General features: G+C 50.9%; 1 long non-coding RNA gene across 1 annotated transcript; it reads right to left on the minus strand.

Moving 5' to 3' along the window:
* Positions 1 to 21,473: 21,473 nt before the first annotated feature.
* On the minus strand, positions 21,474 to 29,323 carry LOC122213432. Its single transcript, XR_006199509.1, has 3 exons — positions 29,243 to 29,323; positions 24,379 to 24,482; positions 21,474 to 21,548 (listed from the first exon to the last, which is right to left on the minus strand). It is a non-coding gene; the product is annotated as an uncharacterized LOC122213432 (long non-coding RNA).
* Positions 29,324 to 71,883: the final 42,560 nt, after the last annotated feature.

The raw sequence follows: 71,883 nt of genomic DNA on the forward strand, positions 1-71,883 counted from the left end.
TTCACATGCAGAGGGCTCTGCACGAGGCCTGCAGGGGCCTGAGCGTTTGGCAGAGGCAGTGGACCAGGGGCTGGTGGACAGCCCACTCAGTGCATCCAGACGGTCACGGGCAGCCCAGGGAGGCGCAGCTCCCTCCCACTGCCCTGGCTGAGCATGGCGGCCAGCAGGATGACTTAGGCCCAGGCTCTTAGCTCTGGCCTCCCTCCCACTGGGTGACAGCAAGCTTGGACGACTCCCATCCGCAAGTGTTGAGACGCAGGGAAGTTTGTGTCTGGAAGCAGAGCTCCCCAAATCCTCACTCACCAGCCCCCACCCCGGCCCGAAGCCTTTCACTAATGAGTCTTCTTTGGGCTCAAGCCCCGTGGGCGGTCCGGTTCTCCATCTGCCCATCCCCCAATCGACAGGCCCTTCATGCAGTCATTACCAGGCCACCCGCTGTGCTGCCTGGGGGAGAGGTGGGCACGGCCACTCGGCAGCTCCTGGCAGGGCTCTGCTCAGCACCTCTGGGGCCAACCACCTCACGCCTGTCCAGGCTAAGGGGCTCTGAGCAGACCTCCCCGCCAGTTAGCGGGAGGAGAGCCTCACGGGGATATGGTCCAGTGCTCCAGCCGTGTGGACAGGCTGATGGACGGGCTGAGCTCTGGCTGGCTGAGTCCCAGCAGGGGACACTAACTTGTCAATTCTCACATTGACTCCTGCTCTTGAGCAGGCCCTGGCTGCCCTTACGGTGGCCGGCATGAGTGTGTCCCTCCTCAGTCTGGTGCACTCTGTGACCTCCTACCCTGCAAAGCCAGCGTGGTCCTGCCAGCGACTGGATTCTTTCCGGCGACCAAACTGCCAAGGTTCATTCAAGTGCTGGCTGGCGTCCAGTCTCCTCACCTGGGTACCCTGAGCTATCCTATCCCAGACGCCTTGCACCCTGAAGCTTAGCACACAAATCTTCTCTCTCTCTTTTTTTTTTTTTTTTTTTAACATTTACTCATTTTTCAGAGACAGAGACAGAGCACGAGTGGGGGAGGGGGCAAAGAGCGGGAGACACAGAATCCGAAGCAGACTCCAGGCTCCAATCTGCAGCCCAGAGCTGGATGCGGGGCTCGAACTCACAGACCGCAAGATCATGACCTGAACCGAAGTCGGACGCTCAACCGACCGAGCCACCCGGGCGCCCCTGCAATTCTTCTTGAGCAAGACCGTCCACATGCCCATCCATGGGCTAAAGTCCCTGTGGCGCTGTGACCTTCCCCTCACGTAAAGACTGGCTTAGCAGATGATGATATGCTAGCACCTTCGTGGCCAACATCAGGCAGCCAGCAGCCAGTGAGGGCTGGACAGAGGGTCGCTTAAGGGTGGAGAGGGGGAGAAAGGTGCCTGGTATTTGGGGCAATCCACAGACCTTGACCCCCGGATGGCTTCCCCGGGGCGGAGGAGAGCCTGCTCTCGGCATCTGCTATGCAGAGTAACAGGCCACCGATTCCACTGCTGACCTCCCTGCTAACCCCCAGGAAGCCAACTGGCCAAGCCAATCGATGCGGTGTGAGTGCAACCATTTTTCAGTGCGGCTTGTCTTACAAAATGGTGGGTGCATGCCAGATCTGAAGTCTTCAAAAGGCCAACAGGTGCCTCTGAATCTGGGACAGTGTCAGACCTTCAACTGCAGTCACCCAGCCTTCCTCTCTCCTCAGCTTGCTCTCATGGATGAGGCTATGAGTTGGGGGCCACCACTTCCTGCTACTGACCCCCCAGCCCAAGCTCAAACTGGCCACAAGAGTCCGTGAGTTTACAGCCCCTGTCCCCGCACCGGCCCGCAGCTTCCTGCTCTCACCCAGCCCGAGTCTGTGGCCTTAGGTGCCAGGCAGACCCTTTCTCCGCTCACAGGAGCCCCACCCCTGACCTCCTGTCATCTGTGCTCTGCTCACACCCCATGTGGGGTCTTCCTCCCCCAGACTGTCCCAGAGCAGCCGGGAAGATGGGCCCAGAAACACTAGCAAAACCGCTAGGAATCATGGGTGTGAGTGAGTGGGCACGAGGCCGTCCCTGGGTGATGGCGAGTGAGTGCGCTTCGGTCTGCTCGGCCGAGGGGACCTCAAGCACAGAGCCACTGCACACAAAAGCACAGAACTAAGGACTGTGGGTCCTACAGGGACAGGAGAGTCCGGGACTGGAATCTGGAGCCAGCCAGCCTGTCACAGAAGCCCTGCTCTGCTACGTTCTAGAGCATGCCCTTAGCTAAGGCCTTAACCTCCTCGTACCTCAGGTTCCTCATCTAGAAAATGGGAATAACAGTGCCATGCACACCACGAGGGCTGCAGCGAGGATGAAGGATGAAGCTAGCTGGCACAGGTCCTGGCATTGCTACCGTCAGTCTGGGAGCCTGGCAAAGGGGCACCTGGGCCTTAGAAGGGGCTGCCCAGGGGAGCTAGAGCCCGGGAGGCAAGCTGAGCGGAAACAAGCCTGGCTTTGCCCCTTCTGCCCTCCCTCTAATCTCTCCCCAGGGCCTCCCATCGGCTGAGCCCACCAAGGAGCCTTAGTTCCTTGGTGCAAAGCAGAGCAAAAGGACCAGTCCATAGGCCCAGCGTGAGGCTTGCTCATTCGAGCCCCTGACCCGATGAGTCGTCCTCACTTAGCCCTTGGGAGGTGTGAGCATGATAGCGGAGTCAGCCCAGGCTGGCAGTGACTGTGGGGGAAGGAGGCTTCCCCGAGGCCGGGGTCCAGCACATCCAAGATGGAGTAGCTGCCAACGAGGGAGGACATCTTGTTTGCGGGGCTGGCTTCAAGGGCAAGCAGGATGAATGGAGCCGGGGCAGGGAAACCAAGTCAGAAGCCTAACAGGAAGGGAGATAGCGTGAGGAGTTCGTGGCTCTCTTTTTTTTTTTAATTTTTAATTTTATTTATTTTGGGAGAGAGAGAGCAAGGGAGCACGGGAGGGGCAGAGAGAGGAGGGGAGAGAACTACAGCATCAACATGGAGCCTGACGTGGGGCTCAAACCCATGAACAGTGAGGTCGCGATCTGAGCCGAAACCAAGAGTTGGGTGTTTGACCGACTGAACCCCCCAGGTGCCCCTCATGGCTCTTCTTATAAGGCTGGATCCCTTCTCCTGGGAATGCACAGAGACTTCAACCCCTGCCCTGTACTCTGGGAAGAACCAGAACTGTAAGTGGGGGAGCTTGGCAGAGGCAGGGAAAGATGTAGCTGAGTCCAGATATCCCAGGAATAGTCGGGGCTCAGGGGACCACACGTCCCTTGTGTCATTGAAGAGACAGCCAGGGGTGGGGCCATTGGTCCAAACTCCTGCACCTGCCGATCTCCTCGTCAAAGCAAGACCAGGCTAGAGACAGACCTACGGCAAAGGACATCTGGCCGCTGCTTCGTCACCTTCTGCTGTCATCGTATCTAGTTGTGTATTGTATGGCGAGTGACCCTGAATTTCCATTGACTTTAGTGATTATATGGAATATGTAACGCATCCCGTGAAAATCCGGTAAGCGGAGTAGCAAAAGCGAGTGTCCAGGAATGTGGAAACGCTGTACGGTAGGCATAGGAACAGCCAGGCTTTACAACCGAGTTAAGTCCTGTGAGCTCAGAGGGTGAGAGGGGCAGGGTGAGGTGGGGAAGCAGGGCCATGGAACAGGACGGACAGGGCTCCACCCCTTAGGCACCCATCTTGGCTTCGGTTTGGTGCTCACACCTGCACACTGCCTGCTTTCCTCTCCTCTTCTGTTCTAATGCTCCCCGCAGAAGAGCAGCCCCTTCTTCAGGGCGGGGGGCTCAAGAGGGTGGCTACCCACCCCCCAAACAGAGCACCACATGGCCACGGCAGGTACGGGGTACAAGTTTTATATGGTCCTCAACCTCCCTGCCAAGCAGTTCTACTGAGGGTCCTGTCCCAGCTGGCAGGGGACGTTTGCCGTCCCCCGTGCTTTGTGCAGGCAGTAGAGCCTGGCCAGTAGTAGGCTGCTGTGAAACAGGCCCTCCGACTTGGTACGCTAGTTCTTGGGACACTGTGGGAAGTGACGGCCAAGCAGCCCAGCCACCTGAGGCCAACCCCACCCTCCACGGCTTCCTAGGGGTCTAGTCACATGTGCACCTGGCACCAGCAGCCTCTTCGGTTTGTTTGGAAGCAGAAGGCATCCTCATAGCCCAAGAGAAGCCTCAGTCTGCGTCCAAGGCATGTGCACACCCTCTTTAGAGAAAGCATCTTCCAGAACACAAAGTTATAAAGAGAAGGGAATGCTGTCCATTTTTGAGGGAGAGACGGTTTCCCAGGAGGAGGACCGCACAGAGGGAAGAAACAGTGCGCATGGATCCTCCCTGAAGGAAGGCACTCCAGGGGGACATTTTCCAGACGGTGCCACTTTCCCTCCCCCAGAAGCCTGCGCAGACACCTCACCTTAGCCTGCATTTTCCAGGCACCTTCAGATCCTGGAACAAGGTTAGTTCAAGGTGAGTTCAAAATGGGTTCCTCCTTCTACCAGATCAATTATCTCTAATTCCAAAACTGTATTTTTACTGATCTCTCTTTCAGGATCCGTATAAGAAAACACTGCTACTTAAGAGATTTAAGTTTTGTTCAAAGTACTACTCGAGGAAACCGTGGTTTTCGAGGTAGCACGCACGCTATGAGTAGGTGAACATTAGGAGTGGATCACCTCCATGGTAGTGTTCCGGCTACATTATATAAACACTGCTCTCTGGGGCGCCTGGGTGGCTCAGTCGGTTGAGCATCCAACTTCGGCTCAGGTCGTGATCTCACGGTTTGTGAGTTTGGGCCCCACGTCGGGCTCTGTGCTGACAGCTCGGAGCCTGGAGCCTGCTTTGGATTCTAGGTCTCCCTCTTTCTCTCTGCCCCTCCCTCGCTCATGCTCTGCCTCTCTCTCTGTCAAAAATAAATAAACATTAAAAAAATCTTTTTTAATTTAAACTTTGCTCTCATTTTAATCAGTAGTCTGCCGTAACAGCAATAGCAAACGGAATAGCGACTGGGATACTATGGAGATCTTCAAGAGGCATTTAAAACCACAGAGATGATTCTGGTTTGCCTGGAACAACAAGAGGACAACTTAATGGTGATTGCTTAAAAAAGGCACGAAAATAAACATATCACATATCACTACCGCAGGGTGCATTTAAAGTGGTATATTTAAAGGGGAATTTATAGCATTAAAAATTCACAAAGGAATAAAGGGGAAAAATGAATTGACTGAGTGTCATCTTTAAGAAGTTACAAAGTGAACAGTACGTTCACAATAAACAAAGACGTGAAGAGACACACTCCAGAAGGCACAAGAAGAGAATCGATGTGTCAAAAGTACATTCAAAGAAAACAGACGAACCTATGGCAAGATTTTTTTTTCATCCTTCCTTCCTTTAAAAGATGCAGTATTAGGGAGGCGCCTGGGTGGCTCAGTTGGTTGAGCACTCAACTTCAGCTCAGGTCATGATCTCGTGGTTCATGGGTTCACGCCCCACATCGGGCCCCGTGTTGTCAGCTTAGAGCCTGGAGCCTGCTTCAGATTCTGTGTCTCCCTCCCTCTCTGTCCCTCCCCGGCTCCCACTCTGTCTCTCTCTCTCTCTCTCTCTCTCTCAAAAAAAATAAATAAACATAAAAAAATAAAATAAAAGATGCAATATTAGGAAAGAAAGGTGGGATACAGCAGATAATAAAAATGATAGCAAATAATAGTATTGAAAACTTTATGCTAATAAACTGGAAAAAGTAAATAAGCTCTCCTGCACATATATGCAAGTAAGCCTCGGTCTTAAAATATACTAATGCGTGAAAAATAAATAAAATTGATAGCACACTATCTTTCAATTTTATCTTTATCTTTTCTAGCACACTCAGAGCTGGAAGAGATGGTGGCAGGCTCTGCAGGGTGGCCGAGGGGAGCGAGGACAGCCGGGATCAGGCTGAGGGTCTGCGCTGGGGGAAGGGGGCAGAGGGCACAGTTCTGGGCCGGGGGACAGTGCAGGTGCCCAGAGTCTGACCGTGGAGTGGAGGCCCATTCTGATGGAGGGGCTTGGCATCTCTTCAAGTGAGAAGCTTCTCTGGACGGTCCCCCTGACGCCGTCGGGACTGCAGCCGGGAAGCCTGAGCTGGTAGGAGTCAGCCATCCCACCTGGGTATAGTGGCCACAGGAGTCCCTGCTCAGAGCTGGAGGGACTGAGGAGTATGGGGGTGGGGGTCCCATGGGGTAAGGAAATACACTGGAGGCCATGGTGGCCAGGCGTTGGCTTCCCACTGGGGGATCAAAGCTGGAGATGCTCCGAGGCCAGACGGAAGACACTAGGGCAGCTGGAGGGGGACATCCCATCCAGAGAGGACCGCCAAAGGGTGCCCACATGTAACTCCAAGGGGCTGGGTATCCCATGCATGGGTGGACAGCACAGGGGGCCCCCATGACTAGCCAAACGGTTGGATCAGTTACAGGCTGGTCTCCCAGACAGGCACAGAAGCCATAGGCAGGGTGCACAGGTGCCCATAGGGTGGGGACAGCTAGAGTCACGTGAGCTTCCTCAGGGATCTGGAATGCAGGATGAGTGTTCCACGTGGTTGGTTCCGGAGATGCACTCACTCCCATCTTAGATGAGAACTGCTCTCTAAAGCCAGACATGACCCGCAGGGTAAGGCGTTCCCCTCCTGGGCTGATTCCACACAGCACCTCCAGGCAGCTCCTTGGTGTCTGCGAGATGAGCAGACAGGGTTAGACACCGGGCAGGGAGAAGGGCTTGAAGGGGATCGGAGGAGAGGAAAAGTTACAGGTGACGTGGTCACTGAGCCATGTTCTTCTTGGGGACGGATGAGGAGGAACGGAATGTCCTAAAAGCATTAAGTGACCCTGTGCAGGACGAGGCTTGTGGGCGGCCTCTGCATGGCTATCACTTGTCACATCAGATCAGAAGCTCTGAATTCAGTGTCTCATGACCTCCTTCTGTACAGGTCACACAGAACAAAGCTCGAAGAATACCAATGGCCAAGCTCGTTGAATACCTGGCGAGGCGTGAGAATCAAAGGATTAAGCATAGTCCCCAAATGGATTCATAAACAGAACAGCAAAGTCTGAAATACCCAGGAAACCAGCAGCAAGTGGGGTCTCTAGAAAGTTCCCAAAGAATTCTGTCCTTGTCCCCTGTCCCTGTACCTCCTCTCCACAAAGCAGGGTCTTCCCCAAATAATTTCCTCTGAACAGTGCAGAACATGAGAGCACACTCCCGGTTTTCTCCTGGAAGGTTCTGGAATGTTCTGAATGGCATAACTGGCAGCCACCTCCAGCACAACGAGGAAGTGGTAGAAAGGAAATAAAGAGATGGCCGAGGGGCCCAGCGGCCAGGAGAGGGCCCTTCTCCACATAACAAGGGTCCCCCGGGGGAATTTCCTTGCAATTTGAAGGAAATTTCCATTCTGAAATGAGAACTCGTGCCACAAATCACTTTGGCAGAGTCCAGAGTAACATAACCTGCTGAGGATGTGGCGTGAAATGTACAGATGGTCGAGAGGCGGGTGGCTGGGAGAAAACCCCCCCAGGCCCCAGCACCTCAAGGAACAGAAGCTGTTGTGGTTGGGGCTCCTGGGGTCCCCAGGGGCCACAGCAGCAAAAGGTAGGTTGAAACACCGCTGACTGGCAGCAGCCCCCAGAATCCAGCCGGCTGAACACGATCCCGCATGAGAAAGAAACCAGGCGGGTGTCCCGGCGTCCTCTGAGCAGCCGGGTGGGAGCCAGCAGCTGAACAGAGCCCAGAGCAGATGGGGACTCTGGAAAAGAGGGCTTCAGGCACGTGGCTGGGGCAGCCAAATCATGAGGGTCCCCGTGAATGCCTGCCAGGACCCTCACGTGCCCAGGACAGCAGGAAACCTTGGAGACTCGGAAACCAGGTAAGAGGTATGACCAGCTGCACATTCCGGGAGCCTCTCTAAACCAGATGGGAGTTACAGGCCCCGGGAAGGAAGACAGGCTAGGACACGGATTGAGGGGTGGTGGTCCTGGAGCCAGGGCAGAGAAGGCAGAGGACCCCTCCAAGACCTGTTTGGGAGGTCAAGGTGACAGAACAGGTGGCTGGATGGGGGCTAAGGGGGGCGAGTGGGAGGATTCCAGGCTGAGGAACAGGGGTGGACCCTGCTCACTGGGAAGGCTGGGGAGAGAGGCCGAGTTCGGTCTGGGTGGGCACTGTGTGATCATGGCTACCCCTTCTCTCCTCCACCCTGCAGGAGGAGTCACTGGGGAAGCCTGAGGTCTGAGAGCTGGCTTCCTCCTCCCCATCCTGGTGCCCAGGCTGAGGTACAGATTGGAGGGAAGAGTGGGTAGACTGGTGCTCCTTCCTGGTGGGGCCTGGAGAGCAGGTGCGGCTGCGATGTTATGAGCTGGAATTGCTGGGGAGGGCAGAGGGTGAGCTGATCTCACCATCCCCAAGACGTGTGGCTGAAGAAGCAACTCATCCATTCCTGACCAAGAGTGGGGTGGGGGGCCCGGGGCTGACAGAGGGCAGCAACCCCACAGAGAGTCTTCTTTAGGGATGTAAAGGACACAGAGTGACAGCCAGAGACGAGAGGGGAGGTTGGTACGTCCTTGACGCCAGCAGGAACCACAGGGAGAGGGGCCCAGCCAATGCACCGGATAGGGACCAGCAGACCCATGCTCCCAGGGCCTTGATGTGAAGCCGCCCTCACTGGGGGCCCAGGATGCAGGAGTACCTCTTGGACAGGGGCCAGAGGGAGCCCGGAATGTGGCGGGAAAGGCTGAAGTGACTGGCCACCCAACACCCAGCAGGAACCCCTTTTCCACAACTGCCCAAAGGTTTGGGGAGGGGCTCTAGATGGAAAACAAGTTGGATTCCAGGAAACACCAGTTTGCATGCATGAACTTGTGGGCTGTGACACAGGTACCCCATGCAGGTTCCTAACGTCCTCTGTAGAATTCATGCTCAAAATTTCCAAGGAGTTTTCTCAAAAACTTAAGTAATATGAGGGAGGGGGCCATTTGTGCACCAGAAAATATAAATAAAACTGGCTATTGAAAAACTAAATATCTAGTTAAAAAAATAAAAATACAGAGACGCCTATGTGGCTCAGTCAGTTAAGCATTAGACTTTGGCTCAGGTCATGATATCTTGGTTCATGAGTCTGAGCCCAGCGTGGGGCTTGGAGCCTGGAGCCTGGAGCCTGCTTCGGATTCTGTCTCTCCCTCTCTCTCTGCCCCTCCCACACTCACACTGTCTCTGTCTCTCTCTCTCAAAAATAAACATGAAAAAAAGTTTTTTTAATGTATAAAGATTTAGATAGGAAAAAGTAAAACAATAGAAAAAGATACCATACACTCATCAAAAGAAAGTACAGCCAGATCAATTTCAGACAATCAATTTCAGACTTCGGATTCTGTGTCTCCCTCCCTCTCTGCCCCTCCCCTGCTTAAGCTCTGTCTCTCTCTGTTTGTCTCTGTCTCTCAAAATTAATAAACATAAAAAAAATAATAAAAAATTTAAATAAATAAATAAAAATACAAAATGAGGAGACATTGCCACACACACAGCAGACAAGAGCTAATACTCTGTCTAATAAAGTGCCTACTGGTCAATAGTCAGAAAATAAAGAACCCATCGATAAAAACGAGCAAAGGGCAGCTACCGGCAAGTCACAGAATAAGTTAACGCTCGTCATTTATCATGTAAAAATGTCCAGCTTCCCTGGATGTTTAGATGGTTACACAAATTAAATTTTGAAAAGAATGGAACTTTGACTTTTACAACCAATTTGATAAAGAATAAAGCCTTGTATTGGTATTTCAAAGGATATGGAGAAAAAACTCAAGCTGTTTTGTTGTTAAAAGGAGCACAGACTACTCTGGGGTTCAATCTGATGATAATAGAGCCTACAATCTGATTCCCTGACCCGCCAATTCTCCTTCTATGACCCAGACATACTGGGAGCGCCTGGGAGTGGATTTCAGATTGACCTGATGTGGGCCTCCAGGTGGGCGTGGGGGCAAAGGTCTTAGGACTCAGGTCTCCACGGAAGTATCTTCAGGGAAGCACTCAATCTGGGACCGTACCCCCCTCTCCGAAGCCCAGACCCCAGCAAAGATCGGCCCTCCTGTACCCCACACCAAATAAGACCCCCCGACCCCCATCCCATCAGGCTAAATTTGTTCTTTATACCAACATACTCACTTGATTTTCCTAGAATATTCCCTCCCAACAAAGTCCCGGGAACCCTTGAGGCTTTGGCAACAGCGGCTAAAATGGGTTCTAAAGAGGTTTTGTGTTCTCGAGGCAGCACTGCAGCCCCAGGTCAGGCTCCCTGTGCCCCGCGGATGCAGGGGTGTCCTGTCCCAACTGTGGGCAGGCAGCCCTTTCTGGGCACTCTGGCTCCTGAATGCGCTTTTATAGAAATAGGCGACTCTTGGGGGTGGGACTGGGTTCAAGAGATCCAGTCAAATGGACGGTCTCCCATGAGTCACATACTAAGAGTGTGGACCCAATCAAGCGTCGCTTGATTGATTGGCCTTTAGCTGAGCCTGAGGAGCTCCAGCCATGTTGGGGGACGGGGAGCTGCAGGGACAGGGACCAGCTGATGTAACGGTCCAGAGGGCCTGGCAGGAGCCAACCTTTTAGGGGAAGAGGGAGCCAGACAGCAGGTTCCAGGGCCTTGTGCATGCCGCCGGAGATGTGGGTCTCTCCATGCAGCAACAGTGGGAGCCATTGCAGACTTTTCATCGGAAGCCGTGGTGTGGGGGCGCCTGGGTGGCTCAGTCGGTTACATGTTCGACTCTCGACTTCGGCTCAGGTCAGGATCTCACGGTTCCAGGGTTCAAGACCCAAATCAGCCTCAGCGCTGACAACACAGAGCCTGCTTGGGATTTTCTGTCTCCCTCTCTCTTTACCCCTCCCCTGCTAATGCATGCTCACTCTCTCTCTCTCTCTCTCTCCTCTCTCTCTCTGTCTCAAAAATAGATACATAAACTTAAAAAAAAAAAAAAGAAGAAGAAGAAGAAGAAGCCACCAGTATTCACCAGGGGCCAATCCTGCCTTGGACCAATCTGAATTCAAATGTTCTGAATGCACATACTTGGTTGGGTACAATCATTTAGGTACTTGCACAATAATCCCCAGAATTTCCAAAGTTTAATGAAAGCTTACTCTGTACCAGGCTTTGTTCCAAACGCTCTAAGGGTATCAACTATTTCTAAAAAAAAAACAAAAACAAAAACAAAAAAAACCCACGGGCCCAAAATGGCATCACTAGGCCAAGTCAGCAAACTAAGACTTAAAATCTACCCCAACTGCAGTTTCAACCTCCTGGGAATGTAACCTTTAACCGGTCAGTCAGGAATTTTCTGGTCAAGACCAATAAGGGAATCTGTCACTCGGGCCCCCTTTCATCCCTCAAAGGAAGATGAGGTAACCCAGCTAGTAAAAACCCTTTTGTCCACACTGAAGTTGCCCTCCCCTGAAAGAATCCTTTTTACGTTTACGATGTCCTTGTTCGACCTTTAAAAACCTTTCCTTTTCTGTAACTCTTTGGAGCTCTCCTCTACTGGGGAGGTGGGATGGTGCCCAAATCATGAATCATCTAATAAAGCCAATTAGGTTTTCAGATTTACTCAGTTGAATTTTGTTGCTTTAAAACACTCTTTTAATGTTCACGTCGCCCTTCAAGACCCGCCATAGCACAACCATCAGGACCCAGAAAATCCAACCATTTATTTTTTATATAAAAAATTTTTTTTAAAATATTTTTATTTATTTTTGATAGAGCACAAGCAGGGTAGGAGCAGAGAGAGACACACACAGAATCCAAAGCAGGCTCCAGGCTCTGAGCCTTCAGCACAGAGCCTGACGTGGGGCTTGAAGTCACGAACTGTGAGATCATGACCTGAGCCGAAGTAGGACGCTCAACTCACCGAGCCACCCAAGCGCCCCTATTTTTTGTAATGTTAGTTTATTTATTTATTTTTGAAAGAGAGAGACAGAGACAGAGAGACAGAGACAGAGAGCACAAGCCGGAGAGGGGGAGGGCGAGAGGGAGACACAGAATCCCAAGCAGGCTCCAGGCTCTGAGCTGTCAGCACAGAGCCCCAGGCAGGGCTCGAGCTCACAAACCCTGAGATCGTGACCTCAGCCAGAGTCAGATGCTCAACAGACAGAGCCACTCAGGCGCACTGAAAATCCAGTCATTTAAAATGTGAGGCTGTGTTTTTGTTTGTTTGTTTGTTTTTTTATGAGGCCAATATAAATTCCAGGGCACGAGAAGCCCCAAGGTAAAAATGGCGAAATGTATATAGGACACAACTGATCATCCCAAGCGACCAGGAGTACTCACTTCTTATACTCACCACAACCCCGACTGAGGAGGAGGGCAGGGCAGGGCCCGAACTTCCTCCCTTAGGACTGGTGCTGACACTGGGGTTCTGGCTCTAGTGCCTTCCCCACTTTGCGGAGGAAACTGCTTCCCTCGTGAAGGGGACAGAATTGCTGCGGTTTCCATGCCTCTGGTCTCAGTATCACAGGACTAGCATGCATACTAACATTTATATAAGGGAAGCTTTGACATGTCACATTCAGACTGCACAAAATGCCACAGCTCATGTCGGGCAGTGCTCTCTCAGAGCCCTGGTTCCCCGTGGGTACTCATGTCATTGCCTCTTCCCTGCCCTTTCAGACCCAGAAATGGCAAGGACTCCCTACTGTCCAGAGTCCCTGGGTGCCTTACTCTCCCTTCTTGGTTTCCTTACCTCCTCCCAGGCCTCTGAAAATAGTTTGTTCATTAAACATTAAATATTCCTTAATGAACCACTTGAGTGTTTCACAGCAGAACCTTGAGTGATACACCTCCCTTGATTCTTCAGAATGGTATTTTGTCCAATACCTCCATTACCACACATGCCTCTGTTGAGTCACCAGTGGTACCTGCCAGTATTTATCTTTCAATAACTCTTTTCCATTCATGATTAATTTGCTTAATTAATTTGCTTAAATTAGCAAATCAGTAGCTGTATTCTCCCTCCAAGGACATTAGATTATTTGTACCATTTTTGTATTATCCTCTCATGTATCCTAACATTCTATATTGATGTTAGGAACCTTAGTTCTGACCCTGATATTTAATTTTTTAGATCAACACTTATTTACATTTAACAATAGTGACTCTGTTCACTCCTGCTTTTTGACTTACAATTTCTTTCTGGACTCATTTCCTTTTACATTTTTATTCTGTAATTTCTATAATACAATTATAGGTAATATAATTAATATAATTATATAATTATATATACAATTATATAATTAATATAATATAATTTCTATAATTCATGTAATTCTATGATTTCTATTCTGTAATGCATTCTATAAAGACCTACACATGATAAAATTTGGGAAGTTTTTATATGTGACAATTTATTTTATTCTCAGTTTTTTTTTTTTTTTTTGTTTTTTGTTTTTTAATTTTTTTTTTTTTTATTTATTTTTGGGACAGAGAGAGACAGAGCATGAACGGGGGAGGGGCAGAGAGAGAGGGAGACACAGAATCGGAAACAGGCTCCAGGCTCCGAGCCATCAGCCCAGAGCCTGACGCGGGGCTCGAACTCACGGGCCGCGAGATCGTGACCTGGCTGAAGTCGGACGCTTAACCGACTGCGCCACCCAGGCGCCCTATTCTCAGTTTTTATTGATAGTTTGGCTGGGTATAGAATTCTAGGTCCAGGGTTACTTGGTCTTAGCAATGCAAAAATATTGTTTCATTAACACTTTACCTCCACTTTTACTTCTGACATCTCTGATTTTTATCAGAATCTCTTTCCTTATAAATAAACAGTGAATTTCCCCCCTGGTAATTAATATTATTGTTTCTCCATCTCTTCATATTTTGGCATGTCTCTGGACTGTAATTATGATTCATTTTTGTTCCATGATGGTTTGCTTCACTACAGACGTGGTGTGTTCTATTTGAAGTTTAATTTCTTTCTTCAGTTTTAAACATTTTTAACATTCATTATGTTGATTAATGAGACACCAGTATAACCAAAGAAAATCTATAACTTCTAGAGAGATTAAGCCAGAAATGACCACGACAAATGAACATAAGAATAAAGTTGGAGGACATAGACTACCAGATTTTTTGTAATGTTTATTTTTAAGAGTGAAAGAAGTGAGCGCGAGCAGGGGAGGGGAAGAGAGAGAGGGAGACACAGAATCCAAAGCAGCTCAGGTTCTGAGCTGTCAGCACAGAGCCCAATGCGGGGCTCAAACTCACAAACCTCGAGGTTATGACCTGAGCCAAAGTTGGATGCTTAACTTACTGAGCCACCCAGGTGCCCCCATACACCACAGATTTTAAAACATACTATAAAGCTATAGCAAATAAGCCAGAATGGTATTTACATATCTATATATAGGTCTATATATAGGTTTGTACATATAGGTATTTATATATCTATAAACAAATATATTATTGCTACATCTAACAAAAGGGATGAATCTTACATCCCATTGAGCTAGAGAAGCCAGACATAAAGGAGTTCATTCTGTATGATTTCAGTTATACAAAATTTGAGAACAGGCAAAAAAATAATTTATAGTGATAGAAGTTAGAACAGAAGTTACTCTTGCGAAGGGGGTGTGTAATTTGAGAGGAAAGGGCTTATGGAACCTTCTGAGGGCTGGGGATAATTTATATATTTACCTGAGCTTTGGTTGCATGTATGTCTAAATATATAAAAATTCATTGACATAATGGGAGTTCCCAAGAGAGAGGAGAGCAAAAAGGAGCAGAAAAAATATCTGAATAATAGTTGAAACTTAACACATCAGATGAAAAAAAGATCTTCACATCCAAGAAGCTCAATGAAGCTCAAGTAGAATAAATTCAGAGATCCACACTTAGATAATAATCAAACATTGAAAGCCAAAATCAAAGAGAAAGTCTTGAGAGTGACAAAAGAGAAGTAGCTCATCATGTATAAGGGACCCTCGATTAGATTAACAGAAATTATGAAAAAAAAATGAGATGAAATAATCAAAGTTCTGGGGGTGAGGGAGACTATCAATCAAGAATTCTATGTCCAGCAAAAATATCCTTCAAAAAACTAAGAATAAGTTAACAAATGCCCAAATAAACAAAACAAATACTTCATTGCCTGATGTCCTGCCCTATAAGAAATACTAAGGAGAGTTCTTCAGGTTGGGATGAAAGGATAATAGACAGTAACTCAAATACACATGAAGAAATAAACAGCACCAGTAAATGTAACTACATAGGTAAATATAAAAGATGTTACAAATGTATGTTTTGTATATAGCTCTTTTTTTCTCCTATCCAATTTAAAAGATAACTTTAGGGGTGTCTGGGTGGCTCAGTCCGTTAAGCATACAACTCTTAATTTTGGCTCGGGTCATGATCTCATGGTTCATGAGATCGAGGCCCAAATCAGGCTCTGCACTGACAGCGTGGAGCCTTCTTGGGGTTCTCACTCCCTCTCTCTCTGCTCCTCCCCCACTCGAGCACACACAGGCATGTGCACACACACTCTTCCAAAATAAATAAATAAACTTTAAAAAAAACAACTATAGAAAATAATACTTATCTCTGTTGAGAAGCACAACATAAGTATATAATTTATGTGGTAATAATAGCACAAAGGAGGGGGAGGGAATAGAGCTTTATAGGAGCAAAGTTTTATGTATTACTGAAATGAAGTTCATATTTGTTCAAACTAGATTGTTATAATTAAAGGTGTTCATTGTAATCCCCAGGATAATCACTAAGAAAATAACTCCAAAAAATAGTAAAAGAAATCATAAGGAAATTAAAATGGTACACTGGAGAACATATATTTACTACAGTAAGGGATGACTAGAGGAATAAACAAAACAAAAGATATAGAGCAAAATAGCAGACATAAATCCTACCTTAACACTAATTACAATAAATATAAATGGATTAATAATTTCAATTAAAATGGAAAGGTTAGCAGAATAGATTTAAAAAATTTTAAAACATGGGCACTTGGGTGGCTCAGTTGGTTAAGCATCTAACTTTGGCTCAGATCATGATCTCATGGTTCATGAGTTCAAGCCCTGCGTTGGGCTCTGTGCTGACAGCTCAGAGCCTGGAGCCTGCTTCAGATTCTGTGTCTCCCTCTCTCTGTGTCCCTCCCCTGCTCACACTCTGTCTCTCCCTGTCTTTCAAAAGTGAATAAACGTAAAAAAAAAAATTTTTTTTAAAAACTAACAGAATTGAAGGGAGAAATAAACAATTCAACAATGATATGATGCTTTGATACCTCACTTTAATAATAGAACAACTGAGACCGAAGATCAATAAGAAAACAGAAGATGTGAACAAAACTATAAATCAACTAGATTTAACAGAAATCTACACAACAATAGCAGAACACATTCTTCTCAAGTGCACATTAAACATTCTCCAAGATTGACCAGTTGTTACGCCATAAAACAAATCTCAATAAATGTAAAAGGATTTAAATCTTACAAAACGTGGTCTTCAACCACATTAGACTAAAATTGGAAATCAATAACAGAATTTGGAAAATTCACAAGTATGTGGAAATTAAGCAACACACTTCTAAATAACCAATGGGTCAAAGAAGAAATTGTAAAGGAAATTAGATGAATGAAAGCAAAAACACAACATACCAAGAGTTATGGGTTGCAGTGAAAGTGCTCAGAAGAAAATTTGTACCTGTATGTAAGAGCTAAGGTTATAAAACTATTAGAAGATCATATAAGTATAAATCTGGATGACTTTGGAATTAGGCAATGATTCCTGGGATATGACACCTAACACACAAGCAACCACTGAAAAATGAATACATTGGACTTCATCAGAATTAATATTTTTGTGTGCTTCAAAGAGCACCATCATGAAAAGATGCATAGAATGAGAAAACATATTTATAAATCATATATCTAATGAGAGACATTTATCTAGAATAGATTTGTTAAAAACTCATACAGCTCAACAATAAAAGGCAAAAACAATTTAATAACGGGCAAAGGACTTGAATAGACATTTCTCCAAAAATAATGATATAAAAGTGGCCAATTACCTTATAAAAAAGTTGCTCAACATTAGTGGTCCTTAGGGTAATGCAAATCAACCACAAGCATGTCATACCCACTCAGGATGGTTATAATAAAAAGACCTTAACCAGTGCTGCTAAGGAGGTAGAGGAAGTGGGACCCCCACACATTGCTGGTGGGAATGGAAAATGGTGCAGCTACTGTGGAAGACTGTTCCTCACTTCTTCAATGAGTTATTTATAGAGTTGCCATATGACCCACCAGTTCCTCTCCTAGGTTTATCCCCGAGAGAAACAAAGACATCTGGCCACAGAAGAGCTTGTACACGAATGTTCATAGCAGCGTTATTCAAAGTAGTCAAAAAGTCAAACAACCCAACTGTCTGCCAGTCATGAGTAGATAAACAAAATGTATCCAAACAATAAAATATTGTGCGACCACAAATAGGAATGAAATCTAATACATGCTACAACAGGACAAACCTTGAAAATATTATCCTAAGTAAAAGAAGCCATGTATTTATATGAAATGTCCAGAGCCGACAAATCCATAGAGACAGAAATTAAATTAGTGGTTTCCAGGGGCTGGGGGGAGGTGAGAGTAGAGAGTAACTGCTAATGAGTATAGAGTTTCTTTTTGAGGTGATGAAAATGTTATTCAATTAGATAGTGGTGATTCACAAACACAAGCTTTGAATATAATAAAAACCACTGAATAGCATAGTCTGAAAGGGTGGATTATATGGAATATGAATTATATCTCAATAAAAATATTCATTTAGCTGTACACTTCACATTAATTCACTTTACTGTATATATGCCATTTTGCAGTAGAAAGTAAAAAGGGGGATATATTTAGATTAATCTAAATTAAAAGAGAATAAAAATGTGCACCGCTATAATAATCAACTGCAATGCATCGTTATTGATTGATCCTAGGGTGTTTTTTTTTAATTTACAAAATATATTCTGAGGACATTTATGCAAACTTGAATATGGAGTAAAATAAGTATGGGATGCTGTAGTGGAACTGATTGACCATTGTCGTAAGTAGGAGGATGGTATATGCGAATGGAGAGAACATCCTGATTTTTTGGAGGTTCCTCCTGGTACATCCTATTTCTAATGTATTTTTCAGTAGTTTAGCAGTGTGTATGTGGACAGAGGGACAGAGAGTGAGAGAGAAAAGGAGGGGAAATATGGCAAAATGTCAATACTTGCTGAATTCAGACTATGAAGCCCGGGTATTCTTTCTGCTTATTCTGGTGTTTTAAGTTTTTCCATAGTAAAAATGTGAAAAAGAGAGAGAAGAGAGAGCATGACCGTGAATGTCTGAGGATCAGGCGGGGGATCGGGGACATGGGAGGGAAGAACCGATGGCCCTCTGTCCAGAGTAGATTATCCCCTTGCCTCCTGATCCAAACAGGATCTCATACCTGACCCCATCAGACAAAATCTGCTCATCAACTATCCCACGCTTTGATATCCTTCTTTGTCTCTGTGCCTGGAGGGATTGGCCTCGAACATTCCAAGACAGGGAGGTGGCCACCACTGGGGCACTGTGAGCTCCAAGCAATGATGGCCTCTGCCCTACATTGTTCCTGTCACCTAGGGATGAAGGGGAGTGAGACAGGTGGTGGTCAAGAAGAAGGGGCTATGACCAGGTATGACTTGAAGGAGAGTATAGTTTCAGAGTCCACTCTCAAATGGTGCTCCTCCCCTAACTTAATCATAACCAAGAACCCGATTGGACTGATCCAGTAATCTCTTTATCCCAGCAACAGGTACAGACAGGATTGTGTTGGATGCTGGCATGGAGAGGGTCCAGGGTATGCAACTGATCTAGTTATCACAGATCAGGGAAAGATCGCCAACCAGAGGCCTTTGAGCTGGGTCTGAAGGGGGAAGATGTTGGGGAGCGGGGGCCTTTGGGGCAGAGAGAAGCCCATCTACCAGGGGTCCAGGGGAGAAGCATATCCCTTTCAGGAGCCAGGATCCCTGTGGGTCAGTGTGGCTGGAGCAGGAAGTTAAGGGCAGGTGTGGAGCTGGGCCAGCAGGATGCTGACCTCCCAGACCCCCTGGCCCATCTCTGTCCTACATCCCACCTCAGCAAGGAGCAACCACTGCAGAGTTTTAATAAGGTCATGATGTGCTCAGTGGGCATCTGCCAGTCCTGAAGTTTATACAATTTGGGGCAGCTCCCTGAAAAATAATGCAAATTTAGGAATGTAAAATGGTTAGCCACACCTCCTCCCCCCACCCTGGGCCTGGAAAGGGGCTTTATTGACCTATGACCCCATCTCATGCCCACTCCCCCTGGGAGGTAGGTGCTGCTGTGACACCCCCCCACTCCCACCATGACCAAAGCAGTGGGATCCAGGAAATAACATTGTGACACATGTGGGTTGCCACTATTGCGAGGCTAATTCCTAAAACATATATTTTCAGAGCTCTCTCATGTCCCAAAGGCCCAAAAGTAGGGAAAGTTAAGAGCTGGTTGCACTGTGAGGAAGTTGAAAAGCACAAAGGGCAGGGGCCGTAACTTCCTGCCCCAACCTCACCCCCAGAGGTCCATCTGGTAGCCTGCATGTTGGGGAGACCGAGGAGGCTCTCAGAGGCAGAGTTTATTTCCCATCTCCTAGCCCCAAAGTCGACTTGAGCTGACTCTGGGGTTACTGTCCCCATTTCAGAGAGGAGACTACAGCCTTTGGTTCAGACCCCCCTGGGCACACCACTGGTCCATAGGGAGTGTGCTGATGCTGACCGATGCGGAGACTCAGTCTTGGCAAATGAATGCTTTTGTCCTTCCTCTCTTGTTTTTCTGCTTGATCTGTCACTTTCTGAGAAGGGTGTGTTGTTAAATCCCCCACATTCGTGGCTTTATTTATATATGTTGAGGCTTCTTTTTTTTAAGCCAATAGAGGCGATTTATTCTCGGTGGAATGTGCCTTTGATCAAAAGTAAGTATGCTTCTTTGTACTTTTTAACATTTTTGCCCTCAATTATATTTTCCCACATAATTTGGTTCCACTTTTTTGTCTACATCTGTCTGTTGTATCTTTTGTATTATTGTCTTTTTCCCATTTCTCTCTATTCCATTTTAGGTACATCTTTTGTGAATAAAGTGCAGCTGGATTTTGCATTTTAATCCAATTGGAGGGTCTCTGTCTTTTAATCGATTAATATAATCCCTTTGCATTTATTCTTCCCGGTTTTTTTCTATTTATTACTTTTGCTATTTTCCCCAACCTGACATTCCTCATTTAATTCCTTTTGTTTCATTTTTCCTCTCTACTTCCTTGAAAGTTATACCTTTTATTTCTGTTTTTCCAGTCATTATCTTTAAATTAACACATACACATATATTATTGAAATTCTAGTGTTAACTAACATCTTTCTCCCAAAATATACTTGTCTCTCAAAATCGTTTCATTCAGAGTGACTCCTGTCCTGCCACCTGCCCCATCCCTTCTCACCGGCTCCAGTGTTATCACTGGAAACTTCCACTTAGTAATGTCTTGCTTTATTGTTTTAATTGATACTTTTCAATCATATCATGAAGATTTCTGATGTTCTCACCATCTCAGTGTGATCCTTTGTGAGAGAGCCGTGTGGATTATACCACTTCCCCTCATAGTTCTATAGTTCTGCTTTATAGATTTTCAAGTTTGTTCTTGCGTATATTTCTTCTGTTCTGTTCCTTTCATTAGTATGAAATGTACATCTTGGTGATGCATTTCTACTTGCCCCACAAGATCCCTTTTCTGCCCTTCTTGGTAGCCCAGAGGCTGTCATGGACTGGTGATTTTAGACCCTGACCTCTCTGGCTCCCGGGAGACTAGAGGGTGGGAGGAGAAGTGAGCTCAGGTTCCAGTTTCACCCACCATCCAGTCCAGGGCTGTGGGCTGGCCACAGACACATTTCTTATCAAAGACTACAGCCACTGCCCCTCTCCTGCAGCTGCAACTTCCCTGGGTCCTGGGAGCATCATCCTTTCTCCATCCTCTGGAGACCTAGGCTAGTCCTTGGGCACCTCACCAACTCTTATTTGTTCTTTTAGCCTGCCGATACCTCTGTAAATCAACTTTTGTTTTACTGATCATTCTTCCATTAACCCTTCAAGTCTTTCTTTCCGGAACATGACTGATCCATGATCTTTGATCCTTTAAAATGGGTTTTGCCTTGGATTTTATTTTGCCCTATAGACCCTCCTTTGTGTGTGATAATATTTACCTGTCAGTCTTTATCTTTTAATAGTCTTGTTTAGTCCATTCACACTTGCTGCCCTTAATTGAGTGAATCAATACCATCATTGCTCCTCACCGGAGACTATGTTTTGGCACCATCTTACCCCTCTCTGCTCTTCTCACATATCCCAGACTATTTTCAATCAATATTTCTATAAACCAAATACCTTTAACGTATGTCTCTGCTCACCGTTGCTCCTTGTCTTTCGCAACTTCCTCCTGGATTTTTTTCATTACTCAAGTCCTTGCTTTATTCATTGTTTCAGTGAGATCTGTGAAGGCAGTAAGCTTCTTAGAATACATTTATATTCAAAATATATTTAAATTCACCTCATCGTCAGTCTTTGCTGGCGGTGTGGCTAGGTATAGAAAGTCAGGTGCAGAGTTAACTGTGTTTTGGCCCTTAATAGACATTGTTCTTCAACTTATTCCCTCCACTTTTGCTGATTTCACGTGAAACTCATTCTTTGTAGATCGTCTGTATTTTGCTGGTAACTATCAGGGCTGAGCTGGTATCCGTGGTGTAACGAAATTTTACTTCTTTGTTTTACGGTGGTCTGCTCTTCTCTACACTGGTGTGTTTTCAATTTGAAGATTAACTTATTTCTTTGATGCAACAGGCTCTCCATCTCATTTCTTGAAAATATCGCTTTCTATCTAGTCCTTGCCTTCCATGCAGAAGTCCCTACTAGATAAATATTCAGACTTCTAGATTCCACGTCCCTCAAACTTTCCATCTATTTTATTCCTTTGTGTTGCATTGTTTTGCAATGGGCTCAGTCCATTAGCCTTTCAGATGAAATATTCTATACTTGATTTCCATAATCTCTGTTTTTTATAGCTCTCTGCCTTTGTTTTCTAGATACAGTAGTAGTCCCTATTTCTCTAGTGGTATGGCTGATAGTGTTTGTTTAATGATAGCTTTTAGAAATTCCTGAAGACTAGTGTGTTAGCTCTTCCTCAAGTAGGAGTTGAGGATGGCGTCCACATCCCTCAGACAGCTGTCGACCTCTGCTTGCATTCCTCTGTTCCGGCAGAAATCTCTTACTCGGCAGTTCTCTCCGTTTTGGAGATTTCTCGCGGTCTCAGGTCTACCCCAAGGCCCCCTGCTTGTGTGCAAGGGGAAAGGTGCTTTCTCTTCTAAATTGTTGAATGTTTTCATTATTGGTATGGCTATAGCACCAGAAGAGGCCAGTCTAGCTTCTTTCTCTATGAAAGCCATCGAAGGTTTTCTCCTTTGCCATTTTCTGCTTTCTGTTGCTACTGTGAATGGGACATTTTCCCATGGCATCATTGTTACATGTTGGATTCTCCAGGAAGCTGACTCTTGGGACCGGTGCCAGAGAAGAGAGGGGAAAGAAGCAGGACTGGGCGGAGAGAGAGCAGGCTGTGATGCTGACCCCATGGGAAGCCCATCAGAGCTGTCTCTGTGGCTATGACCCCTGCCTTCCTCCGTCATTGGATGTGTTTAGCCCTGGGAAGGGTGTGTTCTTCATCGGATGGCTCTTTGCCTCTGATGCCATCCCTGAGGGGCTGTCATCTGAAGCTGTCTGCTGACTGCACTTCCAGCAGATGGAGCACCAGTCCTTCCATGGAGGAAGGTCTCGGTGACACACCTCTGTGCCTATCCCAGTTTTTTTTAACTGGCTCCTTATATTTATAGGGAAGTTATTTACTGGGGTATATTTATCCTTCATTCAGCTACCTTACAGAAATCCCCTAGACTGTAATGAATTTTCCATTTATTCAGGGAGATGTAATTGTACACACATCAATTAATGATAATGTTCTTGTTTACAGGAGTTACACCTCTCATTTCAGTTTCCTTCTGTTATTGCATTGGCCAGAATTTACCCCAATATAAATGTTTATAAAAATGGCCACACAGAGGCAGGGGGTGGGGATGGGAGAAACGGGTGAAGGAGGTCAAAAGGTACAAACTTCCAGCTATAAAATAAATAACTCACAGAGATGTGATGCTCAGCATGGTGACTCTAGTTAATAACACTGTACTGTACATTTCAAAGTGGCCAAGAGAGTAAAGCTGAAAAGTTCTCATCGTAAGAAAAGAATCTTTTTGTAACTATGTAAGGTGATGGATGTCAGCTGGACTTACTGTGATCATTTTTAAATGTATACAAATATCGAGTCATGTTATACACCTGCAACTCATATAATGTCATAGGTCAATTATAGCTCAATAAAAACAAATTAAAAATAAATGGTCGTAACCAAGAGCTCTGTTTTACTCCTGATTGCCCATGAGAATCTTGAGTGATATTAGCTGTTGCTGTGAAATGTTTCTTGTCTCCATTTAAGGAAAACTCCTTTTAAGCCACATTAAAAAAAAAAAAAGTCAGTAAAGTGGAGAGTGATAACAGCTAGAGCACTATGTCGTGAGTGGCATTGTTTTGTTCTCCTGTATTTATCTGATAGGTACTGCCTACCTGTGGCCAATGATACTGGTTTCCCATTGAAATGTTGCTTAGTGAACCCCGTGCATTCCTGATGATCGCCCTCTGGCTTCTAAGTGTCCTCAAGCAGTGCATGTAGCAGCCTATTCTAGAATTTTTCCTGGGACTGATATCTTCCAGCTCACGGGGCTCCAACCCCTCCGATCCACCCTTTGACAGATGGAAGCATCTTTTGTCTCTCACCACCCCCCCCCCGCCCCGGTAGCAATGTTGTGTCCTCACTTCCCTCACTTGGGAAGGTTGGAGGCACACTGGTTCTGGGAGAGGCTGCTGCAAGGACACGATCCGAGTATCAGAAGTTCTGGGATCTGGCTGGTGGTCTCCTCCCATCTCAGTCCCCATTTCTGTGACCCAGATGTGGGCCCCTCCTTCCCATCTGAGGATAATTTCTCCCTGAGGGGTCAGAAGGAGAGTCAAAGCAGGAAGACCCCTCTAGGCTCTGCTGTGCCGGCTGGCAAGGCTGAGCTGGGCCTTCAAGATAGCAGGAGGAGACAGAGAAAGTCCCTTCGAGGTGTCCCTTTTCCCCAGCTGCCGCTTTCCCACAGGGTCCTCTTCCTTTTCTGAAGGATCTGGAACCTCCGTTTGCTCTCCATGAGTCAGATCATGTCTCCCCCAGTATCGCACTCACTGGTTATGTTTTCTTCTTGCTCACAACCCTGCCGTGGCCTCACGGTCCTCAGAGGCTCTGCTGTCGGCCCTCCATCGATCCAGCATGAAATCAGGCATCACGTCCTGGGGATGTAAAGACCCTCTTAATTCTCACCCAATCCTGCTGATTACCTTCCTCAGAAAGTCTCAGTTTGCCTCTAAACTGCCTGTAACATCTCTCTAACTCGCTTTAATCTCCTTTTTGATGGAGAGAGAGAGAGAGAGTAGGCATCGGGCCCAGGGCCTTGGCAAGTTGGAAAAGCTGGCTGGAATTGATGGCTGTTGTAGGGATTCATTGTGCCTGGCTCACACTCACCTTCAGCGACAGTGGTACCAGCTTTCAAATTTTGGTGGAGATCCACAGACACATTAGTTTAGGGTGTTCAAGGCGAACAAAAGTGAAGAGAACTTACGTAGTAGATAAAAACATAGGTGGTCTGATGCCATGAGCAAATGCACAGTGACAGAGGTTTGGGGGACACTGGTTTACAGACTGAAGCCTGACATCAAGCATGTTCCCACTCCAACCCGATTTTCCCACATCCCCACCATGCCCCCAGGGGCCAGGTGACGGCAGTCACTGCCTTGGGCCTCCCTGTCTTGGGGCCCCCTACCTGGACAGTTCATCCTCCTCACTGCCTTGCGACAAAGCCATGCCTCGGTCAGGTCAGCTCGAGGGCCAAGGCTTCTACAAATTTCTTCCATGCTGAGCTGCAAGAGACCCCAGCTGAGTCTAAGGAGTGGCTCTCCCGGGGCCTCTCCATGCCATCTCCCACTGACGGTCCTGACCCAGCCCCAGAGGGCAAGCTATGGCTGGGGGCACTTTCTCCTGCCCATTCTGAATGGGCAGAGCCTTGCCGAGGACAGCAGGATGGCGAACACACGTGTTGAGTCAGCACTTGCTCTGTGCCACACGCTGGCAGGGTGGCTGTGTGCCTCGTGTGGGGTGACATCGCTTCATTGGCTTGGAATGCACTCAGCTCTAAGAAACAGAAGACCCCAATTTCAGAAGCTTAAGCCAGCAAGGATTTGTCGTCATACGGTCCAGAGGCAGGAGGCTGGCTCTTCCCGTCTCTCCGCCCCGCCATCCTCAGCAGACCGGCTTTGGTTCCCATGCCGTGCCTCGGATGTCACATTCCAGCTCAGGGCAGCAAGAGGCTGCAGGGCCAGGCTTGACTTTCTAGAACCCCCAGAAGACCCAGGTGACATTTCACTGGACGGTCGGGGTCCTGCGACCACCCCTGGCTGCAAGGGAGCCTGGAAAAGAGATGCTTTTCCAGCTGTGCTGAGATAATAGCTGTTCCTTCCCCAAACTAAGGAGGAAGGAGAGACGAATGGATACTGCGCAGGTGACCAAGGGCGCCTGTGTGGCACCCATTTTGCAGATGTGAGATGAGATTTTACATCTCAGAGCTGTAACCTGGAACTCTAACGAGATCTACCTAATACCATGACTGGCAACTGTCTAGCACAGCATCCCTTTTTTATCTTACTCTCTGGAGCCCAAAAAAGTCCAAGAGGAAGGAGTTCATATCATTCATTCATTCCTTTATTCATTTATTTATCCAAGAAACCTGCCGTCGCTGTGCCTTGTGCCGGGCACTGAAGACATGGGGGTGAATGGAGCCGGGCTCTGTCCTCAGACCTCCCAGTCCAGAGGGGAAGCTGGACCCAGCATCTCATGTGTGGCCTAGAGGCTGAGGGCCGGCTGGAATGCACTGGCAATGGGGGGTCAGCAGGTACGGGTGGGAAGGCGGACAGCATTCCAGCTGTGAGTGCAAAGAGGATGTCTACTTTCTGGGCCCCGGGAGCACTTAGTCACCTAACCTTCAAAAGAATCCTGCACACAGATACTATTTCCGTCCTTCCACCCAGAGGCAGAGAAACCGAGGCACAGAGGGCGTAAGAATTGGCCAAGTTCACACAGCCAAGTAGTCGGACCTCAGGCCACGCCCTGGCCCATGTGCCACCCTGTCTGGCCCACCTGCGTGAGGTAGTGAGCTGCGTGTCACTGGCAGCGTGCAAGCAGGAGCCTCCATCCGAGACGCTGCGTCCTAGATGGGGAAACGAGCAGTGTGACCTCCCAGTTGCCTCGTGGCCCGGCGGGTGTCTGGCATGGGGAGGCAGGGGGCGGCCGCAGCGGCTGCCGAGGCCCCGGGTATCCAGCCCCTCTTGCAGCCATGCCGGGTGATGTTTTATGTCTTAATTAAACGGAGAGGAGTTTAATTGATGAGCAGTCTGCTGGCTGCGCCAGCTTCCTGGCTCCCTACCCCAATGACTCATGCGCGCGGCGGCCCCAGATGCCGAGAGCAGGCTAATAGATTTGCAACGCTGATCACTGCTCCAGACCCACTTAGCGAGGCCCCAGGAAGCCTCTTGCCACCCTGGGATTGGATTGAATTGCTTTTCATTTTGAACATCGTCCCATAAATCCCTCACACATCAGCCCACCCCGCAGAGGAGCGGCCGCGCTCAGGCGCCCCCTCCCACGCCAGCGCGGGGGTCTCCGGCTCCATCACAGGGACAGCTGCCACAGGCTGGGCAGAGCCACTCTTGAAGGGGGGCTGGGGACATCTGTGGCCTGGCCCCGTGCAGGGCCTTCCCGGCGGGGTTGTCACATGACCCGCGGGAGGGGATGTTCTTCCCTCTGCTTCACAGACGACCAGGTGGAGGCCCAGAGGGGGCAGCTGGCCTGTGCCAGGCTGCTTGGCTAGGAAGTGTGTACCTGCTGGTCTCCACCACGGTGTTGACATCCACAGCCCCTCCCCATGGTGTCACAGGGCGGGGACTCTCTGCTTCCTCACCGGAGACTAAGTGGGGCGGAGGTGTAAGGGTTTAAAGACGCTATGGGTTCACGCTGCCCACAAACATCTATGGAGCATGTAGTCTCGGCCAGCCATGGTTTGTGAGCTGGCTTGAACCGCACAGATAAAACCCCCACCCTCTAGGAGCTGACACACCCGTGGGGAGAGGCAGATATAAACAAACAAACCCAAGACACGATCAGGGTAATTAGAGGTTGTGGTAAGTGTTACAGAGACAGCCAGGCAGGTGATGGAATAATAGGGAGCGAGTGTGGGTGGGTTGTGTTAGAAGGGGAGACAGAGAGGTCTCTTCGGAGAAGGGACATCTGGGCTGACACCTGAGGGATGAGCAGGGGCTCTCGTGGGAAAAGTGTTCTGGGCAAGTGGAACAGCGAGTTCAAAGGCCCTGAGCCCTCTGGAAGGGAGAGACCCACGTGGTTGGAGCAAAGGGGGTCAGGGCCAATCCAAGATGAGTCTGAGGCCACAGAGGCAGATCACAAGAGAAAGGAATTCTGTTATTTTAGTTTATTTTTTTATTTTTTTAAAATGTTTTATTTATTTTTGAGAGAGAGAGAGACAGACAGAGCACAAGCAGGGGGAGGGGCGGAGAGAGGGAGGGAGACACAGAATCCGAAGCAGGCTGCAGGCTCTGAGCCGTCAGCACAGAGCCTGACGTGAGGCTCGAACTCATGAACTGTGAGATAATAACCTGAGCCGAAGTCAGATGCTTAACCGACTGAGCCACCCAGGCGCCCCATCAAATAATTCTGTTATTTTAAATGCAGGCCAGCAGGCAGTGGACGCGCTGTTAAGGCTCTCCCTGAATGCCCGGGCACCTTCTCACTTCCTGAATACCGGGTTCTCTGCTCTCTGGCCCTGCCCTCCCACCATGTGTGGGGCACACACCTGCTCATGTGCTCCCTTTCTCCAGTGTCCTGCCTCACGTTCCTCCCCTTCCTCCTCCCCAAATTCTCCCCACCATCCACAGCCCAGCTCTCAGCCCCCGACTCCAGGGAACCTGCCCTCACCTGTGCCGCCCACGGAAGTCCAAGTGCCAAGTGGGCACACAGCACCTCCTCTGCCCATACCCTGGCACATCTTCTGTCTCCCCACCAGCAGACGCCTACAGGGCCTTGTGCCCCAGCCTCCCCGGCACCACCCCAGGGCCCTCTGTCACTCCAGTGTCCTAGGAGCCATCAGTGTGGTCCAACCAGCATCTCCCTGAATAGCACTGGGGTCTGGGACTTGGCGCTGGGGGCTGGGAGCATCAGGAGGCCTGACGGCCTTCCTGGGGCTTTGTGTGATGCTGCTTCTCTGCCTGGATGGGACACCTCTCTGGTGCCGCCTCCCCTGCACCCCGCCACATGAGCACCCAGTTGGAGGGGCAGGGACTCCCAGAGTCCATATAGTTAGCAAGGGATGGCTCCAAGGGAAGCTTCTGCTCCTTTCTGGAGAGAACCTGCTGGGAGGAAAGAGGTTGGCTGACAGCCACCAGCTCCTGTGCTTCTAGGATCCACTGCACCTTCACGTGGAGGTGGAGAACCCAGTCCAGCAGGTGCTGGCGCCGGCCACTTCTGCCGGATCTGGACTCCCCCGCGGACAGGCTGACCCCTGGGGCTTTCCACAGAGTGTGGCCAGGTTGTCTCCCAGCTGCACTGCAGCCCGAGGCTCTCCCTCCTCATCCTCCCTCCTCCCCTCTCGTTTCACAGGTGCCAGCCCCACACCCAGATCGAGGGCTCTCCCTCTCGATCCTCCCTCCTCCCAGTCCTCCCTCCTCCCCTCTCCTTTCACAGGTGCCAGCCCCACACCCAGATCGAAGTCTCTCCCTGCCAGTTCCTGCTCCTACTTCCTTCCCCTCATCCTCCACAGGCACTGCCCCACGAGTCTCTCCACGTCTCATTCCATCTCCAGAATGGAAGAGACCAGAACTGACACACTCCGTGACCCTGGCTGAATGATCGTGGCTCCCTGGCTCTGCTCAATGACATCCCCCACTTGTGGCTTGTGGCCCATGTCTCCTGTCCCAGAGGAACATACAACCTGGCTCTCCAGTCCCGTGGTGGGTCACACCTTCTGTCTCACTTCCTTGGCAGAGTGCCTGCATGTTCCCCAGCCTGTGACCCCATTCTGAGGCAGTAACCATAGAAACAAGGCCATAAACAGCTATGGTTCACTCAGGTATGAGGTGCACCCAAGGGGGTACCCACACCCCTGATTGGCATTGCCAAGAGGGAAGGAGGAGATGTCCTCGACTCCTTCCAAGCCCATCCAAGGTATAGGCTCAGTTGCTCCTAGGGTCCACTTTCAAACCCCAAAATGCAAGCATGTTCTGAGCACTTATTAAGTGCAGGCATTTTGTGTGGGTGACAAGTCACACATTGCCCTTTTAACAGGTACGGCTCGGAGAGCCTATGGAACTGGTGGCAAAACTAGGATTTAGCCCAAGTCTCCTGATTCTACGACAGGGCACTGGGGGCCACGGGGAGGCGCGGGAGCGATACTGGAGCCTGACGGGCTTGGGCGGGAACCCCAGGATTGCCAGAGATCAGGACACACTAATGTAACAGTAACTGAAACAGCATGTGGTGCTGGCCCCCAAATTGATATGAGGCTGCAGGAAGGAATTCAGAGCCCCGAAATAGACCTCCATCAGATACAGGAGGAGTTCATCAGTCGCAAAACAATCAAGACTAAATCATGGTGAAGGGAAAAATAATTCACAAGATGATGCTGAGATACCTGGAGAGCAAACCTGGGGGGAAAGAATCGATACACCAAAGACCCCATTAAATGTGAGATAAATGAAATGTCTGACTATAAACAATCCAATCATAGAAAACCTGGTGGAAACATAGCTGAAGCTTTGGCAGGTATTTGCAAGTGTTCACACCTGTCTTACAATCAAAGAAATTAAAGAAGGAAATAATAGAATTAATAACACCAACATGAAAATTCTGGAGACCTCAGAAACTAAAAAGGGTAGGAGATGTTTGCATTAAAAGGGTAGAAGGGGGGCACCTGGGTGGCTCAGTCAGTTGAGCATCCGACTTCGGCTCAGGTCATGACCTCCTGGTTTGTGGGTTCGAGCCCCGCATCAGGCTCTGTGCTGACAGCTCAGAGCCTGGAGCCTGCTTCGGATTCGGTGTCTCCCTCTCTCTCTGCCCCTCCCCCACTCGCACACTGTCTCACTCTGTCTCTCAAATATAAATAAATGTAAAAAAAAAAAGGGTAGAAGGTCAATATCATTCATAGGTCACAAGGGTTTGTTCAAACAAAAGATCCTATGGGTCAAAGTGCGTGCAACCAGGATCCAGGAGTCAAAGCAGCTAGCGGCTAACCAGGAGCAAATTTCACCCACCTCTTACCCAAAGGACTGGAAACAAAATAATGAGAGCTGTATACCTGTTGAATCCATGAAAGCTGAAAACTGAAGGAACTGCCAGCAAGGTTGCCCAGCATGGTGTCCACCCACCGCCCTGTTCGCAGTTGGGTGAATGCACACCGTCCTGTTGAAGAGGAACTTGACGGCAGGTGCCTAGAGCCAGAAAAAGTGTCAAGCCCTGGATCCGGTAGTCCCCACCCCCGGGGGACTCATCCTCAGGAAACAGTGCAAAAGCAGTGCAAAAACCCATGAGCAAGAATACATTGGTTGAAGCACTTTTCAGCATTTTATTATGGAAAATGTCAAGCCTACACAAAAGTAGAGAGAATACGATAATGAGCCCATGTGTTATCCCCAGCCCCAACCGTTATCAGCTCACAGCCAATATTGTCTCATCTCCTCCCGAAACACACACACACACACACACACACTTTTTTTTTGTTAGTATTTAAAGCAAATCCCAGACATCATTTTATTTTATCCATACATAATTTAATTTGTGTCTCGAGCAGATAAGGACTCTAAAAAAATCTAATCATCATATCATAATACCCAGCAAAATTAATAATTCTTTAATATCTTTTAATTTACAGCCCATGTTCAAATTTTCCCAAATGTCTTTAGATAACTTTTTAGAGTTGGTGTTTTGGAATCAGAATGCAACCAAGGGCGGGGCGCCTGGGTGGCTCAGTCGGTTGAGCGTCCAACTTCGGCTCAGGTCACGATCTCGCGGTCCGTGAGTTCGAGCCCCACGTCAGGCTCTGGGCTGATGGCTCAGAGCCTGGAGCCTGCTTCCGATTCTGTGTCTCCCTCTCTCTCTGCCCCTCCCCCGTTCATGCTCTGTCTCTCTCTGTCTCAAAAATAAATAAACGTTAAAAAAAAATTTAAAAAAAAAAAAAAGAATGCAACCAAGGGCAACGCATTGTGTTCGTAAGTCTCTCTTACTCCATAACAGCCTCCTCCTCGTTTCTTTTTTCTTCATTGAGCCATTTTAAAAGAATGCCCCCCAAATGGCAAGACGTCAACAAGCCCAATGCCAGGACCGCTTAGGCAGCATATGGTGCATCTGCCTGGGACTCCCCAGTGCCCCTGCCGTCCTGGGCAGCAGCAGCTAAATATAAACTCGGAGCAGCTGGCCATCGGCTCCTGCCCAGCCTGGCCACTGCTCACCCAGCGCTGCCACCCGCAGTGACTTGGCTGTCGGACTTGGCTGCACCCTCAGACACCCTCCCTCAGATCTGGCAGCCCAGCCCCAACACACTCACTCACGGCATGTTTGGACCTGGCCCTGTTTCGGGGCATCCTTCCTTGGCTGTGGCCGCCCCCTCCTGTACTCAACAGCTGCCGGTGAGATGCGCCCACCCTGTTCCCCCCCATGACAGCACTCAGCCATCAAAACCCACAACTAGGAGGCCAAGGAGCATCACAAGAAAGGCCATGATGGGGGTGCTACGTGGCCACCACCCCACCCTGCTCACGGCCAGTACTCATAGCCCTGAATGTGGTGGGTGTGGTAGACGAGGCAGGAGTGTCCACTGAACATACAAATAAGAACAAAGGAAAGAAATAAAGGAACAAAATGGAAATGTCCATTGGACAAATAAAAGCAAAATTTTTTCAAGAAAAGGATCAGGTAAGGCGGGATGAATAGGCTTGGATTGGCTGGTTTGAATAATTTCAGGGCTCTGGGGCAGGGGGCTGTCCTGAGCTGTTTGGCACCTGGGTCCAGGAGAAGAGAAAACAGTGGTTGTATTAGAAATGGGAAAATGAAGAATATTTATAATTCCTCCTGGAATGTGTTTTAATGCAGAGGAAACTATAGCTGTGTACTTTCTAATTAAATGGAACAACCCATTCATCCGCCCTCCATCCCTACATTCTCATTTGAGCCCACCTGTTGGAGAAGGGGATTGGCCATTGTCACGTGGTTACCATGGGAACACTCCCACCAGAGAAATGGTCAGTGCAGGTGGGGGGGGGGGGACGGGGGACTCAACACCACAGCATGGGCATATTCTCTGCCCTTTCTCTTCCAGCCTGGAGGGCCAAAGAAGACAGCGGGTTGCTGAAAGGGGAAGGCTACCCTCCCCGGGCACAAACACCTGGGGCTCTTGATCTCAGTGACTATTGTGAAATGTAGATTTCATTATTACTCAGGTATGGTGAGGACAGCAGATCGGACGATGATTGCCATTGGAAAGAGAGCTTGTGGGGCACCCGGGTGGCTCAGTCAGTTAAGCGGCGGACTTCAGCTCAGGTCATGATCTCGTGATTCGTGAGTTTGAGCCCCGCGTCAGGCTCTGTGCTGACAGCTTGGAGCCTGGAGCCTGCTTCGGATTCTGTGTCTCCCTCTCTCTCTCTCTGCCCCTCCCCCACTCACCTCTCTCCCTCCCTCCCTCTCTCTCCCTCTCTCAAAAATAAATAAACTATTAAAAATTTTTCAAAAGAAAAGAGAGCTTGTTATACACCCTGATGCCAAGAAGAGGGGACCACACCCCAGGGGACCACCCGGGAAGCCCCAGGGTCAGTCAGAAGGCTGCGGTTGGGGGAAGAGGGCAAGAACCTTTACTGTGTTGCCTTCTCTTCAGGAAAGAACCTGTGAGGCAGGGTTAACAGGCTTGGATTGGCTAGTTTCAGGGCTCTGGGGCAGAGGGCTGTCCCAAGTTGACAGTACCTGGCCCTGGGTGATGACAGCGGGTGGACATGAGCCCTGAGTGTGACAGCCCAATAGAAGAGGTGGGAGGGGGGACTCTGGATTGATTGTTTTGTATTGGAAAAGGCACATTCAAAGATGGGTCTTTTACTCTCTGGGACTTGGCTAAGCCTGGGAGTGGCAGTCCTTCCAGGGTCAGCGTGGCCCCCAAATGTCAAAGCATCAGAAAATAAAGACATAGTCAACACAGTGATTTGAGCCACAACTTTGGGAGCCTTTCTTTTAACGTGTTTCTCTCCCTCACCCCAACCATCGAATTCTGTGGGTGCTGCCTCCCACGTCGCCCTAACCTGTTCACCTCTCCTCTTCCCATGGCCATCAGCCCAGCCCAGCGTCCTCAACTCTTCCTGGACTAACCTCCAGGTAGCCCCATTGTCACCTACCATCCATTCGCTGCCCGCGCTCCTCCGCGGTGTGGCTCTGCCTCCCCACTCCTGTGAAGAGTGACCTGTTTCTGTACCCTTCTGAACCCAGGTAGTCCCCTTGACTGCTTCTGCCAATGCAATGTGGCAGAAGGGATGCCGTGCCAGTTCTGGAATGTTGCTCTTCCCTGGCCCCATAGCTTCTGCTTCTGTTCTGTAAATAGCGCCAACCCCCCCTCCCTAGAACCAAACCCACCTTGTGCGAGAAGTTCAAGTCACACAGGGAAGGACTGGAGGGTGAGACACTCCCTGTCAGAGAGCGAGAGACCGAGGAGCACCAGACATGAGAGGAAGAAGCCAGCCCCCACCGACACCACATGCAGCCGAGACGAACCATCTAGCCTCCCCAGATTCCTGACCCACGGAACTGTGAGCAAAATAAAATGGCTGTTCAAGAGCTCTCGGTTTTGGGGCTACTTTGTTATAGAGCAGCAGATTACCAGAACGTGACCGACCCAACAGCCAGCAACATCTTTTAGAAATGGAAACCAGATGTGCCACTGCCTGACTTAGGGTTCTCCAACTGCTTCTTATAAAATCTAAGCATCTCACCATGCTGCAAGGCTCTGCAGAGTCCGGCCCCTGCCCTCCTCTACAAGGCCGGCTCATCCTCTTCTCTCCCCGGCCCCTCCAGGTTCTGGCCACAGGCGCTTCCCGCAGCTACCTGTGCACAGCACATCGCACCTTCCGTCCTGGTCTCCTCTCAGATGTCAACTCTTCCGCCTCCCTAGGATGGCAACTATCAAAACAATAGAAAATAACAAGTGTTGGTGAGGGTGTGGGGCAAGTGGAATCCCCGTGCCGTGCTGGCGGGAACGTAAAATGGTGCAGCCTCTGTAGAAAGCAGTATTGTGGTTCCTAAATTAAACAATGTGGGTCTTGGGGCGCCTGGGTGGCTCAGTTGGTTGAGTGTCCAACCGAAGCTCAGGTCATGATCTCACAGTTCGCGGGTTCTAGCCCCGCGTCGGGCTCTGTGCTGACAGCTCAGAGCCTGGAGCCCGCATCGGATTCTGTGTCTCCCTCTCTCTCTCTGCCCCTCCCCTATTCACGCTCTGTCTCTGTCTCAAGAATAAATAAACATTAAAAGAAAATAATTTTTTTAAATGTGGTTCCTAAAATTAAAAATATGGTTACCCTATGACCCACTGATTCCATTTCTGGGAAAATACCCAAAGGATTGAAAGCAGGGACTTGAAGAGATGTTTGCACACCCAGGTTCATAACAGCATTGTTAACAATAGCCAAGAGGTGAAAGCAACCCAGGGTCCATCAACGGATGCATGGATCAACACACTGTGGTCTATCCATACAATGGAATATGATTCAGCTTTTAAAATGTTTTTAATGTCTACTTATTTTTGAGAGACAGAGTGTGAGCAGGGGAGGGGGAGAGAGAGAGAGAGGAGACACAGAATCGGAAGCAGGCTCCAGGCTCTGAGCTGTCAGCACAGAGCCTGACGCATGGCTTGAACCCACCAGCTGTGAGATCATGACCCGAGCCGGAGTTGGATGCTTAAACCGACTGAGCCACCCAGGCGCCGCCTATTCAGCTTTTAAAAGGGAGGAAATTCGGACACAGGCTACAACATGGATGAACTTGGAGGATATTATGCTCAGTGAAAGAAGCTCGTCAAATATTATATGATTCCACTTCTGTGAGGTCCCTAGACTAGTCAAATTTATAGAGACAGAAAGTAGGATGGTGGGTGCCAGCGGCTGGGGGAGCAGGACTGGGGAGTTAATGTTTAATGGGGACAGATTTTCAACTGGGGAGATGAAACGAATCCTGGAGACAGATGGTGGGGACGGCTGCACAACATTGTGAATGTGCCTAATGCCACCAAACTGAACACCTAAAAATGACTCGAATGGTGAATATAGCATTATGTGTACTTTATCACAATAAAAAATGCAAAAGGAATTTCTGTCACTTTCTCAGAGAGGTCTTCCATGGCCACTGAATCTAGATTCTGCCCGTCTTTCCAGATCGTCATGTGTACTGAGCACACAATCTATGCCAGGCACTTTGTCAAGTGAGGGAGGTAAAATGCACGAGGATCCTGCATTGGGGGCCAAAAGTCTCGTGGAGGAAGACCGGCAACAGGCAAGTAACGTGGATAATTACTGGCTTTTACAGACGCCATTGAGACAACAAAAAGAATGGTGTGTGGGTGAACTGCATGCCCAGGCATGCCCCTGGCTCCACTTTTCACAACCTGTGTGTGGCAGGCAAGTTGTTCAACCTCCCTGGGCCTTCATCTCCCCACTGGTACACTGAGATGGTAATACCCTCCTCGTGGCATTGAAGGAAGTGCTAAATGAGATAGCACCTATTTCCACCTGAATGAGTAATTCCAACAAATACGCTGCATTTAACTTGCTGGCTAAATGCCCAGTGAATTGGCCTCATCATCTCTCCTGCCTCATTGCCCAAACCATGGGTGGTGGGGGGGGCCCACCTGGAACGTCGGTGAGACGGCTGAGACCGCCACACTGGGTGGTGGGGGACAGGGAGGAACAGGGAACCCTGCGGGGCGGGGGGTGGTCTTGCACAGCTGAGTGCTGGAGTGGGGCTCTCTGGGAGGGGAGGAAGAACCAGACAGGGCCCTGTCTCAGCAGATTTGGGGCTTTGAGGGCTGAGACCCAGGGAAACAAGCTCTCTTCTGTTCCCAATTCGTGCTTCTGCATCTGGGAAACAAAGCAGAAGGTATACAAACTCGTATCTGTTAGTGCTATCTGTGGTTGATGAAACAAAAAAATAAATAAATAAAAGTATATAGTTACCCCTCAGGGTTAGCAGGAGAAGCAAGATGGGGACCAACGATAGTGGCACACTTAGGTGGATGGGGAAGGTGGACACAGGGAAGAGAGCAGAATTCTCCTCCACAGCGCACAGGACCCAGCCAGGGCTATAACAGATTAAGCCTGCTTAGGACGTTTCCAAAGTTTAAGGACTTAAGAGGATTCCTTTGAGGAAGGGAAAAGGTGGGCCAGAGTGGGGGCCGATTGCTCATAAGTCCTCCAACAATTTGAATTTTTAATTGTTTTGCTCTGATTTTTTAAAAAAATCCAAAGCTGTTTTAAAATATTTTAGCAGGGGCGCCTGGGTGGCTCAGTCGGTTAAGCGTCCCACTTCGGCTCAGGTCATGATCTCGCAGTCCATGAGTTCGAGCCCCGCGTCAGGCTCTGTGCTGACAGCTCAGAGCCTGGAGCCTGTTTCAGATTCTGTGTCTCCCTCTCTCTGACCCTCCCCCATTCATGCTCTGTCTCTCTCTGTCTCAAAAATAAATAAACGTTAAAAAAAATTTTTTTAAATAAAATAAAATAAAATAAAATAAAATAAAATAAAATAAAATATTTTAGCAAATCATGATCAACAGAGGTTGGAAAGTTTGTTTGGAGTTTTACATCCACGGAGCCCTGCCCCAATCCTGGTGTCTCACCTTCTTTCTTGTTCACCCCTCTGGAACCCCAGGGTTTCAAGAGACTCCATCACAGGTGAGGGGACAGGCACTGTTCTGGAGTGCTGGAGTCACTTGCCGAGGCTGGGAAGGGATGGAGCTGGGATTGGACCTAGGCAAGAAGGGAAGCCATTCTTACCCGAAATGGGACCGGTGGTTTTCTTTGACGTCAGTTCCCAGGGGCAGGGCCTCATGTGTCTCATCCTCGTGGCCCCCAGCTTTCAGAGCAGTGCATGGGTGTGTAACAAAACAAGCCAAGTGGTGGGAGGTCACCCATCTGAACCCTGCTGTGTTCGAGGCCTTCCGCGCTCTACAGAGATAAATGTACTGACCCTGCCAGCCTGCCGGGAGCTTCCTGTTTACCACTGTCTCCTGCACCTGACATCAGGGCCGCACAATTTACTGTTCTAATTACAGGCTATCTTCCCAAGGTTTCCCTTCTGAAAGCCTTGCCCTCCTCAGGGAGAGACACTGCCTTTAGGACAGGATGCCTCCACTCTTCTGCTCCTGTGGCTGCCACAAAGCACAAGGGCAAGACTTCGGATGGACCTGCTGACAGGGCCCTGGGGCCACTCAACAAGTCATTGGCCTGCAAAGTCACTGCCTGACTGCAGGGTTGGGCCCTTTTCAGCACCACAGAGTGGACAGCTCTGTGGCTGCTCCCTTCCTCCTCTACCACTGGATCCAGGGCAGGAGAGGGCTCCCCAGAAAATAGGCAACCAGCACCGCCCCCCCGCAAGACAAACACAAGACAAAGAAAATCCAAGCCCTGTTACATTCCATTCTCTGAAACCCATGTGTTCAATGGAAATAGAAGTTTCTAACAGCCACATTAAAAAAAGAAACATGGAACAGGTGAGATTAATTTTAATAGTATGCATGCATCTAAAACATTATCATCTTAACATATACTTAGTAGAAAATTACAAAAAAGCTATTTTATATTCTGTGTGTGTGTGTGTGTGTGTGTGTGTGTGTGCTAGGTCTTCAAAATCTGGTGTATATTTTACACATTGACAGTACATCTCAGTTCAGATGAAACGTGCCTCAAGTATACTTGATGCTGTATCAGAGAACAAAATAGACAGCATCTCACAGAGTGTATATTCTAGTGCGGGGAGGGAAACTATATGAACATAGTTTCCTATATATCTACAGGTATAGATACAGATATGGATCCGCAGATGATTCCTGCTATGAAGGAAAATTGACTAGAATAGCCAGATAGTGAGTGAGGAGGTTGTGAGGGGTGGCGTTTGAGCCTGATCTAGAGGTAACAAAGGGAATATCACATGCAAAGGCCTGAGTCAGAAAAGTGCATGCTGTGTTTGAGGTGACCAGTTGGCAGGAACAGAGTAAGTGAGTAGAGTAGGCAGAAGATGAATCTGTGGAGGTCAGCAGGGCCAGGTCAGTTAGAGTCTTGCAGGCTAGGGAAGGACTCTTGGCTCCATTTTGAATGAGCCTGGAAACCACTGCAGAGGCATGAGGTGGCCTGGATTACATTTTGCAGTAGGCACTAAGGCTGCTGAGTAGACTGTAGACCGACGGGGATAGGGATGAAATAGGGAAGTGAGTGCAGAGGGCAAGACTGCAATGATCAGGTGGGAGACTCTGATGGCTTGTGCCATGATTATGGCAGCAGAAAGGGTGAGAACTGGCTGGGGGTTCGAAGATGGAGCCACAGGATTTGGGGATGGACCGGATGTAATATGTGTGAGAAAGAGCAAAGCAGAGGACGACTCCAAGATTTTTAGCCCAGGTTCAGAAATGAGGGAGCAGCAGCTCCTCACTGATATGGGAAGGCAGTGGGAAGAGCAAGTTCAGAGGAGGGAAAGGGCACGTCACCAGGAAGGAGCTCAGGTCGGGCCATGTTGAGTTTGCAATGCCTACTGGACCCCTGAGGGGAAGTGTCAGAGAGCTGACATAACTCTGGAAGCTGCTGAGAAAGGAGACCTGGAGAAGTGTATCTATGAGTCACTGGGTTAGAGGTAGCATTGAGCCCTGAGGTTTTCTCTGGGTATGTTTTGTACGATTCTTGTAGGAACCTCAATGGAATAGAAGTTTCACAAAGGAGAGCCAAGGGCCAATAAAGTTTCAGCTTACCTACGGGGAACACTGGAGTGAATGTGGCTAGCTAGATTATTCCGTGTTGGGCTGAAATGGTCAAGCCTTCGCGGCCCCGAGGCAGAAAAGGTCACTCAGCCAGGGATACAGGCTGCTCTGAGAAGGGCGAGTCTTTGGGCAAGCTCACTGTGGCTGCGGCCAACCTCGAAGGAGCTGACAGCCAAAGGTCCTGTGCTGCAGAGTCCCCACAACTAGACAGAAGGTCCATCCTCACAGTGCGGGGGGCGGGGGGGAGGTTGCCGCCATTGTCTTTGGACAGAGCAGTGCCTTGGAAACAGTGAGTCAATTCTGCACATGGGAACACAGACACAGAGGAGTGAAGTGACATGTGCAAAGTCACCCAGGCAGTGCCCTCCTCGGCTCAGGCCAAGCACCAGGGCTGGAAAAGCCTGCTGACATCCATACCAGGAAGCACCCAGCCCTGGGCTTGGCATTGGGCAGGCACAGATGAATCCTTACGGCCCCTAGGAGAATGGGATTTTGCCTGTGCCTTTTAAAATAAAAAGATGTCTTTTCATAGCTAATATACGCACCAGGTAAGAAGTCAAATCACAATAATAACAATTATGATTACAGCCAACATTTATGGAGGAAGCAGCTAAGTGCTTTACCGACACTATTTCAATGTAATCCTTGTAACAGCCCTAGGAGCAGGGCATTACTCTTAACCGAGCCACCCAGGTGCCCCATCAGAGCATTACTCTTATTCCTATTTTACAGATGAAGATGCTGAGAAGAGAGTGGGGAAGACCCTTGCCCAGGCTTCCTCGGTGAAGCGTTGAGCCAAGATCCACTCCCAGGCAGAGAAATAGAGCCCACTCGGGACAAAAGGGTACACGTGGGACAGCTTACCTTCCCCGTGAGTCTCTTCCACAGAGACCACCGGCTGCCGACCTCCTGCCCTCTATGCACATTGCAGCACAGCCCCACACCTTTTCCCTGGGCTTGTCCCACACAAAAAGGCACTAGAGGATGGACTTTCTGTCTAGTTGCAGGGACTCTGCAGCGCAGGACCTTTGGCTGTCAGCTCCTTCGAGGTTGGCCGCAGCCACAGTGAGCTTGCCCAAAGACTCGCCCATCCCAGAGCAGCCTGTATCCCTGGCCGAATGACCTTTTCTGCCTCGGGGCCGCGAAGGCTTGACCATTTCAGCCCAATAAGGAATAATCTAGCTAGCCACATTCACTCCAGCTTGCCCCTTTGTTTCTCTTACCCACACGCATCCCACTTGTGAGAAAACCGAGGTTTAGACAACAAGGCTAATCACCCAGAGTTGCAGAGCAGAGGCAGGGGAGCTGGGGTCCTGGAGCTGGATTCTCTGCCTTCCCTATTCCCCCAGGCAGCAGGTGTCCAGAGCTTCCAGACCCCCTCACCCTTCCCCCACCAGCCAGCCACTGGCTCCCAGTCCCTTTCCCCTCCCCCCTCCCTAGTTCATTTTTCCCTTTTAGGGCATTAAGCACAGAAGTATTAAAAGGGATTGTTCAGGCCGGTTAATTAGCTTGGAAGAGGCCTCTGCGGCAGCCCAGGTCACAGCCATCCACCTCTCTTTATTAGCCGAATTGATGGAGACAGCAGGGCCCAGATGGGAATAAATTGAATCCGATGGCAAAGAGGCTCTTGTGCAAGCTATTAACGGGGAGAGAGCAGGCCTCACACTTTACTCACCAGCTTTTTTATAACGCTTTTCTCCTGCTACTGCCAGACACTTCCAGATGCCCCCTCAGTAAGGCCCCCCCCCCCGCCATGACAGGGAGCAGCTGGGTTCCAGGAGAGCTTCACCTGTGCCCTAAAGTCCAACCATAGTTTGCAAGGCATCGAGGGGTGCCAACCACAATGCATGAGTAAGAGACATGCTAACCGCCAAGGAAGGAGGCTTCACCACAAAGCCAGAGTCCCTGGACCCCACCTGACTGAGATTGCAAAGGCCCTGGAGCCCAGGGAGCCAACATCCCTTGCCCTTGGGGGAGAGGGCATGGCTTTGGCACACACACCCCCTCACGTTGTCCTCCTGGCACCATGCTCAGGAAGCATCTATGCCCCTGCCTCTGTGATGGGTGACAGAACTGGAGCTCAGAGAAGGTTAGAGACCCGTCCAAGTGGCACAGCCAGGAAGGATGGAGCAGGGCACTAACAGTAGCCACTGACATGTGATGTGGGCCTACCAAGGGCCATGCTTTTCTCTTCCTTAACAGCCCTGGGAGAAGAGTGCTAACTGTCACCCCCATGCTGCAGAGAAGAAAACTCCTCACAGAGAAGCTTGAGGACTTGTACAAGGTCACTCAGCAGTATGCGTAGAGCTGGTTCAGTGGCCAGTGCCTGGGCCACAGCTCTGTGCTGGCCTTTCAGCACCCTGGACAGGGCTCAGCACAGCCTTGGGATTGAGAAACTGCCAACTCACAGGTGGAACTTGCCCGTCAGGATGATAAGCAGCTGATGATAGCTGTCCCCCTACACACACACACACACTCCTCCTGCCACGCCCACCTCCTTGATTTTCTAGAATGTGCCAGCATGTTCCTGCCTCCGAAGCAGGGAGAAGGGTTTTCCTTTGCAGCCCCAGCTGCCTAGATGCGCCCACCCCCCTCCCCCAACCATCGGACACCCCTACTGCCCCCCCAAGGTGAAAGAAAACAGAGGAGAGGGTCACATCCAGGGATTCTGGACTTTTTCCCAGGAAAGCAGCTGGGGGTGCTCCTCTTGGGCACTGGGCCAGTGGGGTTAATTGCTCATACAATTTCAGCTTGCACAGGGGCCTCATTCATTACCGAGAAGCATTTCCTTGGGAGTGTTTACAAACCACCTGGAAAACCAGTGACAAAGAACTGACTCCCCACATTTTCCAACCAGCTTCCCATAGAAGACAGAACCAATGATTGAGGGCAGATGGAGCCCAGAGCTAATGAGGGACTTGGGGGGCTGGGGAGCGCTTTCTGCTCCAAAGACAGCTGACCCCAACGGGGACCAGAGGCTGCCTTGAGGACAAGAGCATCTTGATTTCCTCAACCACGGGCTGCATCTTGGAAGATGGTTTGGATGAGACAGAAAAATGGCCCTTTCCCAGTTCAGCTGTGATGGGGGATGGGGGGGTGGAGCCACAGAACAATAGCAGAAAAGCAAGCAGAGGGCAGAGATGAGCCCCAGGGAACAGCCTGCCTAGACATCAGAGGTGCACAGGACACTCCCCTCCCACCAGACCTCATCATGGCCACTCTCTGTAGGACATCATCCTGTCCCCAGACTGCTCTGATCAAACTCAGCAGGTACAACACGTGTCTGAATTCCACTTGATCAGAAAATGGGGAAGAAAAGGGACATGAAAGGAGATGAGGGGCAAGAAGAGCATGGAAAAGAATAGGGGGAGGGCCCCAGTCCCTGCTGGTGAAGGACATGTTGCGGAACCATTCCGAATCATGATCAACCATTCTCACTTCTGAAACTCACTCCCGCACCCCCCAAAATTATGTGCCCCAGGAAATCCATCACGAAAGCTCCCAACAGCACTTTTCTTAAACAGCAAAAAAAAATCTTGGAAGCAATCCATACATCCACCCACATCAGAATGAACAAATAAACAATGGTACATTCAACCAATGGGATTCCGTACAACACCGAAGATGATCGATCTGTAGGTACACACATCGATGTGAAAGAATCTCAGACACAATGTCACCCAAGAGAATGAAGTCACAGGAGAATGCACAGGTCTGATTCCATTTACACAAAGTTAAAAAAAAAAACAAACCAGAAAGCCTAAACCACATGTTGTTTATGGCGCCTTCCTAAGTGGTAAGCTCTACAATGGGGTGATTGACACAAACCCGACAGTAGTGGTTACGGGTTGGGGGTAAGAGGCATGAAAAAGGAGGGCACACAGGGGATGGTAAGATCTGGGAATGCCTGGAGCACCTGGGTGGCTCAGTTGGTTAAGCGACCGGCTTTTGGTTTCAGCTCAGGTCCTTCGTCTCACGGTCCATTGAGCTCTGTGCTGACAGCACAGAGCCAGCTTGGGATTCTCTCTCTCCCTCTCTCTCTCTCTGCTCCTCCCCTGCTCGTTCACTCTCTCTCCCTCTCAAAATAAATAAAGAAACATTAAAAAATAATAAAAATAAAATCTGGGAATGTTCTCTTCATTATGCACTCATTTAGTATTCTTTAAACCACACATGTACGTTTTACACACTTGAATGTATGTAATTATTCCATAATAAAATTTTTTTGTAAAATTTAATGTTTATTTCTGAGAGAGAGAGAGTGAGTGGGGAACGGGCAGAGAGAGAGGGAGACACAGCATCTGAAGTAGGCTCCAGGCTCTGAGCTGTCAGTACTGAGCCTGAGGCGGGACTCGACCCCACGAACGAGAAGATCATGACCTGAGCAGAAGGCGGATGCTTAACCAACTGAGCTGCCTAGGTGCCCCACCAATTTTTTTAAATAAGAAAAAAATATAAAACTGGGGGTGATTTGAAGGGTCAGTAGCAGAAGGGAGAGGAGCAGGGGAGAGGAAATGACAGAGAGACAGAACCCAAGAACCACAAGACACGCGTGTGCACACACACACATGTGCACCCATGCACACAAAGATGCAGGCAGGCCGCCCGAGAGGCTGAGACATGGCCTGGTCCCTCTTCTCTCTCACCTGCCCTCAACCTACTGCCTGCCACAGTCCATGTCCCAAGAACCTCTGCCCACCGTCTCCCCAACCAATCCTCAGTGCGTGCTGGCCAGGCGTTCCCACCCACCCCAACCATGCTGCAGTGGTTTCAACTCTGTGTCAGCCCCCAGCCCCACAATCACCTTCCCCCTTCCCCTGGTTGCTTCCTCAACCTGCCCCCCGACAGGGACGCTGTCTGAGGACTCCTGCTGTCCCCTGCACCTTCTCCTGCATGAAACCCCTTTAACTACGGATGTCTACCCTGGCTGGACCAGGACTCTACTCACACCTAGTCAGCTTCCCAATACCGGCACACTTAACAATATTTAAGGAATGCCTTTGGTACAGCTCTTCACTGATGGATGGTGACACTACAGAAGAGAAACAGCTTTCCCCAGAGCACACAGCGAGTTACGGGTAGCACTCCCAAAGCCACATGACTCCACGGACAGTTCACCACAGCAGGTGAGACTGGAGCCTCCCACTGCACCCTTTTCACCATCAGACCCCCAGCAAGGAAGGGAAAACCCGAGATCTTCAGAAGGCCAGACTGAAGGGCAGGAGGTCTGGAGCCATCTTCCCTCCCCCACACTGGCTCAGCCAGCCACCCTTGGGCCTCTGAGGTCACTCTTGCTACCACTCCCCCTGTGCCAGTGCCTGCCCACTCCCCTTTGAGCCATGGCACAGGAGACTGAGCCAGCAAAGTGTGGGCCACAGCCATGTGGAGACATATGACACTACAGCTTTAGCCTTCCGCTGCTCTCCACCAGACACGTACCCTGGCTGGCCGGCATGTGCCCCCTGCGGGGATCCCAGGGAACAGGTAAGAAGGCCACAGGGGCCGGTGCACATCTTCAGGGAGCCTGAGGCATCCCCACCCCGCCCAGCTGCCAGCTTCTCCCCAGCTGGCCTGAAGGTGCTCTCCGGGGGGGCCCACACAGGTGGGTCAGCCACCAATCCCAAGCCGCCAGCCACGTCCAGCCTCAGGGCTACAACCGGGGATGACTGCTGATTCGTCTAGGTTGTTGTCAGGACAACCCTCACCGAGTGTTTGGGGCACATGGTGTCAGGCTAGACTCAACGGTGTATGACGGGGCACCTCACTTTTCACGGACAGCCACCGGTTCTCCTGGCCGCCCACCTCCACCCCAGTCCCCAAGAAAGCTGCAGCTGCAGAAGGAAGTCGGGGGCCTTTTCCCCACCTGTTTGCTTTAGCAAGGAACTGCCCAGCACCTCAGTGGCCTTGACACTTGAGAAATTATCAAGATACAACAGGCACCAGTGCACAAGTCCTAAGGCTTTGTTCACCTAGAAACTTACACATGTGCACACTTGCGTAACTACTGGACCGATCGATATTTAGAATCCTTCCAGGCACGACCAGCTGCCTGTGCTTCCTCTCCCACATCCTACCTTTTTATGAACATGGTATGGCTTCATGCAGGATGACCTTTTGTCTCTGGATTGTGGCCCATCGTTCCTTCTGAGGCTTTCCACGTCGCCTGCAATAGTAGGTCAGCCTCTGTCGCTGCTGTGCCATAGGCCGTTGCATTATTCCATCACAATCGGTCTCCGCGTCTTGCAGTTTGTGAACATTTGGGTTGCTTCTATCTGGTGGCTTTCATGAATAATTATGCTAAGAATATTTTTGTCCACGTTCCTCTGGTGAAAAAACGCATTCATGTCTTTTGGGCCTATTCCTAGGGGTAGAATCGATGTGTCATATAGCCATATATTTAATTTTAGAAGGAACTGCCAACCAGCTTTACAAAGCAGTCGTAGAGTTTTTTACTTTCCCCAACAATGGAAGAGTTCCAGTTGCTGTACATTCTTGTCAACACTTGGTATTGTCATTTCTTTTTTTAAGTTGAGATGTAATTCACATGCCATACAATTCGCCCTTTTGAAATAGACAATTCAGTGGAATTTAGCATATTCACAAAGTGGTTAAATTGTCACTGTTATCGAATTAGGAAACATTTTCATCATCACAAGAAGAAACCCTGCACATATTGTAGTCACATCCCATTGCCCCCTTCCCTTCCCTTTAATAATAATTTCCTTTATGTCTTGATCCTGGAGGTTTGACATAAATGGAATCATACATGTGACTTTTTGACTGATTTCTTTCACCTAATACTTCTGACTTTTATCCATGTTGTAGCACATCTCAGTACATTATTCCTTTTTTATGGCCACATAATATTCTACTGTGTAGCTATGACCCGCTTTATCCATTCCTAAGGTGATGGACATTTGGGCTGTTTCCACTGTGAGGCAACTGAATGATGCTGCTGTGACCATTTACTCACAAGTCTTTGTGTGCACATACATTTTCAATTCTCTCAAGTATATACCTAAGAGTGGCAATGCCTGGTCATATGGTAATTCTATGTTTAACTTTTTGAAAAATTGCCAAACTGTTTTCCATAGCGGCTGCACCATTTTATATTCCCACAATCACTACATGAAGTTTCCAATTCTTCCACATCTCTGCCAACACCCTTTGTCTGTCTTTTGAATTATAGACATCCTGTTGGGTGCGAAGAAATATTTCATTGCGGTTCTGATTCACATCTCCCTTATGGCTAACGATGCTGAACATCTTTTCATGTGCTTACTGGCTATTTGTACATCTTATTTGGAGAAATGTCTATTCAGGCCCTTTACCCATTTTTAAACTGAGTTATTTGTCGGTTTTGGTTGTCATATTTTAAAAAAATATATTCTAGAGGGACGCCTGGGTGGCTCAGTCGGTTAAGTGTCCCACTTTGGCTCAGATCATGATCTCGCAGTTCATTGAGTTGGAGCCCCGTGTAGGGCTCTGTGCTGACAGCTCAGAGCCTGGAGCCTGCTTTGGATTCCATGTCTCCCTCTCTCTCTGCCACTCCCCTGCTCGTACTCTCGCTCTCTCTCAAAAATAAATAAAACGTTTTTAAAAATTATAAATATAGTCTAGCTTACAATTTTACTGTTTTGCCTATAGACAACCAGTTAAACCAGGATGGTTTTTGAAAAAACGGACTTGGCGTATTTGCTGAAAATCAGTTCCTCTTAGATGTAAAAATCCACTTCTGGACTCTCAACTCTATTCTACTGTCTGTTGTAATGCCAGAACCACATTGTCTTGACTACTGTAGCTTTGTAGTGAGTTTCATCATTGGGATGTTGTGAGCCTTCCAACTTTGTTCTGCTTTTCCAGGATTGTTTTGGCTACTGTGGTTTGCTTGCATTTCTATATGAATTTGTGGTAACGAATTTTATGTGTAAACTTGACTAGACTGTAATACCCACAGTACCCAGTTTTTGTCAAACACCAGACTAGGTATGACCGTGAAGGTATTTTTTTTTTTTATGTGATCAACATTCAGATCGATAGACTTTGAGTAAAGCAGACAATCTTCCAAAAAGTGAATGGGCTTCATCCAATAAGTTGAAGGCCGTAAGGAAAAAAGACCAAGGTCCTCCAAGGAAGAAGGGATTCTGCTTCCAGACTGCCTTCAGGCTCTAGCTACAACATCGACTCCTTCCTGGGTCTCCAGTCTGTGGGCCTGTCCTGCAGAGTTTGGACTTGTCGGCCCACAAGCACATGAGCCATTTCCTTACAATAAATCTCTGTCTTAATGGATAGGTTGGTAGATAGATGATAGATAGATGATAGATAGATAGATAGATAGATAGATAGATAGGAAGGTAGGTGATAGATAGATGATAGATAGATAGATAGATAGAAGGATAGATAGGTATTAATCCTATTGGTTATGTTTCTCATCAACTTTCTGTCTCCTTATATGGAAGACAGGACTAAGATACTGTCCACCTCCAGAGATAGCAGTGAGGGCTGGAAGTTTGGATTGGAGGTTTTGTAGCACAGCTTCTTGGCAAGCTGGCACTCATGTGTACCTAGCGATACCCTACAAAGCCAGCTACAACAGGATCTCCATCCCATACACTCTCTTTTCAGTGGGGTACCAAAACTATTCCCTTTAGAGGGTGAGGTCTGTGTTCCCTCTCCTTGATCTGTAGTCTATGACTACAGCAGAGGTGACACCGTGTGATATCTGAGGCCAGTTGACAAAAAGCAGTCCAGCATTCACCTGGTCCTCTTGGGACATTCACTCTGAAAACCCAGCCGCCTTGCCAGGAGGAAGCAGAAACCACGCAGAGCCTCACCAAGGTCCCAGCTGACAGCCAAGGTCAACCGCCAGACACAGGAGGCCTTAAGCCTCCAGATGACTCCAACCCAGCCCCCATATGACCGCAACTGCATGAGAGACACTGAGCCGGGGCAAGAACCATCCAGAAGAGCCCATCCACCCACAGAACCAGGAGAAATCTTGATAAAATGATTTTGGCTATTATGGACTGAACGTTTATTCCCCCCCCTGCCAAATTCATATGTTGAAGCCCAAACCCCCAATATAATGGTATTTGGAGGTGGGGCCTTTGGGAGGTGATGAGGTTTAGGTGAAATCATGAGTGTGGGCCCCCATGATAGGACTAGTGTCCTTATAAGAAGAGGAAGAGACTAGAACTCTGTTTCTCTGTCTTTGGTGTGCGAGGACACAGTGACAAAGCAGCTGTCTACAAGCCAGAAACAGAGTCCTCACCAGGAACAGACTCTGCCTGTACCCTGATCTTGGATCCTGGATCTCCAGAACTGTGAGAAATAAATTTCTGCTGTGTAAGCCGCTCAATCTAGGCATTTTATTACAGCAGCCTGAGCTGACTAAGACGTAAGCCTTTAAACATCAGGGTGGCTGGGGAGCCTGGGTGGCTCAGTCTGTTAAGCGTCCGACTTCGGCTCAGGTCACAATCTCGCGGTCCGTGAGTTTGAGCCCCGCGTCGGGCTCTGTGCTGACCGCTCAGAGCCTGGAGCCTGTTTCAGATTCTGTGTCTCCCTCTCTCTCTGACCCTCCCCCGTTCATGCTCTGTCTCTCTCTGTCTCAAAAATAAATAAACGTTAAAAAAAATTTGAAACATCAGGGTGGTTCACAAATAGAACATTATGGGCTGGAATTTACAATTTTAGCTGTACCACTTACAAACACCAAGTGGGCAAGAAGCTGAGTCTCAGTTTTCTCATCTGTAAAAGGGGCTAATACAGTTCCTCTCACATGGCTTGGCGGGAGGATAAAATGAGTGAATATGTGTCAAGTCCGTGGAATGGCACCAGGCATGTAGTAAATGCTCAATAAACATTAGATTGTGATGGCAGGTAATACAGTGGGTGGTTGGAGCAGGAGCTACCACATACGGATTAAAAAATGATATGTGGAAGCCCTTTGAAATCAGTGAGAGTCCGCCATGATGAGGGGACCAAGCATGAGTGCTGGGGTGAGTGGGCTAGGTGGACAGCTCATCACGGAGACGGGAGGTAGAAGGGGACAGGTTTGTGGGGCAGGAGCTTTCGCTCACAGAGGAGGCTGGACGGCCCAGCCCGGCCCCAGGAGGTGCAAGCAGGGGGCTCTCAGGCAACCTAAGCCCCTTGACGGACTGCCCATCCCCTTGGCTGCCTTGTAGCCTTCCTCCTAGCACCAGGAAGGGGGCACATCTGTCCCAGCCTGAGCCAAACACCAAGGCAACGAGCTTACAGCTGGCCCCTGCTCTGCCTAGGCCCCACCCTGACCTGTGCCCCCCACGTCGGAGGCCTGGGGCATCTGGAAGCCTCTGCAGCAGGGGCTCGGACAGAATATATCTTTCCTGGGACTTCCTGTCAAAACCTCGGTGACACAGGTGTCCCGGCAGGGGCCTGGAGGAGCGAAGAATATTCCCAAACCTGCAAGTAATTTACTATGTTTATTAAGTGGTTATTGTAGGTTAAATAACCAACACCGCCTTATTAAAAATACTTGAAGACGATAATCACCCAAGTCTGCTGTTTGCTCCCGGCAGCAAGAAGCGAGCCTTCCTGCTGGGAGCGTCTTTAATAATGACTCCGCACAGAGCAGCAACCAGCAAGCAGCTTCAGGAATCTCTGTCTCCGTTCTGTCTGACAGCTTTATGCTCCATAAATACTCGGAGATTATTAAAAACATATTTATTTAAGATGAACAGCTCTCCTGCAGATACAAATCTAAGCCGATAAGGCTCATAAGCCCACTTACAATAATCAATGATAGTATTTAAACACCCGAACAGCTTTGCTTAAACTTGAGGCCCCGGGCTCCACAGGGCAAGGGGAGGCCACGGCTAAGGGTGGGGATTACCCGGAGGCCAGCAGACCCCGGGGACACCAAGCCCAGCTCCTAGAGGCCCTCCTCCCTCGCCCTCTGACCATCTCATCTCTCAGGGCCTCAGTTTCCTCCTCTGAAATATGGGCCCTTCAACTCTCAAACCCTATCAGTTTATTACGGTTCTGAGAGGCATCTGTGGGAAATAAAGGCCACCCCACAAAACAGCGATGGAGTTAAACGAGAACCTAGGGGATTAAGGCCTTCAGGGGCTCTCTGGACTCCTCAATGTTGGGTTCCACTCCACCTCCCCAAATTCATCTCACCCTCCTGCCTCCGGGCAAGAGTCTGTAAACACATTATCTCTCCTCTCTAGAAACTGCCCCCACCCCCCCAAGACCACACACTTTGCCCAGTGTATACTGAGTCATGCTTGCAGATCCCAGGAAGCCTTCCCAGGCACCTCACCCTACCATCCCCTCTTGCACCCCCTGCCCACCCCATTTTCTCATCATGGCTCATTATCACCATTTGGCGGGGACCATGCAATTATTTTTGCCCTATCCCATCCCCTGCCCTGGGAGCTCCAAGAGCACAGATGGGGTCTGTTGTGTTGACCATTGCAAGCAAGCCCCAGGCCCAGGGCTGGGGAAAGTTGACCCTCAACCCTCGACCCTCGATTAGCACTGGCTGTAGGAACATAGGGTGGAGGCTGCCGAGCACACGGAAAATCAGCTTTATTAGTCGCGGACATCCGACCCCGGCCTGTGTCAGGCCGGGGAGGATTTTTAGACTCGTGTTCTGTGCCCGTCTCTCTCTTAATGACTATGGCTTTGCAGGATGCGCTAAAATCTGTTAGGGCAAGTTGGCCGGCCCTCTTTTCTCAGCCTTTCCAAAATAGGCTTCATGATTTAAACGATTTTATTCTCATTAATTTTACAATAACTTTATTATGGTCATTAAAAATTTACCGCAGTTTTTCTTGTGATTGGTCATGAGGGTTTTGGGGGTTTTGGGGGGTTTGTTTTTTTTATTTTTTGGAAGCTGGACCTCAGGTGTTGGAGGGTTATGTTAACCACACTCCTCATTGATAGCTAATTAGGATTGTTGGGCCCTAAAATATTCCTCTCTTTCGGATTGTGAATCCTTATTCCCTTTCCCCCTTTTTCCCACTCCCCTATCCATGGTGACCAGCCTGTGCTCAACGCGTGTTGTACAAGTGCTTTCAAAATGAACATTGCTCTTTCGTGTGTATTTTTAATTCACGTAAATAGTGCCCCGTTTAAACTTCATGCTGTCTTTTTCCCCACTTGGCACTGAGATTGTTCCATGGCGTCAGGGGGCCCGCTCAACTGCTGTGACTTTACCCAGTGCCCCTCTGCTTTGCTGTCTCGATGCACATATGCCCCGCATGCGTGGGCGTGAGGGTTCTTGGAGACGTGTGCCGGGACGGCTTGCTGGCTCGTCCTGTGTGCATATCCCACCTGGCTGGGTACTGTGAGACCTCCCTCCCAAGCAGCTGCACATACCTGCGTTCCCACCCGAGGTCCTGCCACCCACAGTGCCACCGTACTCGGCACCCGCCAGCACTCCCGTGTTTGCCAGCGCAGCAGGTGAAAGTGAGCTCTTCACATTTTCATCTACGTTTCTCTGAGCGGTGCTGAGTACAGCCTGTCTGAGTGTCTTGTAATTCTGTGTCACGGCCTTTGGCTGTTTCCCTGTTTCACTCTTGTTGGTTTGCAGGAACGTCCCTCGTAGATACTACACAGTCAGTATACACGCAGACCAGTGTAGACTCTAGTCTCTTGTCGGTTTCCGACAGGCCAATATCGCCTCTGCATCCGCTACCTGGCTGTGAGCATTCTTCAGTGTCTTCCGATGAACACAAATCCTTAATGACGATGTTAATCTATACCCCCCTTTTTAAAAAAATCTTACAGCCTGTGTTTTGGGAACTGTGTTTAAGAAGACCTCACTCAGCCCTCAGTCACAAAGATATGCACCTAGATGGCTCTGAACTTACAGATTTGAGGATAACTGCTATTTTTTCGGGGTTAAATGATCCCACCCCTGCTTGAAGTCCGGAGGAAGAAAAACAGTGTTTTTAGTTGAAGTGACTGAAAGAATAAGTGATCCTGCAGCTACCCCACCTATGACCACAGGCCCTGTCCATTGCTGCCCTGGACAGCCCAGCCAAGGCCAGGAGACTGGCCCTGTCCCCAAGGTATCACCCTCACATCTTTGCTCAAACAAGCTTACTAAGTGCCCAGCTTGGAGGAGGCCAGGCACCCCCAATGTGAAAGAAGACTGTGGGGACAGAGAGCTAGTTCAACCATTAACAGGGAGATAAACAGTGTTTAAAAATAGCAAACACAAGGGGCGCTTGGGGGACTCAGTCAGTTAAGCATCTGTTGCTTGGTTTCGCATCAGGTCATGATCGCACAGTTCGTGGGATGGAGCCCTGCGTCTGCCTCCTCGCTGACCACGTGGAACCTGCTTGGGATTCTCTCTGCCCCTCCCTCAAGCTCGCTCTCTCTCTGTCTCTCTCAAAAGAAATAAATAAACTTAAAAACAAATAAACAAGAAGTATAATTTCAAACAGTGTTCTCCATCTTGACCAAGGCATATACAGGAGTCTACACCTGTAAACAGTCTCCAAACAACACGCTTAAATTGCATACCCTTTACTACATGTATACAACTGCACCATTAAAAGAGCGTAAGAGATCTCCCCCCACCAAAGGGGCCAGCGGCAGGGAAGAAAAGTCACCAGAGACATCCAGGAGAAAAAAGAACAAGAGAGACTCAGGTGCCAGAGCCAAAAATGGCCTGGATCCCCAAAGGTCTAAGGCATCCTAACCAAAGGCCACTGAGACAGGGGTGGGGGTGTCAGGCTGGGAAGTCAGGCCAACCTGGACCTCAGTCCCAACTCCACCATTCATAAGTGTGATCTAGGAAGTTATGTAACCCCCAGAGCTTCGATGTCCCCATCCATATAATAGGCTGTCACCATCTCTGTCATGGGTGACTGGGCTGAGAGTCATCTGCGGGGGTAAGACGTGCTGGGGATTCCTTCTTAAACTGTGACAATTCTGCCAGGGCGGGCCTTCCTTGTTCCCTTGACACCCAATGTCACCGACAACCCTGCCTGACCATGGGGAGCAGCTCCTGGTGTTAATAAAGGTGTTAAGAAACATAACACATCAGCTTCATCTACAGGGGAAGCGTTCAATAAATATCTGATCAGTCTCTTTCCAGAAATAGCCTCATCAAATGCACAGACTTTATTTAGAGCAGGGTCTTGTCTGCGTAGTCAGGCCAGCCATGACTGGGGAGACCTGGCAGGGGCTGTAGGAGCTGGAGCAGGGTCGGGGGGTGGGGGAAGCCCCACCAGCAGAGGCAGCTCCCCTCACTCAAATATTGCCCCAGGCAATAGAAAACAGTTCCCAGAGCAAAAGACCGTCTTTCACAAGTCGCTGAAATCTGGCTTTCTGTGAGAAATCTATTTTAAAATTTTGGCAAGTCATTGAAATTGTTTAAAATACTGTGTGGACCAAACAAAACTCATGTCTGGGCTGCCAGAATGCTACATTAAGGCGTGTCTCCACCGCCCCTATGTTACAAGGGGCACACAGAGAAGGGATGGCCAACTTGGCGAGGGCTGCACAGTGAGCAAGTCAGCAGACAATTGGGACCTAAAAGCTATTCCTCCCTCCATCCCTCCATCCATCATCCATCCGTCATCCATCCATCACCCACCATCCATCCATCCATCATCCGCCATCCATTTATCATGCATCGATCATCTACCCATCATCCCTCCCTCCCTCTGCCCCTCCCCCTCCCTCCCTCCATCCAACCATTCATCCATCCATCCATCATCCATCCATCCATACACCAACCATTCATTCATTCATTCATTCAGATATTTGTTGAGTATCTACTGCATGCCAGGCTCCTTATGATAGAGGCAGAGGACACAACAATGAACAGGTAAAACAAACAGATGAAAACAGGCAAGTCCTTCTATCATGCTATTATATTCTGGGGGAAGCTGACATACAAAACATTAAGTTATGGCGTGTATCAGGAGGTGACAGTGTTGTGAAGAAAAATAAAACAGGGAACAGGTGGAAAGTGGTGGGCAGAGGTGCGATTTTAACTAAGGTGGCCGAGGAAGGACTTGCTGAAAAGGTGGCACCGGAGGGAAGACCCACAGGAAGAGAGAGCGCCTGGCAGGGCGAGTCCTAAGGCTGTACTATGTGGGGGATGGTCAGGAGGACAGCTAGGGAGAGACAGCGAGCAGGGGTGGAGGTGGGGGGTGAAGGTAGGAGTACACAGACCACGCACAGGTATCCTGAGTGTGGCTTTCAGTAGAGGCAGGACTTGCTCTAAGGTGTGACCAGGAACTCTGTGTGTGGGGAGACGGGATGGAATGGGGAGGAGAGGGGAGGAGGAGCCTGGGGAGGAAGGAGGATATGGTGAGTTGGCTGGTGAGAGATGGCTGTGGCCGGGCAAATGGTCGGGCAGCAGAGGTGGGGGAATTTGTCGGAGTCTAGGTGCGGGGTGGAGGAGGCATGCACGGCATCAGGATGGCACCAAGCCTTCAGGCCTGAGCATCCGGTAGAGCAGGGCGGGCGCGCGAGCTCAGCCCTGCCACATGAATATGGAGATGCCAACCTGGTGTCCCAAGTAGAGCTGTGCAGGCAGCAAGTGGCTTTCAGGGAGGGGTTATGTGGGGTTCCCTGGGCCTCGCCCTGGGCCAGCACACAGGAGTGCCAAATTCAGCTATCTCCCCTGAAGGCCGGGGCCCCAGCCCACCCTTCTTTTCCAGGCCAGCCAGCATCCACCCTTTCCCCCCAAAGGCTGGTGTCAGCCTCCCTCAGACCCTCTACCTCACCCAGTGAGCTGCTTGCCTGAGGCCCCACAGAAAAGGAGCCATCAAAAGATAGAAGCTACTCAGGCAGCTCTTGGGAAGCCAGGCCAGGGGGAAGCTCTCATTTCCCACCCCTGGATGGTCAGATTCAGCAAATAAAACCACAGACACCCAGTCACATTCATTTTTCACAGAAGCAATGAATAATTGGATGGGACATTCTTCTACTAAAAAAAAAAATTGCTCTTTGTTGATCTGAAATTCAAATTTAACTCCGAGTCCTTTGTCTGGCAACCCTGTCCATAACCCCCAAGGGACAGGCCAGCTGTGTTCATATAGACGCCAGAGGGTGGTGGCTTTGAGGCCCCCCCTGTACTTAATCCCTCCCCAGGGAGCATACGTGAACCATCGGGTCCTCGCAAGGACCTGGGTGAGGGATTCACAGAGGTGAGGAGAGGAGAGGGACCTCGATCAGGGTACCCGGCTCCAAAGTCTGTGTTTTGCAGCTTGCCTGGGCTCAGAGATCCCAGGTCCTGGCACATCTCTCTCCTCAGTGTTGGAGGTGAATAGATGTCCAGTTATGCACACAGAACACAGACTCACGGGTCACTGCCAAGAGCCCAGGGGTCCGTCAGCACCAGGAAAGGTCAGTAGGGACAATGAGCGAGTGTTTGGGGACTGTGGGTGTCTACCCTAGAAACATGACGTGGAGAAGACCAGTGCAGATCTCTGAAGATCTCTGAAGCTGCATTTGTTACTTCCCCTTGTAAGTACCAGCAGCACCTCCAATGTGATTATGTTCTTAACTGTGTTCCCACCTGCCTCCAGACTGCCATCGTTTTTTATGGCCTTTAGGGTAGATTGTAAAAATGGTCCCAATGCTCACCCCTTCTTTCTACTCTGCCTTCTGCGATGTGATTGTGTGGGTCCTCCCCCACAGTAAGTGGGGTCTGTTTCCCCACTCCTTTAACCAATAGAAAACACTAGAAATGACACGGGGCCTTGTTCTGAGCCAAGGCCTCCAGAGGCTCTGCATGCTTCTGATCTCACTCTTGGAAATCCGCAACCAGCATGTGATGAGGCCCGGGACAGCCCGCCGGAAGGTGGGAGGCCCCGTGGAAAAAGTCCCCACCATCACAGCTGAGGCCCCAGACATGCGAGTGAGCTTGGCAAGAACAAACCAGCCCAAAATGTCAAGCCACGGAGTTGTGAACTACACAGACAATGGCTATTTGAAGCCACAACGTTCTGGGGTAGTTTGTTATGCAGCAAACGCTAGCTGATACAGCCTGCACCTTCTCTCTGTTCCTCAGGTTCAAAACTTTAAACTCCTCTTAGATGGGGAGGGGGCAGGAAGCCCCCACACCATCTCTCTGCTACCAGGCCTCTCCTTTCCACTCCAGACTGAGGGAGCTCCTTTCCCTGAGCCAGCTGAGATCACATAGCTGGCACCGAGCCGACTGGGGTTCAACGCCCCACACTCTTCTTTTTTTCTTCAGAGCCACCCTCCCGGGTGTCCTCTGAACACTCGCCAGAGAGCAGCGCTGTCAGGTTGACTTGCCCTCGGGTACCCCACGAGAGCCTGAGCTCTGCCAGGTTGAGGGCTTGTCTTGGTCAAGACTCGAATGCTCAAAATGGTGCCTCGTGGACAGCCAGTCGATGCTGACTGTTGGTGCTTAATCAGTAACCACATGGATGGTGAAGGGCCGTGTCCAAGTTCACTCAGCAGGTGGCAGAGGCACGTGGCTCTTCGTAGCCCTGACTCATCCTCACTTCACCCTTAGGGACACCTTGAAATGTGGGCCCTGCTTTGGGGTCCAAGATGGTGGGTCCTGCGTCAGGTCTGTGTGTCAAGGGCCCTCTCCCTCCTCCTGGGGGCAGAGCCCCTCGGCCCCCCTGTGGCCCACTGCGGGGCCTGGGCCATCGTCTGCTCCCTCAGCCTGTCAGCTCCCCTCTGACGTCTTTCCCTCCCCTCCCGTTCTCACCTCCTCCCAGGAAATGTCACTGCAACAACATTGATAAATATTTATAAAGGCAGCCGAGGAGATAGGGCGCAAACAAGCCAAATAAATAAGCACATTTTAAAATACTGTGCTTGACAGCGGACTTCCCCCGATTGAGGATCTGCGTGTGTGTGTGCGCGCGCGTGTGCACACGCACACACGTGCACACACTCACACACAGGCTCCACGTCGTCCTCCATCACCGCACAGAATGCTAGCTCCTTCTAGGTCATCCGTGGAGACCGTCGGGGGCTGCTCCCTCTACAGAACCGAGGCCCCAAGAGGGAGGGGCTTGCCCTGGATGGCTCAGCTGGACGGTGGCAGGTGGGAACCCGTGCCTCGCGTGCCAGCTTCACGCATGCTGAGGTCCCTGCATGGCCCGGTGTCTATAAACAGAGAACAGCTGTTAGCAAATGCATTAAGGGATTTGGTGTTTACTCTGCTCTTATCTGTGGCAATAACTGTGGGTTTAGGGGAGATCGCCGAAGTCTGTTCCGCAGGCCTGCCTGTCAGCGGGGCGTTGGCGCTGGTTCCTGTGCACGCGCCTGAGTCGCCCGCGGCATCCTGGCAAGGCTGTTTTTCAAGGGAGGACAGTTCCCAGTAGGGCTCAAGGCCAGCTTGTCCTTCTCGTGGGAACTGCAAGCAGGCTTCCCTGTGTTTGGGAGGAGGCTTGGGGCCGTGGAGAAACCTTCCAGTCTGAGTTTCCCCATTAGTCCGGGGAGGTTCCTAAAAAGGCCCCAAAGCTAACAGCCTCCATGCGGATTCCCTAATTATCATTCTAGCCCAGAGGAGGAGGAAACCCGTGCCCGTCTGCATCTAGCTCACATAAGACACCATTCTTTCAACTCCCCCTACCCCTGGCCTCCCAGACCACCCCCAGTGGCTCAAGGACAGGCAGGGAAGGCAAGGTCACCCTTGGCTGACCTGATGGATGCTAAGCTCTTCGCAAGGAACTCATTTACCTAAAAACCCTATGACCCTAAAAACCCTATTATAATCACCACCACCCTTCCAGTTCACAGGGAGAAACCAGAGACTCAAAGAGCCCCAGGGTTCCTGCCAGCTGCGGCCAAGATCCCTGCAAGGACGCAGCTGTGACTGCCCTGCGCTCAGGGGGCACCTGCGAATGCCAGGCCCGCACACTTACCCACTTACCACCCTGACAGCACAAGGCAGAGCAGCGCTGCTGTCGTGAGCTCATGTTCTACAGAAGAGAGCTGAGCCTCCAGGAGACTGGGTGGGGATCCCAGTGCTCAGGCTTCCTGGCCAGGAACAGCTGCCCTCTGCTCTTGGGTAGGAAGGGTGGAGCACGAGACCAGGGCTGAGGAGGCTTCTGCAAGGCCCTGAGGGTGCTGAAGGCGCAGACTGGCTGTGGGGACTGGGGACAGGCTGGGGGTGGGGCAGGATGGCAACCCAACACCACCAGCTGGCCACAGCCTCTGCCAGACACCCTGGCACCTTCTTGCCAGATCTCCCTCAGGGCGCATCACCTCTGCCCAGACTCGGCTCCCCCGGTGCCCCGCCCACCCCACCCACGCAGGCTCCGGAGCTCACCCTCATGCCTGCTCCCACCTACCCATGGGCTGGAGGCCACACTCGCCCATCCCAATTCCCCGACCACGGCGTGGGGGAGGGGGGGGGACCCCAAGCCTGACATCTCCATTATCTTTAATCTTTGCAGCCACCCTTCACCCGGGCGGTATTACCCTGGTGCAGATGTGGGAACAGTCTCAGGGAAGTTAAGTGATGCGTTCTCAGCCAGCGGCCCCAGTGAGGGCCCATGGGGAGCCTAGAGCCCACGGAGCTAGGATGGGGTGGGGTGGGGAGCAGGGCCAGCCAGGCGTGGACCGGTGCTGCGGACCCCTCCAAACGAGGACACTTCTGAGGTGCCTGCCGGGGCCTAGGGCTGGTGGTGGTTACAGCATTGCACGTCACTTGGATCTTGTGGCTGGGATGTCCCCAAAATGCTGGCCTGGCAGAGGCAACCTGAACCGGGAGAGAAAGAAGAGAGCAGGAAGGGGGGGCGGAGACAGAGGAGGAGGGGGAATGGGAGGAGGTACCTCCTGGGCACTGGTCCTGGTCCTCAGGGCCATATTTCAGTCCTGGCTCTGCTGGCCCTTGCCAGCCCCCTCTTGCCTCTCCGTCCCTCAGGCCCTGCTTCTCAGGTCCCCCATGGGAACTTGAAATCCCTCCCCAGGCCCTTCAACAGGATGGCCTCCAAAATGGCCCCCGTCTCCTCATAAGGACCCACCTCCAGGCCCCTGGGTTTTGTTCCCTGTGGAGAAACGCAAGGCAGCTTCCTCATGACTTCGTCCACCCATCTGCCCACTGACCGTGTGCCTGGCCTGGGTGGAACCAGCAGGGGAAGGGGGCACCTAGACATGGGGAAACACAGGGGACACACAGGGAACCTGAGTCCTGCTCCGTTCTCAGGAAAGGGGAGGGCGCATCCTGGGACGACTGCCTAGAGCCTCTCCTAATGGCCCCGTCCTGCCCCACAGGAGGTGTATTTCCGCCCCTGAGGACCAGTCACTGGGGGTTCCTGCCCGGTAGCTCTGAGGGGCCCACGACCCAGCGTCCTCGGGCCCAGGATCCTCAGCGACACGACACTTTCAGCTTCCGAGCACTATAGCCTCGTCATTCGCCGAAGGCCCTCCTCCTAGGTGGAAATAAGATTTTCCGTGACTTCCCTCTTTATTCCCTGATCTAGGAAATGATTTTTTTAATGTTTATTTATTTTTGAGAGAGAAAGAGAGAGAGAGAGAGAGAGAACATTAGCAGGGGAGGGGCAGAGAGAGAGGGAGACACAGAATCCGAAACAGGCTCCAGGCTCCGAGCTGTCAGCACAGAGCCCCACTCAGGGCTCGAACTCACAAACTGTGAGATCATGACCTGAGCTGAAGTCAGACACCCAACAGACTGAGCCACCCAGGCGCCCCAGAAATGATTTTTTTTAATAAGGAGGTCATTTTTTTCTTTAAGTTTATTTTTTGAATTTAATTTGAGAGAGAGATAGAGAGCACACGGGGGAGGAGCAGAGAGAGAGAGAAGGAGAAAGAGAATCTCAAGCAGGCTCAGCACTGTCAGCGCAGAGCCCGCTGCAGGGCTTGATCTCACAAACCGTGAGATCATGACCTGAGCCGAAGTCAAGAGTCAGACGCTTAACCAACTAAGTCACCCAGGTGCCCCGATAAGGAGGTTATTCTGAAAGGACAAACAGCAAGGAGAAGACCAGGCTGGGACCTGGCTGGGACCCCGGGCAGGGTCCCCACGCTCCCTGGTGCTCCTTGTCTGAGAAGAGGGGCAGTGCCACCAAAGACCCCTCCCGCTCCCCTTCCACAGCCCATGTGGCCTCAGGCAGGCCCATCCCCCCATATGTTCATTAGTTCCCTTGTCGGGGCCATGGGGGAGCCTTCCCAAGAGTGAGCCCCGCAGGGCTCTTGTGTGGCTGCTTTGCTGGCGGAGGCTTTCTCCCAGTGGCCACCGTTCATGTACCTGGGGATGGGCGAGGGGCACCACCAGCATCCACGGCTGAGCCCTCCCTATGCCTGGTGCTGCCCGTCCCCAGGCCCCAGCAAACACTGATGTCCCAAGGACTGAGGTGGCCATAGGGCATGGAGACGGAGGTGGACCCCGCTGTGACATTCAACACGGTCCGGCCAGCTCTGCAGAGAAGGGCCTGGCCGTATCCCATCACCTTCTCTTGGCGTGGTCCACGCAGTCTCCTCAGCGAGCTGAGAGCCAGCAGAGCGAGAGCAGCTGTGCCCAAACTGCTGCCCCCCAGGTGCCCGCACCCAGGCTCTCCCCAGGGGAGCAAGAACTTCCTGTCACTCACCCATGACACCTTTGGCACAAAGAAGGCGTGCAAAGGACGCCTGGAGAGGGTGCTGCAAAGCTCAACTCTCACTGACAACATGGCCAGGCTCAGCGGGGCCGTGCGTGCCGCTCTAGGGCTCGGGCCCCAGCCACTGGTTGCCAGCAAGCCTGACCCCTCAGGGGCCCTCTTTGCCTGTCCCCAACCCCAGGTCCAGGGATGCTCCAAAAAGCCAGCTGTGACTGGGGTCCTGCATCATGAGCCAAAAGCCCGGGTGCTCTTCTGGCCCCTCCGGCCATTCCACCCAGACCTCCCCTCCCCTCGCCTCCCTTCAGCCCCAGCATGGACCCTGCCTCCTGGGTCCCATCATGCCTGGACCCTGCAGCTGTCCCTCTTGGCCTCCCCACCTGCCAACACTTCCTGCCTCCAACACAGCTGTGAGAGGAAAAGAGTCCACGCCCAGCACGCTCAGCCCTTCAGAGGAGCCCCCCTCCCCTCCCTACTCCCAGTTCCTTCCTCTCTCCCCAGCCTTTCCCACTCACGGGGCCTGTGCACTTCCCTAGCAGAAGGGGTGGGGTTCTAGAGCCTGTTGTCCGACCTCCTTGTGGCTTCAGCCCCCTTCCAGAAGCCTGCCGGGCACCCACGATGCAGTACTCCCCTGAAGGTACTCTCCACAGGTAGGATCTTGCATTTGTCTGTGTTACTATTTGTTTAGTGCCTTCTGTCCCTCAACCCTCCCACCCCATTAGCACATGAGCTCCAGGCGGGCAAGGACAGGACCAGCGCATCCCTGTGGCCTCCCCAGTCTCCAGCCTGACACCTAATGCAGAGATGTTGCAAATGTGAGTGTGGCCTAAAGGGTCCACCCTTCAGGGACAGAGCTCCCCTCTGGCCGGACCCAGTGGGTCATCGGGGTCCACACAGAAACCCTTGCCCTATAGTCTGATGGCCCAGGATGAGGGCAAGGGGCTTTGGGCCTGCCAGGGGGCCAGTCCGGGTGGGCCAGGATGAAGCAGGCTCTCAGAGGAGGGGCTCGGAGATCAGAAGGCCTGATCACTGTGGGGCTGTGTGTCATCAGAGGATCCAGGGAGGAGGACGGTGCTGAAGAGGAGCAAGCAAACGCTAGACCACAACTGAGGATGACAGGCCTTTCATTCCTGTGTAGAAATGCGGGGCTCTGCACCAGGGGGAAATCCAGTGCTATGCACACACATGCACACACACACACACACACAGACACCCCCCCCTGTACCACATACAGTCTCCCTCCACCTCTGTCTGTCTCCCCATCTTCCCCACACGTACACACTGGCTCACCATTGTCACAAGACAATGCGCCTTCAGTCTGAGCCCAGAATAGAGTGTCCCCCACCTCTGGCTCCCCCTCCCCTTCCCCAATTAGCCCAGGAAACAGGGGCTGCTGGGAACAGCCAATTCAGCCTGGGCCCTGGGCGCGCCTGGAGCTAAGAAGCACCTGTCACTTCGAGGATCCCTCTCTGCTCACTGACATCTCCCACCCCGGCACAGCCCTTCCACAGCCCAGAAACTCTCCCCACACCTGTCCATCCATCGGGCAAATATTTACTGGGCGCCTACTGTGTGCCAGGCGCTCACCGGGCTCTGGGGACACGACAGTGAGCGGAGACAGACGGGCCAGCCCTCCTGGAGCGGATGGTTCAGTGCAAAACAACATGCTCATGAAACCATCACGAGAGCACTGGTCAGATTGCACATCTGCCTGAAGTGACCCCAGCCTAGGAGAGGCCAGGCTAGCGTTCCCTGGGTCTGAAGCATCTTGACCTGAGGCACCACCTGGGTGAGGCAGGGTGAAGAGGATGCTGGGAGGGAGTCAGAGTAAGCACGCAGGCCCTGACCTGTTCTGGAATGAGTGAAAAACCTGGGCGGCCACATCTTTTTCTACTCGGCACTTCTCAGAGCAGCAGGTGACGTGGGTGCTTTCCATCATAGCCCGATAATCTGAGACCCTCCCCACTGGGGCACACAGCTAGTATTTGTGCCCAGTGAACAAGCAGTGCCCCTAGAGAAGAAGGGGCTCCCAGGAGAAGTCTTTGCTCCTCCTGACAAGGCAAGTGGCACCCTCCCTCCTCCTAGCTCTGTCCCGATGCCCGGCTAAAGTCCAGCCTGTTCCAGGGGACCCGACCCTCTGATTCTTCAGGATGGGTTCTGCTGCACTGTGCACTTGGCACTGTGCATTCGGGAGGGTACCTGGACAGTGCGCCATCGGGCCTCTCTGCCACGCCTCTCCTACCTGCCCTGGGTGCACGGAAGCCCAGCAGGGGTTCTTCCCAGGAGGCCCACTCAGGAAGCTCCCCACCTGTGACTCCTGCTGGGCTTGTCTGCTTCAGCACTGGCCTTAAACATGGCAGCCCGCACATGGTCCATGCCTGGACTGCTGTGGGCCCGCTGCTCCTTGCCCCAGCTGGCCCAGCTCCCAGATATCCTGGCAGTGGGCTCCCCAGACCCTCACCAGGAGTACTTTGCTAAACATCAAGTAGTTTTGTGGTACAAGCACTGACCAATCAGAACAGACACTGTCCACGCCTAGTGCCGGCTTCCTCACGTCCTAGCCTCTCCCCACCACCTTCTAGCACACACACACACACATATGCACACGTGAACTCACATACCTGCCGCACTGGGACCGCTTCAGTCCCTCAAGGGCCCAGACTTCTGCCCCCGCTGCCCACCTGTCCTCCAAGTAGAGAGGGCGGATGTGGCCTTAGTTTCCCCCTCTGCACAACAAGGAGACAGCACTAGCTGCTCTAGAAGGTGCTTGGGCTAACTGGCTCTGTTGTTCTGGGCATTTCCTTCCCTTACTGTGACCGGGTGCCTTGGCGCTTGGGTTTCGGGGTCTCTGTTTCTCTGTCTCTGCAATGGATCTCCCAGCCCAAAGCCTCCATCCTGAGCCAAAATCAAGAGTCAGGCACTTCACCGACTGAGCCACCGAGGTGCCCCCAAAACGATAACCATTTTTTACTTAGCATCCCATTTTGTGGGTCAGCTAGGTGCTGGTCTGAGCCAGATCTGCCAGGCTCTCCCAAGTATCTGGGGTTAGCATCAAGTTCTAGAGTGGCTCACCGCCATGTCTGGATTTCAGTAGTTCTGTTGGCCAATGCACCTTGGCTCTCCAGTTGGCTTCTTATTCTCCAGCTGCAAGTTAGCCCAGGTGCATCCCCATGACGGTCTTGGATTCAAGGAGAGCGAGCACGCAGGCGATTTTTCAGTCTCTGTCAGCAACACGTTTGCTGATGTCCCATTGGCCGAACAAGGGATGTGACTGGGCCCCCATTCCAGAGGTGGAGAAGTAGACCTTGGCTCAACCGGAGAAGCCACAGAGCCCTATTGTGAAGGGGTGAAAGGGAGGGATTTGTGGCCATTTCTGCAATCAGTCATCAGTGGACCACACCAGAGGAGAGGGAGGAGCCGAGATGGCCCCTTCCAGACCTCCGAGGGGTGGCAACCAGATGCCCAGAAGGGCTGGGCTGGCAGTGCACTTGGGGGAGACATCCCAGGCAAGGTCCACAGTGGGAATCGGCCGGGACCGTGGCTCCGCTGGGGTGGTGGCCCCACCATACACCATCACGTGAGAACACGGGCCCAGTGCTGCCTGGGATCCCGACGTTTCAGGAGAGCTCAGACGTCTGTATTTTTAGGTGAAATTTACTGAATTGTCAAGCAACTAAAATTTTTCAACAAAAAAAGAAATTTTCAACGTACTGACAGTCTACTCGTGCATTGAAACATTTACGAAAACACCACCACGGAGCGAAGGATTGCGACACCAGCCCTGGAAGTGAGGTCACAGACGTGATGTTTGGTGAAAATGGCCAGAGAAGGTAGGCTGGTGGCTGGCTGCATGGGGCAGGCATTTCCCTGGGGCCCTTCCGAGGTGCAGGCGAACGTCCCCTCTCTTGATCTGGGTGGGCTTCCCCAGGGGTTACATGTGTGAAGCACTTGCTGTAGGGAACTTATACCTTATACCTTCATGAAAATGAAAACCAAAGCCCATTCTACCTGGGAGGCCAAGGGAATCTGCAGACTGGCCGTGACCCAGGGAACAGCCTGCCCCTCTGCTCGAAGTTAGTGGCAGGAATGAGGGCTCACTGGAGGCCGCGGAGAGGAGTCACACTCAGTGATGTGAGGTGAGGACAGGCGTGGGACAGAGAGACCGTGACAAGTTTACCCTGTGCCAGCAACCTTCTTGCTAGTGCCTTCTATTTATTAACTCGTTCAAGCTGGACTGTAAAACAACCTGGTCAGAAGGGATCTATTCGTGATAATGAATAGATCATTCATTAACTCTGATTACCTTTACCAGTGATAATTCATCATCATCCCATTTTACAGATGAGGAAGCCGAGGAGCAGGGAAGCGAGGTCATGTGACCTGGTCCGCAGGGCTGAGCCCTCCGGCACTCTGCCTCTCTAACCAGGGGCTGACATATGACATCTCAGTGGCTGACATGGCTTAAAGGGGACAGCTCCCAAATGATGCCCACTCTGGGGAGTACAGGGCATCAGGGGGCACAGATGGAGGGTGGTGTCAGACGGGTGCAGGTGTCAGAGTGCCCTGGTGGAGCAGACACAGGGTGAGGAGGGCTCTGCTCGGGGGTCTCTACTGAGGCCCGAAGGCTACTCTACACCGGGGCCATGGTGACGCCAGGTAGACTCTTCACACACCTGGCCACTGTGACCCCGGCAAAGCCTCTGGGCTGGGGGGACCTGAGGCATGCAGACATCACTGCTCTGAGACAGCAGGTGCCCAGCTCAGCCTTGACTGCCCTGGGTCTCGGAGTACTAGAAGGCACACTCGGGCCTGGCAGGAGAAGAGGGCCCAGAATCCTACCCACAGCGACTGAATTCAGGGGCACCAGAGAGACATAAGTGGTAGGGGACATGGCCAGAGTAGGTCCCCCTTGCAGTCGCCCGCTGGCGGGTTGGGAGCCTTGTTGGGGACCCAGGGATGGGACGAGGCAGGGTGTGGAGGCTCCACAGGGCAGTCGGAAGGGCAAGGTCAGCAGGCAGGGAAAAGCTGAGCTAAATACCAAGGAAGTCCCCAAATCACGGGCAACCTGCACTTGGGGTCTCGCCCAGCAGGGCCTCCTGGGAGACGGACATCAGGGTGTGGCCTGAGTCTCTCCAGCCCCAACTCAGTAAGTTGGGTGGTTGAGGCCGTCCCTACTGCTCTACTGCAAAGGCCATGCCCAGTGGGGCTCCCCCTGGCTTCTGGGTCCAAGGCAGCACTGAGCAGGCATCACCCCTCTCATGGCTCCCACAGGTACTCTAGTGCTCCCGGAACCCAGCCCCCCTCCAGGACAAGGCCTGGTCCATGCTTCTTGCAGGGAGACGAGGGGACGCTGGCCTGGGGCATTGTACACATTGCAGGGCACGGTGAGTCCTAAGCAAGGGACAGAGATCCTGGGGAAGTAAGAGGCACGGAGGCCAGTGTGAGGGGTGGGAGGAGTGAGGGTTGCAGCAAGGTGCCAGGAAGACCAACCTGCCACTTCAGGTCCCCTGGCAGGAATAGACAGCCTCTGGGAGCTAGTAAGGAGCCAAGTACTCCCCCAACACCACCTCCCCTGGGGAGGGACCAGCCATGGGGAGAAAGACAAAGTGCTTTTGTTCATGACCATGTTCATCAGGAGGTCAAAGTCACCTCGGTTCCACCTGGACAAAGCAGAGAGGGGACAGGAACCTCCCCCAGGGAGCCCACCTCGGTGCCACCACTGTGCCTGGAGCACCCCATTTGTCACCTGCCCAACCTCATGACAGCTCACCAAGCCCAGGCAGAGACACAGGAGCTCAGAGGCTGCACATCTCGCAGGCACCAGGCCAAGAGGTGGACCTGTGGCCCTTGATCTGCCCCCAGGACAGCCAGCTTTCAGTCCCAGATGCCCCCCCCCCCCAAGCCACCTCTCCCCATGGCCTGGGGGGAGCCGGGACTCAGGGCAAGCCCGCTCCGAGTCTGGGAGAAAATGACGCCGGGTGGAAATTAGGTCAGCTTCTTAAGGAGGAGGAAAAGATACCAGAATCTGCGCCACTGCAAAGGGGCGAGAGGCGGGCGCGCGACATGCAGGCGAGGGCCCCGTCGCCGAGACAGCGGGTAATGGGAAAACTTTCTTCAATTATGTGAAGGAGAGCGAGCGCGCGTCTGCCGGGCTACAGGCGAGGACAGAGCCGATAACAGATGACTGGGAGAGGCAGCCGCTTAATGGGTTTTTCCCTGCCATCAGTTAACCCGAGCCGGTGGCCCCGGTGACAGCGAGGGGCGAGGCACTGGGGGAAGGCGGGCGGGCCGGCAAGGGCAGGGGCTCCAGGGCCCCGCTTTGCTAGCTGTTCTCCTGTCCTGCACCCGGTGACAAAGAGTTCAGTGACAGGGCAGTGGAGGGCTCCGGCGTTCGGCACACCTGCCGGGGAGGGGGCACAGGGCCCGGCAGGGGGGCACTGCCTGGGCACACAGGCTCCCCACCTGAAGGCACCTGCCCGGGGCCACGCACAGACAGGAGCACTCACATGCGAGTCACGTGTGCACCAACGCTCACGTACAGATGCCCAGACCCAGACACGTACAGACACACAGCTGGACGTGTGGACCACATCTGCTCACACACTGCCTGGTGGACGCACAAACACTCCCAACACACCCAGACCAGAGACACACACACGCGTTCACAAAACATACCCGGACATACCGCTCACCAAACACACGCAGATGCGCCCAGAGACGCACGCTCAATTGCAATGAACACACAAGGAGGACACACGCGGATGTTCTTACTGAGACAGAAATACACACACACTTACGCACTCACAGGTGCTCACCAGACACACACTCGACACTCATAAATACACGCACAGATCCTACCCCAGACACACCCTCCTAAAGTTCCCAGTCATGTGGACACGGTGACCAAAATCTCCTCCTCATGGGCAGGTCCACAAAGCCACACACAGTGTGCCCCCCGCTGACACCACCCCCTGACATCATAGCCTTGTAGCATGCTTCTCCCTCACCTCCCCCCACCACTCAGCCCTCACCTGCCCAAAGCTCACCCTGACTGCCAGCGCTGACTCCAACAGGCCATGGGGGCAGCCTCGACCTTGGGACATCTCACCAGCCCTGAGCCCACACTGGCTTCCGTTCCTCATTCGCCCACCTAGCACATGTGTCCTGAGCATCTGTCAGGTTCCACGACTGTATTCCACCCGGGATCTATTGCAAACAGCAGGGGCCAAGGCCGCACCTCGTGAGACTTGCATTCTAACGAGAAAGACGAGCAGCGTGCACGAGGAGGGATACTGAAGCAGAGTCCGTGCATGTGAGAGGGGCTGATTGCCGTGCAAAAGCAGAACAGAGCAGGTGGGTTCACCGATGCTCATGAAAGTCCTCATTGAGAAAGAGGCAGGGGCTCCAGGCAGATGGAACACGGGTGCAGAGAGCAAGGGGGCTCCCGTGGGAACACGGGATGGGGGGGGCAGGGTCAGCCAGAAATAAGGCCGGAAGGAACAGACAGCACACCATGGGAAGCCTAACGGTCCACTCTGAGGGTCTGGCACCAGGAGGTGAGCCAGAGGCTCCACCATTAACCCGGGTGAGAGCTATGCAGGGCCGTCACTAGCACAAGTGACCAAAGTGGCCAGGTTCTGGGTACACGTCGGAGCAGAGCCAAGAGGCTTTCCTGGTGGACTGGCACGGGAGCAGGTGGGAGAGAGTGGAGGGGGGCTGACTGTGGCCATCGTCTGAGACAGGGAAGCCTGCAAAAGAGTTGATAGGAACAGAGGACAGGAGTTCCACTCAGACACCATGGTAGGTGCAAACAATGCCCCCTGCAAAGCTCTCCTAATCCAGGGAATACATCACTTCACATGGCAAAAAGGGACTTGGCAGGTGTGATTCAGTTAAGGGTGTTGAGATGGGGGGATTATTCCGGATTATCTGGGTGGGCTCCCTGTCGTCACTTGAGGCCTTCTAAAGAAGCATAAGGAGGAAAGAGGGTCAGAGGCAGAGAAGGAAACAGAAGGAGGCCAGTTGGAAGATGATACTCAGGCTTTGAAGGAAGGAGGCCCACAGGCAGGGTGTGCAGGGGCCTCTGGAAGGGGCCTTTCTAGCAGCTGGAGAGGCCAGGAAACAGATGTTCGCCTGGAGCCCCCAGAAGGAAGACCGTCCTACTGATGCCTGATGCTAGGACCTCTGGCCCCCAGGATTGTAAGGGAATGCATGTATCACTTAAGCCACTACATGCGTGGTTATTTGGTTATTTGGGAGGAAGCTGCACTGACATGGCCAGCAGGAGACGGTAAGCAGGACCTCAACGCACAAGTGTGGGGCTCTGGGGAGGAGGCAAGCGCAAGTCGTAAATTTGGGAACTGTTGGGCTCCAGGGGGTGTTGGGAGCCCTGACGCTGGGTGAGGCCATAGGAATCTGTGTAATAGACACAGGAAGGAGACCCAGCACAAGCATCGGTCCCCAGTGTTAAGAGGTCGGAGAGGAAAGAAGCCAGAGGAGGAGGCTGACAAGGGAGTTTTCTCCTCTAAGCCAAGTGGAGAAAGTGCTTCAAAAAAGGAAGAGGAGGGACGCCTGGGAGACTCAGTTGGTTGAGCCTCCGAGTCCTGACTTTGGCTCAGGTCACGATCTCGTGGTCGTGAGATTGAGCCCCGCATTGGGCTCCGAATGGAACATGGAGCCTGCTTGGGAATTCTCCCTCTCCCTCCCCTTCCTCTGCCCCTCCTCTGCTCCTGCCCTCTGTCTCTCTCAAATAAAATAATAATAATAATAAAACTAAAAAGGAAGAGGAGATTAGAGGAAGTGTCGTTCATCCATCTGCAGTGGAAATCACTCGGCAATGGAAAGGAATTCACCACTGATACAAGCCACGGCGTGGGTGAGCCTCCAAAGCACCTCGCTGAGCAAGAGAAGCCTTTACGCTAGAGAACATGTGCTGTGCGGTTCCACTTACATGCAATTCTGGCAGGTGCAAAACGGCCTCAAATTGTCAGAAAGCAGACCAGTAGCTGCTTGGGGCTGTGGCTGGGGACGTGAAGGGTGGCTGGGGGCCGACGCAAGCATTCTGTAGCTTGGATGTGGTGGTGTTGACCTGGGCGAACGCCTCTGTAAAAACTCATTGACTCGCACACTTCAGGGGGTGCAATGTGTTACATGTAAATGACACCTCGATGAAGTTGACTTGAAAAAAATCAGCAGAGGGTACCATCCACGTCAGCTTCTGCTGATAGAAGAAGCAGGATGAGGCCAAGGATCCCTGACCCTGAGTCACCCTTTGGGGGATACAAGCCAGAGGGAGGTGGATTGTGATTGTCCAAGGCCGTCAGGAGGACAGTCTGTCACCTGGACCCACGGCAGTGGACAGTGCTCTGTGGGGAAGTCACCCAGGGGTTTTCTGGTAGAGCGATGCAGAAGGGTCCTTAGTTCCCATCTTTCTCTGCCCTGGTGGGGATGCTGTCATGTGAGCCCGCGATGCTTGTTGCTACAGTAGGCACCTTCCAACCACAAGGAGAAGGCAGGAGAATTTCCTGACCATTCCCCAACCCCTACCCACCCACTCTGTGCCCGGGAGGCCAACCCCCCACACCTCAATCAGCTCAGCCCCCTCCCAGTGTCACTGGCCGGTGGGAGGTGTAGAAAGGGATCAGAGAGAGGTACAGGGCTCGGGATGTTTCTTCCCCTCCCTACATTCTCTGGGCTCCCTTATCTGGACCGGCTGCACCCCTTTCTCTCTGACCACGTCTTCTGTGGAGGACTCCCCCATCCACCCCTCCCTTGGTTTCTGGCAACATGATTGTGTTCCATCCCTGGCCCTTTGGGCCTCGAGGAAACAACAGCTCCCAGCTGCCACTAATTTCTCGACGACACTGTGAGTTCCTTTGACCCCTGTTCATCTGCAAAAAAGTCCTTTCGTTCAAATCTGCACAACTGGCTATCTCCTGACTTAACTGTTATCTAAGATCATCAAATATGCATATGCCTTAAAGCACTTTGGGCACCCAAGAGCATTCCTAACAGACTCACCCAGTGAGGGTCTCAGTTAGTGGGGAGACAGACTTTCAAGCAGGTAATTATAACATAATACATGCACAGGGCTGAGGAAGTCAATCCGAGAGCCCCAGACCTGGTCTCCTCAGAAACCACCGCACCCCTGCACTGGCAACGAAGGGATCCAATTCATTCCACTTGAAATTAAGGCAGGTTGATTTGGATTTCTGTCTCCTGCAGCCCGAAGAAACACTTCTAACAGTTGTCTTAAATAGGGACACCCCAAAGCGTGCTATTCGACTATTGACTCTGGCAACTAGAAAAATAGGGGCAAAAGAATGTGTCAGAAAAGCTGAAATTAGTGAAGCTAAAAACAGAACCCATGAACGTCCCAAAACCTTGAAATACCCAAAAAGCAAATAAAACGGCAATAAAATCTTAAGGGGAACAAAAAGGAGAAGCCAGAAGCGAAGTGACAGAAGTAAGCCTGAAATTACTAATTACTGCAATGCGTGTTTAACTTCTTGCTTTACACTAAGTCTAACGCAAACCCGGTTAAAGAGTCCACCTTTTCATATCAACTGAAACAAAATCAAACTAGGTGCTGCTCATGAGAGACATTTCCATGGCAAAGTTACAAAAGATAAATACCTACCAGGGTATAAAATCAGGAGGAAAGCAAGGGTCAAATATTATTTTCAGATATAGCCACAGATAAGACAAAAAGCATCACACGGACAAGGAGCGCCAAACTGTCGTGAAGTTTTATGCACCAAATTACATCACATTTAAATATAGAAAGTAAAAACTCATGGAAATATGAGGGAGTTTGTTGAATATACTCTACTAATTGAGGACTATAATTCATTTCTCACAATCTTGATAGACCAAGTAGGCAGAAAGAAAGAAAGCAGGCAATAAAGATTCTGAGTAATATTATTAATAACGCGTGTGGGTGTATACGTGGGGGGCAGGATATGTATTGTAAAACTTGAACTTATAAACAGAAAACGTGTCTTCCTTTGCAATAATACCCCTGGAATAAACTGGTCA

The sequence above is a fragment of the Panthera leo genome, chromosome A2 (assembly GCF_018350215.1).
Source record: "Panthera leo isolate Ple1 chromosome A2, P.leo_Ple1_pat1.1, whole genome shotgun sequence".
Classification (NCBI taxonomy): Eukaryota; Metazoa; Chordata; class Mammalia; order Carnivora; family Felidae; genus Panthera; species Panthera leo.